Consider the following 72,089-nt stretch of genomic DNA (forward strand, 5'->3'; position numbering starts at 1 on the left):
AACGTGCAAAAGTTGGGAATTTAAGGTGTTTTTCTTGAATCCTTGTTGAGTTTTGAAGTAGCAGGAAAATAGTATGTGTTTTATGTAGGTGAAGATATGGTTGGATGTCTTTTCCACTAAAATAATATTTAATTAATCAGATCATATTAAAGATGTATGATTCTATTAGTAATTTAAAATCTTAATATTGAGTCCCCACCTTAATTTCTGTGTGGATCTGACTTTTAAGTGGTATGGGAAGCCACATGAGCAAGAAAGTTGGTGAAACTTCGGGTGCAAATCCTATCAACAATCTTCAGTACTCAGCTGAGTTGAACTCCTATGAGGCTGCCTTCAAGCTCGACGCAGATTTGCAGTCATTTGATACGACCCTCCAAGCTCGTACCAACAATGTCATCACTTCTCTTGCTGCTGGAGTCGAAGTTCGAGCATTATCCTTTGATTCACTCCGGGAAGTCACCGAATGCCTTTCAGAGATGAACCAAGAAGTGGTGAAGGTGATTCTTGACTGCAAGAAAGACGTATGGAAGAGCAGAGAATTATTCGAGCTCGTAGAGGAGTATTTCGAAAACAGCCTCAAGACACTCGATTTCTGCTCGGCATTGGAGAAATGCTTGAAACGTGCCCGAGATAGCCAGTTAATGATTCACGTGGCACTTCAACGATTCAGAGAAGAAGGATATCGGGTTGAAGGGAAGGAAACTTGTGCTAAAATCTTGGGGGACTTGAGGGTGTTCCGAGATATAGGTGACCCATGTACCGAAGAGTTTTTTCGAGACTTTGACTCCGTGCATAGACAGCAGATGCTTATGCTACAAAGGTTGCAGCTGAAGAAGAACAAGCTGGATAAGAAGATGAAGTCCATTCGTTCTTGGAGGAAAGTGTCTGGAATTATATTTGCAGCCACTTTTGCAGCTGTGCTGATTTGCTCAGTGGTGGTTGCAGCCATGGCGGCACCACCAGTTGCAGCCGCCCTGGCGGCTGCAACCTCCATTCCATTAGGCTCGATGGGGAAATGGATTGATTCGTTGCTAAAGAATTATGAGAACGTGGTGAAGGGACAGAAGGAGATGATCCATTCAATGAACGTGGGGACTTATGTGACTATCAAGGATTTGGACAACATACGCGTGCTGATTAGCAAGTTGGAGATCGAGATCGAGTCCCTCTTGAAAAATTTCAGCTTTGCAATGAATGATGAGGTTGTGAAAGTTGGTGTTGATGAGATTAAGAAGAAGCTGGTTGTTTTCATGAAAAATGTCGATGAACTAGGGGCGCAAGCGGATAATTGTAGCCGCGATATTCGCAAGGCAAGGACCGTGATTTTGCAGAGGATCATCAAACATCCGAATCATTGATACTACTAGTTGTGATGATAAAATATGCAGGTTGATGAATACTTAGATGATTAGTATCGTAAGACTACGATGAATAATTGTATAGTCTATTCATTCTTTGATTCTTTTTGGTTATTATCAGTTTGTTGCAAGCTACTCAGTTGTTATTAAGTATTGCTGGTTAAAACTTTAGGATGATTAATTTGTAAAATGCTGTTATATTGGTGGATTTGTACTACTTACTAAGCTAAAATGCGTGATGATTATTTGCTAGCAATTTTTTTGATGAACTAGAACAAGCTTTACATACACTACAAAAAAAAGGCATACGACAAGGTTTTTCACTGTTGTCGTATGTCCAAAAAATCTGTTGTTAAAGCCCGTAGCTACAATTTGCGACGGTTTTTCAAAACCCGTCGCAAATAAAATTAGCGACAGATTTATACAAAACCGTCGCTAAATTTAGCGACGGTTTATTACTCCGTCGCTCAAATTAGTGACGGTTTGCCATAAAGTGCGTCGCTAATATTAGCGACAGTTTTTTCATGATTTCCGTCGCTAATATTTTCAGTAAAATAAAAAAAATTACTTTTAATAATTTAATAAATCTAAAAAAAACTTACAACATTCATGAACTTAACTAACACTTAAAAATTTACCAAAAATTAAAACGAAAAAATTTATCCTAAATCGAAACTAAAAAGAGAGAAAAATTTTTAAGTGTTGTGAAGATAAAATCGTGTAAGAGAGAAAAATTTTAAGTGTTGTGAAGTGGTGTGGAGGAAATTGAACCGAAGGTGCGGATATTTATAGCCAATTTGCGACGGTTTTTGCTTTAATTGCGACGGTAACTGCAAAACCGTTGCATGTTTTAAATTGCGACGGTGTTCTTACAACCGTCGCTATATTTAGGGACGGTTGTCTAAAACCGTCGCTAATATATAACATGCGACATTTTTACTTAAAACCGTGGCTATATATAGCGACATATTACACACCGTCGCTAAATTTAGCTACGATTTCAGCAAAATCGTCGCTAAATATCGCAACATTTTTTCCAAACCGTTGTTATTTGTCCAAAAAAACACGCTCAAATACAACGGTTCATAGAACCGTTGTCTTTGACCCTAAAAAACGCTCAAAGATAACGGTTTTATATAAGCATTGTCATTGACCCTAAAAACCGTTGTCTTTGACCCCCAAAAAACAATGGTTTTTATAAAACTGTTGTCTTTTGCCCCCTAAGAGACAACGATTTTGTAAAAACCATTGTCGTTTGCTTAAAAAATGCACATACGACAACGGTTTTCACTAAAATCGTTGTTAAAGTGAAAACCGTTGTTAAAAAGCATACGACAACGGTTTTAGTAAAAATCGTTGTCGTATGTGCATTTTTGATTTGATTTTTTGTTGTAGTGATATTTCAACTTCGTATATCAAGTTATCGATCAATTTTAATTATATGAACTTATATGTGAATAATTATGAGTTGTGAATTATCTATTAATTTAAGCCCAAAATTAAAGTTGTCATTTAAAGTTTTGGATATTGGGTTTTAGTGTATCTGATAAGTTGTGGGTCTTTAATGTGTAGAGACATAATTGTAATTTTTGTTTGTATGATCAGCTAAAACAAAAATATCAGAAGATGATGATGAACATTATCTATATATAGATTTTGGTTCCCAGATCACGTGTTATCATGTTCTCTATTCTCTACCCTCATATAGAAAATGGTTCAGTTCTGTTCTGCTCATCAACTTTTTCAGTTCTGCTAAATTAGTCAGTTTTGCTCCTCTGCTCGACTAAAACTGGTCCATTAGATATCAGTCTTTCAATTTCCCTACTATCAGTTATGTCTCCAACAGAGACATTATTACTCGTTAAGATATGACGTTACTCTTTTGCAGCTCACCTTCCAACAATATCAAGTGGCGCAACGTCAAGAGCTTGACACATGAAAACTTCTCAGGAGGTCACTAATCTCAGTACTATTATCATTCATGCATGTTTAACCCATTATTTCCCTTACCAAGAAGTATATAAAAGACTTAAACTCATGATCTTGTTTTAATACTAATTGTTAAGATCAAACGCTTACTACTAAGCCAAAAGTTGTAACTGTTAGTCAAGACGCAACTTTATATCCTTATACTTGTGGCAGCCCTGACTGCACCACCTACTTGAATACTAATGGGTCGGGCTCATAGGCCCATGTTTAACCCAATATTTCCTTATCTTCTTTATACTCTTATCTATTGGTGTTGTCTCATGTCCTTTAGAGATCGGTCTTATCATTTTCATATCATCAACCATGTCCCGGCAGAGATAATATCACCCGTTAAGATCTGATGTCACTCTTTTACGATCCACATAGTCAATCAGATCAAGCAGAACAACGTCAGTAGCTTGACGCACGAAATCTTTCCATGATGTCACTCATTCCAATACTACTCTCACACATGCACGTTTAACCCAACAAAAGCAATAAACACAAAAACACCCGCAAACATGATATGTGTGAGAGTGTGTGTGTGTGTATGACAAGTGCACATAAACGATATGCTGATAAACAAAACAAGAATCAATATATATTAAATACCAAATATTAATTAGAGCATGTGAAATATCTTAAACTTATGAAAAACAATTGAGTAAACTAGAAAGAGGCACACGTATATACATGACATCAAGATGTCTACCCAGCACAATGTGATGTACAAGTAGCAAAACCACAGTTAAAGAATAATTCATTAAAAAAATTAATATGTTCGTTAAAAAAATATGAGGAAATCATTTTAAAACCGTAACCACGAAATAATTCAATTAATATTTTAAGTTAAAAAATATATATCATGTCTTCAAATAATCTTTTACATATTTCAAAATTTATGTGATATATGAAGCTTTTTATTTCATATTTAAAAATCAACACGTTAAAAAATTGATTAATATATGTAAACAAATTATTAGAAGAACAAACTCGTTTCCATTGATGAAAAATAGTGCAGAGCTGAAGGTCCGAACTAAAGAATACAAATGAGAGAAAAAGGACACAAAAAACTAACTTTGACTAACTGACGTCAAGCTATTTATACAAGATGTGAGTGAATGTTGTGCTGACTAGGAAACCCCTATTTCTAACACTCCTCCTCAAGATGTGAGTGAATGTTGTGTACTCTCATTTTGACTGGAAGATTCTTAAAACGCGAGTAGAACAACGGCGTTGTGAAAAATCTGCTAGTTGTAATTCTGAAGAGACATGCATCAACTTGATGACTCTTGCATGCACTTGTTCACGCACAATGTGACAATTAATGTCAGTGTGTTAAGCTCGTTCGTGAAAAACTAGATTGGAGCCAACGTGTATAGCAGCTTGGCTATCACCAAACAGCAATGATGGTTCATCATCTTCAACTCTCAAATTTTTAAGCAATGTTCTGATCCACAAAACTTCACAAGTTGCTGCTGCCGTAGACCTATACTCAGCTTCAACAGAAGATCTCGAGACTGTTTGATGTTTCTTTGATCGCCAAGACATCATAGACTCACCAAGGAATACACAAAAACATGTGACTGACCTTCATGTGTCCAGACATGAACCCCAATCTGTGTCCGAAAAGAATTTAAGATTCAAATCAGAAGAATTTCTGTAGATCAAGCCTTGTCCGATTGTTCTTTTTATATATCTCAAAACATTCAATGCTACTTCCACATGAGATGTGTGCGGTTTAGAAACGTACTGGCTCAGCTTGTTCACAACATAAATCAAGTCAGGACGGGTAATTGTTATCAAACGTCCAATCAGTCTTCTATATGCAACTCCCATGTATTTTTAACCAACCGATGTGGGACAACTAACACCCCCTCTCACGTCAGGAATGAACATCTGGAGCGTGAAGTTTACAAATGATCGAACTATGGGCAGAACGGGTGGCTCAACTATGGACAGTCCAACACATAACGGTGGAATATGAGTTCTGATACCATATTAGAAGAACAAAGTCGTTTTTATTGATGAAAAAAAGTGCAGAGATGAAGCTCCGAACTAAAGAATACAAATGAGAGAAAAATGACACAAAAAGCTAACTTTAACTAATTGATGTCAAGCTATTTATACAAGATGTGAGTGAATGTTGTGCTGACTAGGCCGCCCCTATTTCTATCACAAATAAATATTTGTGCATAAAATTTAGAAAAACAAATTAAAAGGAGTCGTCTGGTTAAGAAACTCTTATCAACAACTTGTTACGTTAAATAGATAAGATTATACAGAAGATAACAAATAAAAATGATATATTTATATATAAAATAAAATAAAATAAAAGATAGAAACATTAAATAGTCATTAGTTGAAAAAAATACCATTTTTTAAAATTTTTATTTTTATTTTTTGAAAACATATATAGGGTACCCGGAAAAAAAAAACTTTTTTTTAAAATTTTTTTATTTTTATTTTTTGAAAAAAAATATGTATTTTTCACATTTCACAAAAAATCATGTCATTATATCAAGTTATGGCTAGTCATTATATCATATTATGGCTAGTAAATTAAGAAAACACATGAATTTTTAATATTTCACAAAAATCACGTCATTATATCATTTTGCGATGAGTCATTTGTCATTATATCGGGTTATGACTAGCCACAAAAAATTATTTTTTGATTGAATAGACGGATAGAGCCATAAAAAAATTTTAAATTTTTTTTTCGGGAACTTGATATCCGGTAAATACCCGAACCCGATAATGTCGGGTACCCGATGAATCCGATTTTTTTAAAAAATACCCGACCCGATCGGGTCGGATTGGTTACCCTGATACCCGAGAATAAAGACCCACCCTAGGTCCTCGGGTTAGTGCACCATCCGCCCAGCCAGTTCAGTCATTCAACCCTCCTCTCTACATCAAAATCCTCACCTGCATCATCCACAGCTAGTGAGTCTATTGACTCAGCGAGCCTTAACTATAGTAATAATTAATATGTATATATCCACATGCAACAGTGAAAATAATTTTAACGAAGATAGTTTTTTCATGAATATGCATAAATTTAAACATTTTCTTTCATCATATATTTTTCCTTTCATCATATACATATATGTTTTTCCCTTAAATGAATTCAGATCATTAATTGTGACTTTCATATCAGCTGTTTGTCGATTGATCAATCTTACGTATTACAAAAATACCAGGCGGTGAGGACATCAGCGACACTCTCACCCGTCTACTGAGCATTGGCCTTATATGTCATCATGTCATTTCGTATTCATATTCATGTCCATATTCATATTAGTCACAATCAAATCACCTCCTTCAAAACATTTTATCATATCCATCACTTATAAAAATTCATGCATAGATATAATTTTTCTTTTAAACCAAGCATGCAACACATCTTTTTGCATTTATCGTTTTCCATCATAAAACTCTACAATATTTCAAAATAAGCATTTTAACATTCATTACCGCATTCAGGACATTGCCAGTACGTCTAACATTTTTCAGGTGTAAAATGACTGTTTTGCCCCTGAAACCCTAACTTTTTCAATTTACCCTTGGACCTTAAAAAGATGACCCAAATTCATCCAAACTTACCATAACACATTAAAATACATCCATAAATATTTCTTAGACGTAAACTTAAGCTCCTCGACTAAATTTGTAATTCGTTTTAAAACTTGAACCGAAGTCTCGTTTTAACCCGAATCAACTCGAAACTTGACCAAACTTGAACCATGGCTTACTAACACCTAATTAACCCTTTGTAACCCAATTCAAGCCAATTAAAACTCTTGGAAAATCCTATAAGCCTACTGAAATTTTCTGCCCCTTTTTCCGAAAACCTTAACCTCAACCAACCCATGAGTCCTTCGTTCCTAGACCCTAACCGAGTGGACCAGACCATGACGAACCCTGCTAGGACCTATTCCAAACCCTTTAGGACATTTGGACCAGACCTAGCGAGCTATGCATGCACAGACACCAACCCGCGCCCCTACATGATTTGCGCGACCAAGCCCCACGGTTCCAGCCCTAGTCCTTGCACCACCTGCCCCTTACTCCATATAGGACCATGACTCAGCCCTCTTAGGACCCTGGTCGTGACCCAAATGCCGCACGTAGCCTGCACCTTCCAAGAACCAAAATTGAAACCCTAGTTCCCCTTAGAACCCAATTTTCGTTCAATCCTCATCTCTTATTTTCCAGCCTTGAACCGTGCCCCTTAGGAACCTTAAACCTACTGTAAAACACCCCTTCTAGTAGCCCTACCTTGGCAGCCCCTTTGTGCATCAATATCATGAATTTAAAAGTATGAAAATTTAAGTTTTATCATATCTGTGGCACAAAAACGAAAATAAGTAGAGGGTTACATATTTTTCATGCAAACATCTATCTTTCACACATAATATGGTATGAACGATGAGTAAAGAAAGATTAAGGCGAGCCTTTGCGTGATTCACACACGAAAATCAATTCTAGACGCGAAGAATGTTGGCGGACAGACGGGGAATCCTTGTTGTATTTTCTTCCTTCAAAAACCTATGTGAATTGCTTCAAATATGTGGGTGCGTGCCTGGCCGTGTGTTGCTAGGGAGAAACCCTAGGTTTCTTGTGTGATATGAAGTGTTTTGTGGTTTATAAATTCCATCTTTTGATATAAATAATTGAAAAGTAAGCTTGGCCCAATAACCTTGGTATAATAGGTTTATTATAATGTAGGAAAAATATCTTGTTTAGAAAGTTTTCGAAAATATTAACCGAGTCTCCAAAATGTCCTTGTTTTCTTCAAAAATCGATTGTCGGTTTAAAATACGACTCGACATGTAAAAATACCTCAAAAACATCATTTTCGAAAATCACTTATTAAATATGCCATATAGCAAATAATTAAAAAAATAATTTAATAAAAATATTGTCCCTTGTAGTCATCGGTCTCTGTTACTCGGTCGCGTCTCGAATAATCTTTGAAAACACAGTTTTATACATTCTAGTAGAAAACCATATTTTTAACATGTAAACATGTCTACCACATATAATTAATGCAAATAAAATTATTTAAATAAGAATTTTCTTTTTTTCCTAGATTTGAATGCAGTTGGAGTACGTTATCTCATTTTGGACCTTGCATGTGGTGTTCAACACAGACAACAAGGCTATCCCAGTTGCTTGGATTATTACTCCTAGATCTTCAAGCACATATAAGTATAGATGGATGCGAGCACTATGCAATAGAGTTCACGCAAAAGATTCCACATGGAAGTTGGCTGGATTTATTGTATATGATCCTTTGGCTGATGTCCTAGCTATCGGGTGTGTCTTTATTGCCTTTCAAGTTTAAAGTCAGTTTCACTGTGGCTACAACAGCTATCTTGATTGATTCAAATTTCAAACTGTGCATTGTATTGCTTGTGGTATCTACACGTTCATTGAATACAACAGGAAACTCAAAACATGATCTGACCAGATGATTCCAACTTCATGGTACTTGTGAAGTATGGAGTTTACATGAAAAGTTGTGTAAGGAATCGTGTTGTTCGACAGATACTAAAATTAATAACAATATCAGAATCGTTTGTAAAATAGTAAATTTGTGTTTAATCAGAATTAGGTATTGTGTCAAATGTTACAACATTTAAGACAACATGCAGCGGAATATTATATTTTGTAACACAACTTCACTTTAAATAAATAGATGGACATGATTAAATTTGCACAAGTATTTACTCAGGGCAAAAATTAATCACTAGAAAAACAAATCGTTTACAAAAACCAATCACTAGTGATTCTCACTAAAATCAATTTCCTCAACAAGTTGAGAAAACAAATGCTTGCTAAAATAACTAGAATAAAACTAAAACAAGAAAGCAAAAACGTGTTGCTAAAAGGAGATCCACGAGAAACAGTCTTCGGCCAACTTCTTCACATATATTGTCCGCAGATGTTCTCAACATTCACGGCAACACCCTATCACAACTCTTCAAAACACAGCACGTCTCTTGAATAAGGTTTTCTCTGAAATTCTGAACGTGCACACGTGAGGTAATATTGACCGGGAGGAAGAGAGAGTATCAATGATGTCCTTGGTCTCTTATTTATAGATGTAGAGTTTTACCTTCATAAGAAAACCTATAGCACAATGGAAAATAAGAGTTTTATTAGGAATAAACTCTTTTTAAACACCAATATCATATCTCATCAATAGATAACATATCTTTAAATATATTTGAATGATTATCTCATTATCTAAGAAAGGCAAAATCATATTAAATATTAAACTCAATTAGATCAACAAGGAAACATAATATTAGGGAAATAATTTAAATCAATAAGATATATCAATTAAAATCGGAAATTATATTTCCCTTCAATCTCCCCCTTTTTGCCTTTCTTGACAAAATGAGATCAAACACGTTTATCGCTTTTTAGTTCAAATCAACTCCCCCTGAGTTAAAGCATTTCTCTCCCCCTGAACAAACAACAAACATTAAAATTGTTGTTAGAAATGTTGGCAACACTGGAAACAACATCGGCACCATTCCATTAGCAGTTGCAAGATCAACACATAGGCATAATCAACACATAGACAGAACCATTAGTAAAACAAACACAGAACGAAAACAAACTTTTAAAAATAATACTTAATTCCCCTCATCTCCTTGATCCTTAGGGACCAGCTTTGGTTTGATCATCCCCTATCTCCCCATTTTTGTCCGGGAAAGACTGCTACATCCAAAAGCATCCGAAAGTGTCTAGCCAAGGCTTCATAGTAGGCAATATCCGCCGTGGCTTGTTCAATTGTTTTCATAGCATGATCAATAGCAGCCCTGGCTTGCTCAATCTTTGCCACAAGCGTGAGCATGTGCTTATGGGACAGAGATCATGATATAGTCAGTAGGCTGGGACGGAGCAGGAGGGCTTGGTGGTAGCTCCGCAACAGGTGGTGCTCTAGGAGATTCACACCATGGAATGTCAATTCGTCTATTTCCCTTGAAGAATGCAGGAGCAATCTTGAGTGTATCACTGGTGGTGGATAATTGCTCATCAATGTCTCTAATAAAACCTTGAGAGACAAGCATTTCATAGATCAATGATGGAAATGGTAGCTTGGAAGCTTTGAGTCCCCCTTCGGCATACTGAAGAATCATCTGGAAAACACAAGATTCCCAAAATTGAACACTCCTCGTGTCCCAATGGAGTGTAGTACGAACGCCTGATGTCTTGTCACGATGGTGGAATTTGTCGAGGGTGTCTAGTTTCGAATAGCCAGCTTGTGTAAAACTGAGTAAAAGGATGTCAACTTGGCAGCTGATAGCTTCTGTGGGTGTGCTGGGAAATGAGTAATAAGACCCCCAGTGAGAGTAGAGGTGACCTCATGGATGTCAGGAAGGAGTCCGTCTTCGGAATCAGTTGGTGTGTTGTAAAGTAGATTGACAGCAACGGGATTGAAATCAAAAATTTTGTTATGAACAAATACCTTCCCGTATTTGTCTGACCTCTCATCACCTACCGTGGGTGAGGTTTGCATAGAATTCCAGAATAGGTTTCCTGCAGAAAGGTGTAATCGCAGAGACAGTTGAGAGAAGCTGAGCTTGCTGGAGGAATGCGATCAAGTTCTGTCTGTCAAAAGCATCTGTATCAATGTTCCTTTCTTCTGTGAATTCACGGTGAGCATAAAGATGCCACTGAGCAACTGCGTGCTCAGTGTAGAATTTGGTAGAGAAGGTAGTGTCCAAGTCATAATCACTGAGGTCAGTGTTGTCCTCAGTGTGGACAACATCCTCAGCAACATCTGCTTCTAGAGGCTCGTGTTCTTCAGGGATGTCATTTACCTCAGCAGGGTTATCAAGAGAACCGCTGGATTCAGTAGAACTTTCAGATTCTTGGAAATCCACAGGAAAAGTAGAAGTTTCAGCTCTTGGATTTTTCAAGTTGGCCATAAACTGGGCCAACGTGATTTCCTCCTCTCTGGTGGGTGACGGCTGTCATGGAGGAACAAAGAGTGCTTCCTCATTGAATTCAGTGGCTTCGCTGGAGGAGGTACTACTGCCCTTCGGTGGAGTGACAGTTTTCTTGCGAGCCACGAATTCGTAATTCGCATCATCCGAGTCATCCCCTGAAGTATTCTCTTTGTCAACAAGAGATGGTCGACTCGGCCCTTCTCCTTTGTGACAAAACCTCTTGGATGTAGTCAAGTCAGGATTATACACCGCCTGTCGTTTTGATCTTCTGACTGGAGGAGGAGGCGGGCATGCCTTATTGACGGCAGCAAAATCCGGTGGATTATCGAGATCAATTTCATTCCCAGGCTCACCTGGGGCAATTACTTCCAAGGGCACGGCTTCTTCAACAGCAAGTACCAGTGTTAGAGGCTGTTCGACTGTGGGTGTTGCAGCAGATGTTGTCTCGTTGGGAGCAACATCTTCTATGTGCCCCATTTCACTCCGAATGTCATGGGGATCTCAAAGCCTTTTCCTGCCATTGATTATGATAAACGATATCAGTAGGGGAAATTACAGGGAGAAAAGATAAATCGCAAGTGTAATTTTTCGAGGATCTTCAGAACAGTAAGAATGCCGATGGTTGAGTTAAGCAGTGTAAAACAAGAGGATAATCATGAAATCACAGTGCAACGGTAATATAATTCAGTAACTGATCGGTGCCAACGGTAAAAAAAATAACGGGTAGAAAAAATAATCGTTACTCCAGATTTTATCTAGATAATTAAGAGCAATGTCTATTCAAAAAGATTTCCAGAAGTAGAACCCACATCAAATTAACTCCACTTAACATCAAAGAACACATGAATTCGATTTCCGGCAAAAATTGGATTTTTATAGAATTTTTCTTTGTTGACATACAAATATCCTTATGACTTGACAAAATTCACCAAGTTATGTTTATGCATGACTTATGGATGCATAATAATAGAATGTAACATGAATAGGAATATGAGAGCAAATATGAGGTATGAGTACAGATGAAGTGTTGTCACAAATGATGGCAACATCTTCTGACAACACGCACAATTCCAAAAAAGCAATTCCCAGTTTTTCTTCACACTTATCAGCTTTCTGAACATAGAAGTGGCAGCTCCCACGCTAGAAGAACGGTCTTCTTTAGGACTCTTCTAGGTAGCTTTTTCCAATTTCTTCTATTTTACCTTCTGTATGAAATTCAGAAGATGTAGCTCCCACACTAAAAGCACAGTCTTCATTAGACTCTTTTAGGTAGCTTTTTCCAATCTTTTCTTCTGATACAGAGCATATGCATAATTGATTTTTTTTGTCTTTTTACTTAATCTTTTCAAGTCACCTTTCGTATAGGTCAATATCATGGAGTACATGATCATCCCTCAACTACTTTGTGATTTAAACATATCATTAATCATGTCCAAGTGTGTTAAGATTAAATATAATAAGAAATTGTAAGTGCACCAGAAGATTGTACATCATTGTGATAACACATCTTATAACAGTATGAATGTAATACAGAATGCCGAAATCCTAAAAATGCACATGCATGTTAGGTGTTGTCTGAGATGTTGTAACATCTGGGACAACATCTATGAATGATCAGGCAGAACACATGCTGAAACATTTCCTAAGGTTGGAGAATCTCTCAAAATCTAATGCTTTTGTGAATATGTCAGCCAATTGGTTATTTGTACCAACAAATTCAATCCGAATCAATCATATTTCTACTAAATTTTGAATAAAGTGATGTCTAATGTCAAAGTGTTTTGTTCGAGAGTGTTGTACTGGAATTTTTGAAATATTGATTGTACTAGAATTATCACATTACACAACTAAAGTTTAACTTTTAAGTCCATAGTATTCAATCATTTGATTCATCCACAAAAGATGAGTGCAACCACTTCATGCTGTCACATATTCAGATTCAACAATTGAAAGTGACACAAAAAGATGTCATCATGCATTTGTTTTATTTGTAAACCAAGAAAGAAACTTAATTCACCAACCATGCTCATTTCAAATGTAGATGACATGCACTCAACAAAATTATCAGCATGCTTTTGAGATGAGGAACCAAAGATTATATAATCAACATAGACTTGACAAATAGGAATCTCACCTTTAGATTTCTAAATAAAAAGAGTTTTGTCTACCTCACCTCGTTTGAAGCCAATTTCCAGTAGATATTCACTCAATCTGTGAGTATAAGGAGCTCATGCAAATGAGTCCAGCCATCTTTCGATAATCCACTTTTTCTTTCTTTCGAGTTTGGACACCTTCATGCATACTTCCAATTATTTGAGATGATGGATGGTTTTTCTGAATTTTACTTGGAATATTCTGTCCATCATCTACTATGTCATCATCGTTATTCGTTCCGTCCTCAGCTTTAGTGACTTCAGTGTCACGTGTTGTGCTAGGTGTTGCAAGATCTGGAGCAACGTCTGCATTTTCCAGTATGATTGGAATTTCCAGTAGGTCTTCCACATCATCTTCAGCTGTTTTCTTTTTCAAATCTCGTACAACATCGTACTTACTCAAATTCTTCAGGGTTTTGAAACTAGCATGTCCAAGTTTTTGATGCCATAGGTCGAGTTCACTAACTTCTGCATGTTTGCATGAAAGTTCTTCACCTATTTGGTAGCAATTGTCCGAAGACCTTGTACCTGTCATAATGCACAAGTTAGTTTCATCAAACACTTCACACGTATGTTTATCAAACTCGACATGCAAATTATCATCACACAGTTGGCTTATGCTCATCAAATTCGAATTTAATTCTTCAACATGAAGCACATTTTGGAGCTTTGGTAGTCCTTCAACATTTAATGTTCCCTTTCCAACAATCCTTCCTTTAGCTCCCCCTCCATAGGTTACTCTACCACCTTTTTTTATCAACATAATAAGTGAGATGTTCTCGTGATTCTGTCATGTGGCGTGAGCTTCCACTATCAAAATACCAATGACCTGCGGTGTTAGTCTTCAATGAAGTATAGACAACATTAAAGTAAGTTTTTACCTTTGGTACCCAAATTTGTCTTACTGTAGGTCGATGGTAGGAGGTGTTGCGGGAAATGTTGGGCAACATTGGGGGCAACATCTGACTCGTCTTTTGATTCATGCGGTCATCCCTGAGTTTAAAATAGCAGGGCCTGATATGTCCAGGCTTAAAACAGTAATGACATACATACCTGCGTTTTCTTTTCTTAGGGACATGTACAGTGGATTGTCTTTTTGGTGGAGAGCTTTTGATTGGAGATGTAGGTCGTGTGGATGTAACATATTTTTCTTTCACAAAGAGAGTCGACTTGGATGATTCACCAATCTCAAACACAATGTCTTTGAAGCATAAGCCCTTTTTATCATCTCTTCCCATCAAAAGTATGGAATCAAGCTTGGATGTGCTCGAATTGAACTTGGATAATGTTTCAGTTGTCTTTTGAAGCTCTTCTTTGGTCTTACCCAGTTCTAAGTCCTTTTTGCTCAGAATTACTTCAAGTTTGGCAACCACGGCTTTTAGATTGGTGTTTTCCTTCATAAGAGTTGAGTTAAGCTTGTTTCTTTTGGTCCAATCCTCAAACAACTCTTCATAAAGCTTTTGAACACTCTCAAGAGTCATCTCTTCATCATCAGCTTTCAATTCATCATCTACACTCGAATTTCCAGAAGCTGTAGAATTTAAACATACTGATTTTTCGCAGATGTTGCGGCCAGGAGTGGCAACACCTAGGGCAACACCTAAAGGATTTACTTGCAACCAGCGTTTTTCTTCATTCCTTGGTCGAAACTGTTGTTGGACATGAGGTTTAGGAGCTGGTGGTCGAAGTGCTGCATTTGCCAGTGATGTTTCCATTTAAATATTTCTGTCAAACAAAACAAAAACTAGAATCAACACTTAGTATATCAAGAGTAGGGTCTGATACCACTTGTAAGGAATCGTGTTGTTCGACATATACTAAAATTAATAACAATATCAGAATCGTTTGTAAAATAGTAAATTTGTGTTTAATCAGAATTAGGTATTGTGTCAAATGTTATAACATTTAAGACAACATGCAGCGGAATATTATATTTTGTAACACAAATTCACTTTAAATAAATAGATAGATATGATTAAATTTACACAAGTATAAATACTTGTGCAGTGCCTCAAGGCAAAAATTAATCACTAGAAAAACAAATCGTTTACAAAAACCAATCACTAGTGATTCTCACTAAAATCAATTTCCTCAACAAGTTGAGAAAACAAATGCTTTCTAAAACAAATAACCAGAATAAAACTAAAACAAGAAAGCAAAAACGTGTTGCTAAAAGGAGATCCACGAGAAACAGTCTTCGGCCAACTTCTTCACAGATGTTGTCCGCAGATGTTCTCAACATTCACGGCAACACCCTATCACAACTCTTCAAAACACAACACGTCTCTTGAATAAGGTTTTCTCTGAAATTTTGAACGTGCACATGTGAGGTAATATTGACCGGGAGGAAGAGAGAGTATCAATGATGTCATTGGTATCTTATTTATAGATGTAGAGTTTTACCTCCATAAGGAAACCTATAGCACAATGGAAAATAAGAGTTTTATTATGAATAAACTCTTTTTAAACACCAATATCATATCTCATCAATAGATAACATATCTTTAAATATATTTGAATGATTATCTCATTATCTAAGAAAGTCAAAATCATATTAAATATTAAACTCAATTAGATCAACAAGGAAACATAATACTAGGAAATAATTTTAATCAATAAGATATATCAATTAAAATCGGAAATTATATTTCCTTTCAAGCTGAATATTTGTTCAACAATAGTTATTCTCTCAAAATTACTCCAGATCTGAACAGCTTTATCTTGCCTGCATAAATCAAGTGATGGTTGATCTATTTCCAATCAATTTTTGAATTCAGTTGATGAATAAGCTAATTTCGGGATAACAAACAAGATAATATTAGTTTGTAAATGTCTCTTGCATCTTAGTTTGTGGTTCATTAACGATAAAAGTGGTTGTTTCATTTTAATTAATTATGTACCATTTATTAGGATTGTGTCATCCGATAAAGATACCGATTCAATGTCTCTTCTTTCTGTTAATTTTTGTTCCTATAGTTGCTTGATAGTGTTGAATATTTTCTGTGTGGGTGTAGGGAAGTGTTTCAGTGCTCAGTATTGATATGCTTTTGGTGTGTTCGTCATGCATGGCTCAAAAAGTTGATGAAGAGATGCTCACAGATTGAGTTACGCACTGAAATAGCAAAAAAGCTTGGGCAGGTGGTTAACAAAATATGCAAAACGGCTGGCACTGCTAATGTTTTTGAAGATTTCATGGAAGATTTTGTTGATGCTGCAGAGTTTATACACTATTTCAAAGCACTTTGGTGTCCAAGGCTAGGTAATTTGTTTTGACTGATGTAATAACACATGATGTCCATGCCTCGCTCAATTTCAGTAAATCGTCTAATCTTTTGTTACATCAACCATTTGAAACATGCTTAAAGAGGGTTTCTCTGATTAAATGTGCATTTTTTTCCATGATAGAGAATTATCTTAATATTTCTTGATAGTTGATATTATTCAACTTTTCTGATCATGTATGTGGGCATGTTCACTGAAAGCTCTTCCTCTCGCAAGCCAAGAGACCTGTGCGGAAATAGTGTTTTATCACAACCAGTTGAAGCTTAGGTTATTAGATGAATTGTATACGAACGTGCTGGTTGGCTTGTAAATAAGCTTGACACTAAAATTCATTATTATTTCTGGCTTGATGAGTATTCAGGGAAGGAGAATTTTGCAAGATATTGGAAGAATGAATGAATGAGTGGTCCAACAGCTTGGAAAAAATCATTAATCATGAAGCTCACATTGTCATGGAAGGTAAATGTGCTAAAGTTGTTGACGATCAAGATACAGTTCATATAGTGTTGAACCCTAGTTCAGAGTATGCAATTTGTGATTGTAGTTGGGCAAAAATGGGAAACTTATGCGAGCATGTTCTCAAAACAATCAAGATTTGTCGTGCAAGGGGTGCATCACTCCTTCTATGAGTATGTACCAGTACAGCCAGGCCCTGATTAATATGCTTCATCGCCCGCTATTTGATTCTTTGGTTCATGAGCATGCTGTTTCATTAGCAGTCTGGTCACAGATGCAGTTAAATGCACAAATCGGTCCAGAGAGCAGCCGGGACAAGGGACATACTTTGGATTTATTTCAGATTGAAAATGGTTCAACAGTGAAGCCCCATCATACAAGCAGCGCATAAATGGATTTAGACGATAATCCAACTCGTCCTATCATCATTGAAAATACCAACCATATCGGAGCTCGAATGGGGATTTTGGGTGATGAGGTGGTAGTAGCATCGTTTCAAATGAAGTCTTACCATCAATTTCCTCTAATTTGGAACAAGTATGGAATTGATTCAATTATGGAATCATGAATAGTCATTGGTTCAATTGTACATATACATCGTAATCTAGATTTTTTATATTCTCATTTTAAAATAAGAATATGATGTGATATCTGTATGTGGAACGATTTTTATTAAAAAGTTTTAGCAAGACAGTATCTTAACATCTATAAATCTATTTTAACAGATAAAAAAAGTATCTATATAATACAAAATAATAGAAAGTATACAATTATAACTATATATCAACGAATTACTTATTGACTTTGCATCTTCAAGTGACTAAATAAAGACTTTCCTTTTTAAGAAGGAAAAGATTTACTAAGTACGCAATTATTATTGTATCAGCCTCAAACCACGCTAATTGATCTTTACGATGCTTCCTCTACCAATTAGATCATTTTTTATCCATTGAAAAAAAGAACTAGCTAGGCATATCTATTTCTTCATATTTCGACTTCTATGAATTTTTTACTTTGCTACCGTTGATAAAAATATTTGTTTTAGACAACGCATATGTAAAAAGCTTATATTTTTTTTACTTCTATAGTAAAGATAGTCGCACATAATGACACATCAAAACCATATTATTAAAAGCTTGTGATAAGAATGTATTTCGTTCTAGTCGTATGCTCTCTATTAATTGTATGGATAATACCTATATTATAGGGATCAATCTCTACTTCGATCATAAGGATCAATCTCTAGTCTCATTGCTTCATAGTAATTCTGTAAAGCTTCAACATAATTTCCTTCGGATTGAGCTGACATCCGTTACAGTCGATCCTTCAATTGATATCAGAGCTAGTTGTTCTAAGAATGATATTTGAAAGCTGATATTTTAAAATATGTTTCAAAATGATTTTTAAAATGGATTTCAAAATCCTCTTAAAAATATTATATAAGTTTACCGTGGGAAAATAGAATATTGTTGGTTGTGCAACTAACATTGTAGCCGAAGGGTGCTCATCAGTTCTAGTGTTCCAGTTCCGAACCGGTTCCGGTTCCAAGATTTAAATCTTGGAACCTTAAATCTTGGAACCAATCCAATCTTGGACCGGTTCCGGTTCGGTTTGGACCGGTTCCGAGTTCCTTGTCCAAATATTATTATTTTTAATATATAATTACTTTTATTAATGAACATTTTTTATTTAATATTTTGAGTTGAAACAATACTGAATAATCGTAAAAATAAAATAATTGAAAGATTGATTTTACAATTGAAAATGTAAAATTCATCACGATTTATTAAAATATATTTTAATTATTCCAAATCTTCATCGGAACTTGAGCTTTGAAATTCATCGATTGCGCCAGCAGTCTTTTTCCTTTTTTTCGGCTGCAAACTAATCCTTGTAGGCATGTTAGCATGGGAAGTGTTTCTGGCTTTAAATTAGTTCTTTGTTCACCAATGATCCTTCCACATATGAAAACATTGATTCGGAAGCAACACTTGAACTTTGAATGGGTATGATATCTCTTGCAATTGCAGCTAACACTCGATAAAGTTTAGACCAATCAAGAACATCTAAATTCTCCATAGTCTCAATATATTGGCTTAGATAAATTTATCTCATTGTTATTGGTTGTTGTCACTGATTTTCTTTTGAACTTTTGTCGTTTCAAACTTTGAAAGAAGTTCAGTGCTCCACTTTTGCTTTTATATGTCGGCATCTCCTCCGTCTGTGCACTCGGTTCATCACATTGTTCACTAGCATACAAATCAAACAATTCTTGGAGAGAATTCATGATTGACTTCTTTTGATCGTCAATATTCTTCCAAAAAAAGTTAGCATAATATTCAAAAAATATGTCTAATCTACCTTGATTTTGAGTAGGATCAAGTAATGTTGTTAAACCATGCACAATTGTGTTATTTTCCCAATATTTTAAAATTTTGTTTTCTATATTTGAAACAAAATCACACATAACAGAATCACCACAATATTCAATAAATTTATAAAACATATTGAAAAGCAAATTTAGAAACATGGTTGAAGTAGGGTAGTTAATGCCAGAAAATTTCTCGGTTGCTTCTTTAAAATTTTCTAACAAAGAAGTACATTTACTCAAAATATTCCAATCATTGTCAGTTAGCATTAAAGATTCTAGCGCAATATTATTGTAATATGGAGAAACTAAATCTTGAAAACGTAATAAAGTATGAAGCAAGTGATATAAAAATTACATCTAGTTTCAACAGGAAGAGGAAATTTTTTAAATTTAATTCTGTTTGATTCGATTAGTGTTTTCCAGTCACGTCCATGTCTTCTTTCACGTAATAATTTCTCACATAATTTGAATTTTTCTATTACAGTAGACATATGCTTATCAAAGGTACATTTAATACATAAGTTGATAATATGACATGCACATCTAACATGGTTGCAAGAGTATTGACACTCGCATTATCTAACATGATCGACATTATTTTATTTTGTATGCCATAAATTTTAACAACATTTAAAACATATCTAGCTATAGTGTATGCGTTGTGTGACGATTCTAAATGATCTAGTGCTAAAATTCTTTTTTGCATAGTCCAAGTTCCGTCAATCCAATGACATGTAACAACAAGATAAGATTCATATTTTAAATTAGACCAAATATCAGTTGTCGAATTAACTCTACAAAAAATATTTGAAAGATGCGATTTAAGTGTTTTTTATATTCTTTATAAATATCAACACAATATTTCTTAAGTGCGTGTTTAGAAATATTGTGAAAACCAGGTTGAATAGTAATAATAAATTCAACAAAACCTTCTTGTTCAACTATTATAAAAGATTGACAACATTTGGTAACAAAATTTACAATGGTTTTTCGAGAAATTTCTTTTGTAATTGTGAAAGCTTTACCACTTGAATGATTAAGTTGTTGTGTTGGTTCCCTACCGAATGATTGTAGCGTATCAAGGTCAAGTTTATGTACCTTAACTAATTTTTTTTCAAAGTGCCGGTACCACCGGAACCACCACTCATTTTTTAAGAATATCTCGTTTTGCAAATTTTACATACGACAAAAGAGTTATTTGTACTTTATTGTTCAATATCGAAGTGATCCCAAACTTTGCTTTGCTTTGCACGGGCTATCGTCATGCTCGTTGATATTGTGTTGCTTGCTCGGGTAGACGATGACGTCCCTACATCTTTGTTGGGGAGTTCCATGGCTTCTTCATCCTCATGGCCAGGTTCGACTTCATCAAAGTCGGGGATGTAGCCAAAATGTTCACCAAAGTCGAAAGTGTATTCGCCTCCACCACCACCACGGTTTGAAGTTAATGTCATTGAAATTATAATTATTTATATTAGTAAATTGTGAAATAGTAAATAAATAACAATAAAAAAATATTGATTATAGATAAAATTATAACACAATTATTGAATATATTTGAGAAATTACAGCAAAGAAAAATATTGATTGTAGAGAAATGTAAAGTTAAGAGAAAATTGATGTGTGAAATATAAAAAATGACTTGTATTTATATGTGATTTTTGGGGGTAAAAAAATTATATTTGCAATTTTGGGGCCAATTTGCAAAATTTAAAAATTGAGATTTCAGTAGCCGTTCAACAGCTACTGAAATCTGCAGACGTTGGCCCAAAGGCCTTTTTTTTATTTTTTAAAAAATTTCGGGTTCCGGTTCTAGTTCCGTGTCGGATCCGGTTACGGACCGGAACTAGTTCGTAACCGGATCCGGAAACGGTTGAACCGGTTCAGAACATCACGAAACAATGAATTGTACACGGTTTCGGGTCCAGTTCATCCTTATCGGATCCGGTTCCGAGCTTAACGGACCGGTTTCAGGGTCGGTTCCGGTCCATTAAGCATGCCTATTGTAGCCACTTCTCTTGACTCCGGATTTTTTGTTTTGGCAGCTTACAGAGTTTTGAGTCCGAACTGATAGCAGAACAGCTAAAATGATCAATGGAAAATATTTCAGTTGCCAGCCTACCAGTTCAGCTGATCAACAGACGAAACCCAGCTAAGCTGAAATATTATATGATTAGGAACTTAATCATCAGCAGTATACCACCGCTTCATTGTCATATCAAATGATCAATGCAGTTCAGCATAAGTTGAGTCAGCTCGACCAGTTAGTCAGCACAGAGATCAAGTCCAAAGGCAAATTAGCTGCTCTTCTGGCAAAAAGACTCAAGATCGTTGCAGCATTCCAAAGCATTCAAAGCAACCAGTTATTGGTATACTCAGCTCTATTATGTAAAAATTGACTAAAATACTTGATGTTGTTTAAAATTTGCTATTGTAGTAGCAATTCCCTTACACATGTTGGTGTGCTTAATGTATGATACAAAGGACATTTATTAGAATAAATAAACATCATGTTTATCAAGTTGATTTCTATGTAACTGAACTGCTGTCTCAAGATTTGTTGTCTAAACTGCTTGAATATTAAAAGTTGTTAAAACTAAAATCGAGTAAATGATTATATTTTTAAGGGGGAGTTTTTAATTCAGTTCTTGAAGGGGAGCTTTCTTACACCTCGAACTGAAAAATGTTTTTAAAACTCGTTTTTAATTCAGTTCTTGAGAGAGAGCTTTCTTATCCCTCGAACTGAAAAATTCTTTTTATTCGTCTTAAAAGTTTTTGATTCTCACAAAAGGGAAGAATCAGTATTAAATTTTAAAATTTAATACTTAAATCGCTTTAATCGCTCAAGTTTTGTGATCATCAAAAAGAGAAAGATTGTTGGAACATTTCATATTCTCACATCTCTCTCTCTCACATTGTTGGAACATTTCACATTTCATATTAGAAACAAAATAACTGTCAGAAAAGACGAGTCACAAATATTGAGGAACAGATTCAATCGCAACGGACAAATTTGATGAGTCTTGATGTACGGATACATTGCCCCTGTATATACAAGATCAAGACCATCAACAAAACATACATCGAGAAGAGAAATAAGAGTGTGTGAAGAAGAAGGGCACTTTCAATTCATATCAGCTTACAAAAGCAATCAGACTAGATTTGAGGGAACACTTCAAAGTGTTATCAGCTTATGTTAGAATCATATTTCTCTCAGTATGTGAGAACACTTTCGTATCAGTTCTCACATACTCACACACACCATCATTCACATATATACAGATAAAGAGCGTACTGATAAGTTGAGTGAGTCTTGCCACAAAGACAATAAACTTGTGTATCTAGTCTTTAACACATAGACGTTAAACAAGTGTTGGCTGGAATGTGTTGCCTTCAGTCTAAGCTAGGAGTTCAGTTAGACAATACCGTGAATCCTAATTTGAGTGGGTTTGTACAAGGTGTTGTATAAATCAATTATTCAATTCACACAAGGAAAAAGGCTTTCAAATTAATCAGCTTTCTTAACGAAGGATTATTTCGAGTATTTTTCGTTTGGTCTAAAACCAAACTCGATCAAATTCATCAGTGTATACATTCTTAGAACACGAGCTATTGAAGCTCATGGTGAATATTGTGTTTGAAGCATCTTTGCAGGTGTTAGAACCGATCCTTCAATATTATTGTTTCTTCAACAATTTCTGATATCCAGTGGATCTCTCAACCAAAAAATTTATTCCACTGATATTGAATTCAAGAGTCCAGGTGGCCTAGAAAATTTGGAGAAAAACCATTATGCAAATATGGTTGATGTAGAACCACAGCCTAGTAATGACCCATCATTTACTGTTAATTCTTAAGATTAACTTCAAACCAATGAATATAAAGGTGGTAAAGGTGCATAAATTAGTTCTAGTGTAGTGAATGTTGAAGATAAGATGGAAAAAAACTCTTCGTCTTTGTCTGAGCCAATTAATTCAAATATTTCTTTAACCTAAGGAACATCTTATATCATTAAAATGGAGTCGTGACTTGCCTGCTACCAAGCTGGCATCATCAATGATCTAGGTTCATTTGATGAATGCCTACTCCAAATGTTGATAATTCGAACACCCCATCGCATGATTGTGCCTGTATTGTATCCATGGTTTGTAGAAACGGTATCGGAACGGGTGGAACATCTGTTCCAGAACAGGAACGAGGCCCACTTTGACGAAGTTCCGGGGTGTGAACGTTGATACTTTGGATTGTCGTTACGCAGATAGAAAATGCCGTGTTATCGGTGGAACGACGAAACGGCACGGAACAGAACGTTAAAAAGAAAAAAATATATGATCCATTTAAATTTTAATTAAATAAAAGGGATTTTGACTTTTTTAAATAGAGGAAAGGGAGTTGTATGTGATAAAAATAAATACATGGTTTCAAACTACGCCGCGGTCTTAAAAAATTGGGTCGAGTACTCGAGGTGGGTCGAGCTCTTTGTTTGGGTCGAGCTCGACCCACTCTTCAGATTTGGGTCGAGCTTGACCCAGGTGTGAAGATCTCGACCCACCTAGGTCGAGGTGGGTCGAAGAGCTCGACCCGGGTGGGTCGAGGTGAGTGGGTCGAGCTCTTGAAAGTGTGAAGAGCTCGACCAACTCTATTTTTTCCTTTTTTTTCACCCTTCTTATTGTGGGTAAATGATTTCATAAATGATATATATAATTTGTATAGATTTCACAATTTGTATAGCTCGACCCACTTTTCTTAATTTGTATAGATTTCATAAACGATACATATAATATGAACTTTTAACAAATTGATATAAGAATATAAAAGTATTCGATATATTTTATCAACTATTTATTTAATAAAGCTAATTTTGAAAGTATATTTAGAATATATTAAAAATAGTTTTAAAATGTAAATTTAAAATATAAGTGAAACTTGTTGTTGATTTCAATAATTACATATTAATTTAAATAATATGTAAATTTTGAAAAATGATATTGGATCAAACTATTTTTTTCGAAAAATAATCTATTGTTTCAATTATACTAGGAACGATTAGTTTTTTTTTTTGAAATTTTTTTTATCAATATCATTTTGCTAACTATTTATATATTAATATTTCATATTCGAATTATTATATTAAGTTGAAGCTCACCTTCTATAGCATATCTTTATTTAACATATAATGAAATGATATTTTCCTATATATATAGATATAATTCACTACGTAAGTTAAAAGCACACCATAACTTTCTTTCCTGCTCCATATTATGGTATTTTTTTTTATAAAAGAGATAACAAAAATGATTTGTGTTAATGATAAATTGAAGTGAATATAAAGCAATAATAATAATAATATTACTCCTTTTTTATTTAATGTTTTTATATAAGAACAATTTTAAAATTGATGATTTATATTTTTTATTCCAAACCTTGAAAGTTAAATTTTGAAGTTTTCTTTGTATATTTTTATATTTGATTGATTTTATTTAGTAATTAAAATTTTTTTATAATATCTATCTATATCCGAAATCAAAAATTTCAAAATATAATTTATTTTTCAAAATCTTGAATTTTATTATATTGTTTCAATCAAATAATCTATGAAAATGATTGTATCACAAGTCAGAACTGGTTTATTAGTGAATACAGGACATAAACACCAACTTAAATGAAACTAGTCCTCCCTTTTTAGACACGAAGGGTGATGTTATTGGGGTATGAAAGGACAGTTGCTCATAAATCTACAAGAAATAATTGTAAACTAGTATATCAGAGTTTGGTGTTGTGCTCGGTGTTGTCAACACCAGCACACAACACTGCAGCGGAAATTAATATTTAACACACACGTAAACTTTAATAAATGAACACCGGTTATTTAAATCATGCACAAGTACAAATATTTGTGCGATGCCTCATGGCAAAAATCACTAGAAAATTATGTAACTCGTGTTAACAAACCAATACTAGTGAGGCTAACAAACCTAAATTCCTTGACACTCAAGGAAACCAAAATACATCAAAATAAATAAATACTAAAAACTAGATACATAAAAGCAGAACGTATTGCACAAAGCCAAATGCAATCACTCTTGGATCAACACTCTGCGTCAGTGTTGTTTTTCGAGTTTTCGAGTGTTGTCAACATTAGACAGCAACACGATCACGATGTGAGTCAATCACCCAAACTCTTTATGCGAAGCTTCAATATTGGATTTTATCAGGTGCAACAAAAACTCCAGCAGCCTCGCGTCGTCCTCTCTCCCTTTTTTCAATATTCGATCACCACACACACACACACATATAGGAATCATCCTCAATTCAAAGCTAGTACATTATATCTTATAGATAAGTTCTCAAATTATATTGAATAATTCTCAAGGATAAGATTATCTATATCCAGGGAAACAAATCTTTCAAATTAGTCCAGAAATGCAAAATAAAAATTAAATCTTAATTGATTAGAAATAAAATATCCCTTTCAATCTCTCCTTTTTTGCATTTTTGGACAAAACTCACAAAAATGACGACAAATATGTTTGTAATCCGTTTAGCTCCCGCTGAGTTTCAAAGTGCATCTCCCCCTGAATTGGACGTGTTAGATTATTGGTGTTGTGGACAGTGTTGTCAACACTAACACACAACACCAGACACCAAGATAAGACAAATAGAGACAACAGAAATCAGAGTTCATTAATTATCATTTGAATAACATATCATAACCATAAAAGCGAAGAGAGAAAAACAATCAACAAAAATAAAACAAGAAAACATAGAGAACAGAAGACAGAAGACACAACAGGGACTCAGTTTTCATCGGCTTCTTTATCAGTTCTTGGCATTTTTGGTGCATCATCACCCTTTTTTTTTAACAGAATGAACACCAACCTCGAGAAGTAGGCGATAGTCAGCACTTTGATTTTCGTAATAGGCGATGACTTCGAAATGACTCTCCCTCATTTCTGACCCACACTTCGCTTGCTCCTAGGCATCTCGGAATCCATATGTTACTCAACCATTGGCCATAGTATATGTCAGTTCCATTCTAAAACCAGGGCACCCTTGTGGAGTATGCCCTTATTGTCCTTTTCTTGGATCCGATTCAATGGATTTCCCTATTAACGTGTTCAGAACTAAGCTACGACAAAGACATAGAGGAAAATTTTCTTTACAACTGATGGGGTCTGGTCGTGATTTGCTACTGTTTTCTGGGTTGAGTAACACCTATGATACTTCTACTTTCTGCATTTGCGACCCATTGACTTTTGAATGGTTCACTCTCCCGCAATTTAAAGGGCATGGAATACGATATCTAGAAGTTGGCTTCATGGTATAAGAGGATGGCACGTTTTTGGGTTGTGCAGATTGTACCACATCAGCCCACGCATTTACTCAGTTTCCTTGTTTTTCATTCAGCGAAGGGTAAATGATGCATAACAAAGCGGTAAATACTCTCCCTGTTGAGTTGATTGGGGCCAAGAGGACTATAGTTTATCATGTAAAAGTTATTTCAAAGTAAACACAAATTTAATCGGGATTGCAGTGACAAAATATATGGATGTTCCTTGTTTTCTCATTAAGAAATATGTAGTGTGTTGAGTGTTATTTATTCTAATTAAAATGTTATGCAGTATTTTCAAGATTTTTTTATCTGGTCCCAATTCAATATTCTGTTGGCGAAAAAATATAGTGAAACGATATTTTAATCTTAACATTGCTACTTTTTCTTCAAAATGTTCTCAATATTTTTTAAGTCTTCAAAAGAAGCTAATATCTGCAATGCAATTTCTGCAATGAAAATTAATAGTGAATGACGGATTAATGTATTAGGTGCATATAAATTTCTACATAAGAATGATCCCACTTATTTGCACCTACAAAAAGGGCGAGACAGAACTAACAAAGTGATTGTTTGGAAATATATTTTTGGATTAATTCTATGTATAAAGCAAACATGATTGGTGAATATATAGTACCCCTTAATATCCTGGGATAACTGGTGGTGGTGGGGATGCATAACTTGCGCCCAAGTGTGGTGGGAGGACGACTGGTTTGAAAACCGGAGGAGGTGGTGATAGTTGAGGAGCTGGAGGTGGCGGTAGGTTGATATGTGGGGGTGGAGAGAACAATGGTGGCGGCGGCGGCGGTGGTGGTGGTGATTGGACAGGAGGTGGGGGAGATAAAACTGGTGGAGGTGGTGAATGGACAGGTGGCGGTGGTGGTGGTGATTGGACAGGAGGTGGGGGAGATAAAACTGGTGGAGGTGGTGAATGGACAGGCGGCGGCGGCGGCGGTGATTGGACAGGAGGTGGGGGAGATAAAATTGGTGGAGGTGGTGAATGGACATGTGGCGGCGGCGGTGGTGATTGGACAGGAGGTGGGGGAGATAAAACAGGTGGCGGCGGTGAATGGACAGGTGGAGGCGGAGAGTGAACAGGTGGTGGTGGAGAGAAAAAAAGGGGTGGGGGTGGGGAGTGCATTGGTGGAGGAGGTGGGGAGTGGACAGGCGGCTGTGGTGGTGAGTACACTGGAGGTGGAGGAGAAACAACCCGACGTGGTGGTGGTGGTGGGGGTGGGGAGTACATTGGTGGAGGAGGTGGGGAGTGGACAGGCGGCTGTGGTGGTGAGTACACTGGAGGTGGAGGAGAAACAACCGGACGTGGTGGTGGTGAGTACGTTGGAAGTGGAGGGGAGACAACCGGAGGTGGTGGTGGTGAGTACACTAGAGGTGGAGGTGGTGACTGAATATGAGGTGGTGGAGGTGAGAAGACAAGTGGCGGAGGTGGTGACTGAACAGGCAGTGGGGGTGAGAAGACTGGTGGTGGAGGGGATGACTGAACATGCGGTGGAGGCGAGAATATATGTGGTGGAGCTGAATTTGCACGTGGCTGTGGGGGGAAAACTGGAATAGGCGACCCAATGGGTGGTGGGGGTGATGTGTAGGATCCACCGATTGTATATGGAATCGGTTTCTCTGCTTTAGGAGCAATCGGAATTGGAGTATGCTTCGGAGCAGGAGGTTGGACATGAACCTTAGGTGGTCTCACTGTGGGAGGTGGAATCGAAACCTTTGGTGGCTTTGAGTGCCCTGGTTTAGGACTTTGTAGAGTTGGTGTAAAATGGGAAGCCTTTGGTGGAGAAGACTTTGGTGAGATTGGTTTAAGATTTTGTGGTTGTGACTTTGGTGCTGAGGGGTTGGTTGGCTTTACCGTAGGTGGAATTTCCCTAGACTTCGTTGGAGTTTCTTTCTTGGGGCTTGGTTTTGAAGGACCGTCATTCTTGGGAAGCTTCGGCTTTGCCCCTTGACCATCATTAGAAGGTCTGCATCCCGTAGAATTGCAATCCACTACTTTTTTCAAGATTTTGTAACATTCATCTTCCGATCTTTGTTGTACCTCTCCAACAAAACAATTTTTATTCCCATTTACCATGAGCCCTGGTATGACGTCGGGATAGCATTGTGGATCCTTCGTATCGAAGTAGTTCGAAGAGAATGTAAAATTCTTCAAACTTGGCAATGTGCAGATACTTTCAGGCACCCTACCCCTAAGCGTGTTCTTTTCAATGTCCAAGATTTCCAAGCCTTGCATGTATTCCATGCCTTGTGGAAGGTCTCCTACAAACTTATTACAGCTGATGTCGAAAACTGTGGTAGTGTTCAAAAGGGTGATATCTTCCGGTAAACACCCAGAAAGCTCATTTTTCGATGCGATGAACTCGTCCAACATACCTGCCATGTTTCCAATGCTTTGTGGAATGCATCCCTTCAACTTGTTGTTGGAGATCACCACCACAGAAGCCGGTGAGTCGCCTAGATTCTCCGGGATGTTGGAATGAAACCGGTTGTTGTTCAAGAAAATGGCATCGAGGTCTTTATCGAACAACTCTTTTGGCAATTCCCCTTCAAAATCATTGAACCTTAAATCAAGGTACTTGAGATTGGGAAGTTCCAATACAACGTCCGGAAAAGGTCCCACAAATCGATTGTTGCTCAAGTCGAGCTCGTGGATAAGATTCATATGCTTGATAGTAGGTGGCACGATCCCACAAAACCGGTTCGAGTTTATATGCAGAAGACTGATATCTGATAAGTACCCAAGAGCTTCAGGAAGATGCCCTGCAATATCTGCATGGTTCAAGTCGACCCCAGCAACCACGGTGTCATTAGAATTGTCCAAGGCCTGCTCACAAAAGACACCATTATACGCACAAACATCTGCTCCCTCCCAGTTACTCGTAAAGTTAAATGGGTCAGAATATATAGCCTTCTTCCACTCCTGAAGAGCAACATAAGCCTTTTTTAGCCTAGAATTTGGGAATGTAGCACCTGTATCGTCCGAATATTCGTACTCAAGAAGAAGATCATCTCCTTTTTCCAAATGTAAAAGCTGGCGACGAGCAATATGTGCTGCTTCAAGATCAGTTAATGCATTCGAGAATGAAGAGATAAGAGAAAAGACGAAGAGAAAGCAGCCGAAAGCAAATTTTTTCCGAGGGTTCGCCATTGCCTAACCCCCTAGGACAAGCCCAAGGCCGCTAATTGTAAAGACATAAACAAGAAGAAATAAGGATGAATATATGGAGGGTGTGGGATGATTGCATGAGGCTGGTGAAGCATATTTCTTGGAGCATTTTCACCTCAAGTTGTTGGAGAGGTCTGTGTGAATTCTGTGCACAGAATTTAGGAGGCTTTGCTCATATTTCTCCTAATTTTTCTGAATGGATTAAAAGCACAACACTAAGAATAGAGGTTGATGTTCTTTTCTTAGATTAGTTTGGCTTTGGTTGTGAGAAAATCCTGGGATTTTTATGTTGTTTGTCTGTAATTTTTTGTTATCCAGCAACGCTTCTGCATTTTGTTTCGTCGGAACATTGGATTTTTGTTTTTTTTAAAAAAAAAATAGAAAAGGAGGTGTACCTATTTTCAAGATATTACGTCCATATTTTTCAGTTGCCGCATATTGAGACATATACTTGAACAATTGAACTTCACATGTATATTATATACAGCTAATGACTATTTTACGAAATGATCGATGGAAAAATATTTAAAATTACATGTCATAGTTCATAACATACGATTCCACATTAGATCAACATTTGTGCTTATTATATAGAGTTGAAAATGAATAATAACAAAAAATGAAGCAACGTTCACTATCAAACTTCCAAAAAATTTGGCAAATATAGACTTGGTAAAAACAAACTAACATGAATAGAAAACTAAATAACAACCTTGGACTATTAAATATTTGAATTCAACAAGATAAGATTGGAATAAATTTAATTTAAATAAGATTTAGATGATTTTGTATTTTACTGAAATTATAATATTTTTTTCAATATTAAACATTATATTGAATTATGAAGACATATAACTTATATTTAACACATTCTTGTAAATTTTATATATTTTTAATTTATCAAATATATTAATATAATTTATATGTGTTCATTACTATTATACAAGTTATAAATATAAATTTTTATTTTGAAATAATATGTCAAACTTCTGCATATGGGCTATACTTATTTTAATGATTACTTATGTTACATTTAGATCGATAAATTTTAAATTTATTCAAAATTTTTTTATTGTTTTGAATAAGTATAACAATAAACTCCAAATCCGTTGTTGACATGTTTTTACTGTATTTCATATTAATTATGATGAATTTCAACTTAATTCAATAATGAAAACATTTGAAATTCATTTTATTTTATATAACTAATGTTTATAACTAATGTTTAAAATAAATAAAATATAAATTTAAAATTTAGTTTATTATTTCATCAATAAAAATATTATCAAAATTTATAAATTTCAAATCAATGCAATGAAAATTTCGTACAGATTATTATTAAATTGAAAAAAGAAGAAAAAAGAAAATTTTGTCAGTGAGCACCGATCGGACAACTAGGCAGAGTTAATGGAAACGTGTTGAGAACGTTTTTACTTTCAATTCCAACGCTTTTAGTTATGTCTCCTCTCATGAGAATTCCAGCGCTTTATTTACCCAGAAATTCGAACTGAGAGACGACCGGAATTTTGAATATTTTTAGCTGAAAAAAAGTTGAATTTTACTCCAGAATCCTTGGAAGGACGCCGATTCTGTTACTAGATTTTATTTATGTTATTAATCAGATTCGATTTTGCAGTGGGGCGGTCGAATTTGATTCCTTTTCCTTTTATGAATTTTCAATTTCCGTATATTTGATCAAGTTTTTTAGTTCTAAGAAATTGTCAACAAAGTATTAGTGGATGATGAAGAAGGCAATGGAGAGTGTACAGGATCTGATCGAAGAAGCTAAGCTTCGAGCTGTGTGGTGGATTCTCTGCATATTTGGAGTATCTTATTTCTTGACACGTAAATCTCAGTTTCCATTCCCTGTTTCTTGTTTTAGTTGCTTAATTGCGAGTATGATGAAAATCTGTTGTTTAAAGAATGAATTTTGCTTTGTAATTCTATTTTCGGTTTTAACTTTGGTCTTGCTTTCTGTGGTATAATGCTGATCCTAGGATTATGCATGTGCACAGAATTAGGGGATTATTAACTCAAAAAAATTTAGGGGATTATTTCTGGTGTTATGGTATGTTGAAGAAACTGTAAAAAGGTACAGTAAATTCTGCTATACCAGACACTAGAGAGGTGCAGTTACCATCGGTATGATCTGTAACATTCTAAATGTACCTAAACTGTTTCGTGCTTCTGGTGGTTATACTACATTTTGTGTTATATGATAATTGATAAAGATGCGTGTAATTATTCCATCACACCAGTCCCTTTCTACTGGTTCAGCTATGGCACCTTGCCGTATTGGAAGGTTTTGGTTGTCTGGTACCTTACCTTATTAGGAAAGCTTGTTTCACATTGTGTTTATGCTAATTCAGCTGACATAGTTTGATTAAAGCAAATGTCACTGCTATTTTTAATGTAACTGAACCATATTTATATTAGGGACAAGAATTCAACTTTATAAACTGTTTTTTAAAGTTGTTTCCCATGGAATTTCTTCCTGCGAGTCTTCTACTTTTTTATTTATTTATTTTTTTCTAATCCCAGTCAGTACGCTACATTTATGCATTTTTGGCAGATACTAGCAAATCAATGTTGATGAACATTCCAATAGGTGTACTCTTGGTTTCTGGATTACGAATACTACTTAATGAGGTGGAATTCCGATGGAAGGTTCGGAACACCAGACCATTGTCCTACTTATCGCACTTAGAAAAAAAGCAGCTGTCTGTGAATGATTCCCGCCTGAGTACCCTGACCCCTGCTCAAAAATGGAAGAGAAAAATAGATTCTCCTGTTGTAGAGGCTGCTATTGAAGATTTTATCAACCAAATTTTGCGTGATTTTGTGATAGATTTGTGGTATTCTGATATTACTCCTGACAAAGAGGCACCAGAGCTTATCCGTGGGATAATAATGGATGTTCTTGGTGAAATATCTGGAAGAATCAAAGAAGTAAACCTTGTTGACCTGTTAACAAGGTATATTTTACTGTGCGTTTGTGCTATTGCAAAAGCTTACTAGCAATTGAACTTCGTTTCTCCTGTCTCCAGGGATGTGGTAGATCTGGTTGGAGATCACCTCGATCTTTTTAGAAGAAACCAGGCTTGTATTGGTGTGGATGTTATGGGAACATTGTCCTCTGAAGAACGGGATGAGAGGTTGAAACACCATCTTCTGTCCTCTAAGGAACTTCATCCTGCTTTGATATCTCCAGAGTGTGAGTACAAGGTGTAGAAGTGTTCTGATTCAGAAACAAATTGTTTGCTCAATCTCGTTTTTTCTCCTTCTGATCGATGTTCATGAGATCTATTGCTTCTGTGTGTATAGGTTCTTCAGCGGCTCATGGGAGGCCTTTTAGCTGTCGTGCTAAGACCAAGGGAAGCACACTGTTCTTTAGTTCGGTGCATTGCTCGTGTGCTTTTGACTTGTTTGGTTGTACAACCTATCATGGATTTTGCAAGCCCAGGGTGAGGTGCCAGTAATTTTACTTTTTAAATCATAAACAAGTTATTTTATTCTTCCTTTTAAGAAGTTCCCTTTTCCATTTTTTTTTTGGTTGGATCATGATTGCAACTATGCGGATCAGACGGCCACTTGATGTTTCATATGTTTTTGGTTATCTTGTTAATTGTTACGTAAGTGTTTGGTGCAAGATTAATAGTTGACCAGTTTGATCTCCTTGAATGCTTATTCAAGGAAAATGTGGGGGTGTTAGGAGATGATGATTCTAAGCCGCAAATCTGGAATGAGGATTAATTCTGCAAATATAGAATAAGAGCAAAGTTTCTGGAATGGAAATGAAGAAGATGATATTATAAACTGAAAGAAGAAAATGTTCTTTCCCAGATATCTTCTCTGCGCAATAAGAAAATATTCTCTCCCTAGCTCAGCTAGTGCTGACTCTCATGATAAAGAAATCCACTCCACTAACCCTCTCGCCCCACCTCTTTTATTCCATCCCCACATGAATCCCTTTCTTGTGTCTTCTAGATTTAAACATTCTTAATAATGGGCTTTTCGTTATTGGGCCCATCTTTATGATCGTAACAGGGGGTTTAGTTGGATATCATAAAAAGTTTGATCTTGCTTAAGAGGGGTGTCATGATTATTGTTTACTCCTAATTTGTTGTAGTCAAAAGTCACTCTGTTTCTCATAATTTACTTATCATCATGGCGTGCATCGAAGATTTTTGTGAACGCTTACGGATATCTTCTTTTCTAATCAATCATTTTTTGTGGCATGCATGCATCGAAGTTTTTGTGAATGCTTACAGAAATCTTCTTTTCTAATCAATCAATTTTTATGGCATTTCAATTTTTTGTCGCTGGAGCATCACCATTATGGAATCTAATTATTCTTAACCTTTTATACAGGTATATTAATGAGTTGTTTGAGTATATTATGCTTGCCTATAATAATGAGGATATTGTTGCTGATCAATCATCTAAGGTTGAGAGTCATAACTGTGATCAAGCTGTTGCTGGAGAACATTACCAAACCAGTGAATCTATTTTGAAAAAAAATGTTTCTTCTGGCGTTGAAGAAACTGATTTGTCTTTGTCTCGATTCGATAATAAGAAGGCACTGAAATCCAATACCTCAGGAAATTTCTTCGCTGATAACATTCCACGGCCTGCTGAATGGGCAAAAGCATTTGATGCAGCAAACCAAAGAAGAACAGAAGTCCTTATGCCTGAAAATCTTGAAAACATGTGGGCCATCGGAAGAAACTATAAAAAGAAACTCCAAAAGAAGGCTGCTCCACGACCTCTGGCTTCTGAAGGTACTGGCTCATTAGACATCACAGTCCCACTCCCACAAAAACAATTGTTCGCGGGCATACCAGTGCAGAAGCCCAAAACATCAATCGAAGCAGAAGATAAGAATTATAAGAAACCACCTACCGGGCCTGAACAAGATAACCAACCTACCAATTCCAGCATTGCTGCTTTTGGCAGTTCAAAAGATCATGACCAGGAAGCTTTTTTGAAGGAAGGATCTACCATTGAGGATCTGGAAAAAACTGCTGTTGTTTCTTCCTATGAAAATAAAAATAAGCTTAAAAAATCAAACAGTACTTCTGATTTACGCATTCATCCTAGATTCGAAGATACACTAAATAGTGTAGGTACTGCGCCCATCATTTCAGAATACTACAGTGCAGATGCTAAGAAGCCTAATATACACAGCAGGAAGAGTATTTCAGATATGGTTATTCATGGTGAAGGGCTGCATGTTCTGAAGCTAAGATGTCGAGTAAGACGACTAAGTTTGTTTTTTATATTGCGTTAATCTTGAAATGTAAAGCATGTATGAGTGATTAATAGAATTTAACGAGCAAGATGTTATAATGTAAATGGCTTTCTCTATTTGCCTGCATTTGCATGATCAGCTACTTTAACTGAAGCTTGAGTTAAAGAGTTCTTTTACAATTTATGGAAACCATTGATTAGTGCCATCTGATGATTTATAGTGCCTTGAGTTGATCAACAAACCTTGATTCTGCAGGTTGTTGGAGCATACTTTGAGAAACTTGGCTCAAAATCCTTTGCAGTTTACTCAATTGCTGTGACTGATGCTGACTACAATACTTGGTTTGTGAAAAGAAGGTAATGTTTGTGCATCCAGTTGAATAAAAGATATTGCTATACCCATAATACTTTTCAACTTTGTTGATCTTCTTTCATTCCACTGAGCGAGAGTTTCTTAGTAGATTTGGATTACTCAATTATTTATTTAATTGTTCACTTGATATTTATTTTGTCTTGCTGTTTGCAGATATCGAAATTTTGAGAGATTACATAGACATCTTAAGGACATTCCTAATTATACATTGCATTTACCTCCCAAAAGGATATTTTCTTCAAGTACGGAGGATTCTTTTGTTCATCAGCGCTGCATTCAGCTTGACAAGTATCTTCAGGTATGATTGCCCCAACACTTCGTTGGGTGCCTTTTTCTATTATTTCATGTTCACGCTGTTTTAACTTTAACTATTTACCAGGATCTCTTGTCAATTGCCAATGTTGCCGAGCAACATGAAGTGTGGGATTTTCTAAGTGCTTCCTCTAAGGTATGCATTTGGCTTTTTGTTTAGAAAACAATATGTACCTTTGTGTCTTGATTAATTTATGGTTCCTTTATCTCTGAAGAATTATTCATTTGGAAAATCATCTTCTGCGATGAGGAGTCTTGCAGGTATGCATCTTCTCTTCTCGACTGTCATTTTTATCTGCTTTTTGTTAGTTTGAATCACCTCAGCATGCAGATGTGCAGTACTCTGGTTGATTTGTCTTGGTATGACACTTCAACATGGTTATTGATGCTAGAGTCGTGACTTTCAGCGACCTAGATACTTGATTACTCTAATTATATTCCTCGATTGCTGCATATTGCTACTGATACTCACGGAAAATTTAGGGTCCGATTCCGGAAAGCGTTACTAGTACAGACGCAGGGTTTTGAAATGGTCCTGAGCCTGAAATCACGAAGAAGACCGTTAGGAGGGGGCCAGGAGGGTGTCCTGGCGTAGCCCCTCCGACGCTCAAGTCAGTGACTGAGGATATATGGGGGAGCAGCTAAGGGTGCCAGCTGAAAACAATATTGAATTGAATGCCTGAGTTATACACCCGAACCTGATATTTATAGGAGAATACCTGGGCCCGTAATAAGCCTGTCTTCCATTTGGGCTAAGGATGGGCCATGGGTAATACACCCGAACCTGATATTTATAGGAGAATACCTGAGCCCGTAATGGACCTGTCTTCCATTTGGGCTAAGGATGGGCCATGGGTAATAGGCTCATCTATGAGGTATCACCAGTCTCCCCCTCCCGAGTCGAACTGAATCGTAGGTTCAAAGTTCGATTAATTGTGTTGTCATTGGTTCTCCGAGCGCGAGTTGTGCACTTTCTTCCTGCCGCTCGTCGGTCTCCAAAAATTTGGAAACAAATCAAATCGTAATCCTAGCACCGCTTCATCATCACCTCGCCATCACCCGTGTCAGCACCTCGCTTAAGCACAGCCATCCTCGCCGCTCGCCCTACGCCAGCCCATCCTGCCTCGCCGCTCGCCCAGCCCCTCACCGGCTCGCCCAAGCCCTGCCTCTGCTAAGCCACCAACTCGCTCTTCGCCCAACGCCCTCACATCCTCGCCCCTTCGCCTACGTCCCCGTCTCGCCCCCTCGCCCATCACGCCATCCTCGCCGCTTAGCAGGAAAATACTCTGCTCCTCTGCTAGGCGATACCTTAGCAGGAAAATAAAATTTATCCTCCTTCCCCACTCTGCTCCTCTGCTAGGCGATGCCTTAGCAGGAAAATAAAATTTATATCATCCTCCTAATATAACAACATTCATGAATTGAAAAAGAAGAACTCGATTTTATTGAACCCCAACTGATTACATAGGAAAATGCAAAGATGAAATACATCAACGATAAAATCCAGAATGATATTCCCTGAGGTGGTAAGCATTCCCGGGCCTAAATAATTCCCCTCCTCTCTCCTTGTACCTTCACCAGGACCAGGTCACCCACTTCTTCCTCTCCTAATCATGTTAATCTCCACACGCGCTCTTTTTCCCTCTTCTTTCACTATTCCTTCATAACATTGTCGCGCAACTTTCTGGTCTCCACACAAGACTCCCACCTCCTTCCCCATAGGAAACTTCAACTTTTGATGATACGTGGAAGCTACGGCTCTGAAATCTTTCAGGGCTGGCCGTCCTAGAATTCCATTATACGCTGAAAAAGTATCCACCACGGTGAACGCTATCATCTTTGTTACCCACCGTGGATCAGTTCCCAAGGATAGGGGAAGCACAATCTGACCCAAAGGCGGGATGACGTGTCTTGCAAACCCATACAGCGGGGTGGAGACCGGCTCAAACTCAAATCCTTCCATCTTCATTTGATCTAACGTGCTCTTGAACAAGACGTTCACGGAGCTTCCATTATCAATAAATATCCTTGCCACATCATGATTGGTAATGGTAGCTGTCACCATGAAGGCATCGTTATGTGGAGTCACAACGCCTCTAAGGTCTTCCGGGCCAAAGCTGATGACGGGGTCTTGTGGTAAGTCTGCACCCCTAGATATTTCAAAGTTTTCCAACCTCCTCCCATGCGCTTTCCGAGCTCGCCCGGAATCTCCGTCAGTAGCACCCCCCGAGATCATATGAATCATTCCTCTCGTAGGGTGGTTATCCTCATTCATTCCCCTCCTCGGTTCGACGGGCTCCTGAGGGACATCCTGACATCGATCTTCTCTTCTCTGCTCCCCGATCCTATGCTTTATCCATGGAGGGCCTTGACCACGCCTAGGGGACGAGCGAGACCTCTGTCGACTCCTGGATGAGGATCCTTCTCGTCTATCCCGCGAAGGCAATCTAGCACTGCACTCAACCCTTTGCGACTTCTCCCACCTCCCCTCGGGCTCCCTCACTTCCATCACCTTGTCCCGACTCCCATCCAGAGGAACATGGGATGAGAATTGTCCTCTGCCCCTAGCCTTATCATCTTCCCTCTCGCCCGTGCCTCTCTTCCTACTTTCTCTTTCTGCTCCCTCAGCTCTACTTTTCCCAGGTCGCTGCTCCATCTTCTTATGCCGCTGGGCATCTTCAAGATTTACATATTTTTTCACCCGAGATAACAGATCATCATAACTTGATGGAGGTTTCTTTACTAACGATTTAAAGAACTCTCCTCCTCTAAGTCCCTGGGTAAAGGCACTTATCATGATGTCAGGAGTGGCCGCTGGTATCTCCAACGCTGCATTGTTGAAACGATGGACAAACTCTCGCAAAGTTTCAGCTTCTTGTTGTTTCACCACAAACAGGCTCAAATAGTTATTTTGGTGTTTTTTGCTGCTAGCGAATCTGTGCAAGAAAGCAGCGGAAAAATCCTCGAAAGACTCGTATAGAGTTGGGCTGCAAGGTGTTAAACCATTGCTGGGCTGACCTCACCAACGTGCCCAGAAACACCCTGCACCTGATCCCATCTGAATATTGATGTAATAGGGCCGCATTCTCAAATCTCCCCAAGTGTTCTTCGAGGTCAGTATGTCCATCGTACTCTCCCACATTCGACTGTCGAAAATTTGGAGGAGGTCCTTCTTCTAAAATGGCTAGTGAAAAGGGACTTCCTCTCTTGGGTGCCGGCGCTCTGCTTCATAACTCCTCCCTCAACCTCCATATCTCCTTCCACATCTCTTCTATCTCACTAACTTCCCTACTTTGGAGGGGACTCTTCAACCCGGCTCTGGTGGCCCTCCACATCCTCCTCTTGCTCCTGGCGAGCGGCCTGCTCTTCTGCAAACATAGACTCTTGATTCCTCTTCATTGCCTCATCCACTGTCCGAGTAATAAATTGACCCAACTGCTCCAGGGTCAAGTTCCCCACATTTTCATTAGGACGGGGTTGCTCGACCCTGTTCTCTTGACGAGGTTGTTCTGTTCTCGCCTCCTGATGGGGTTGTTCCTGCCTTGCCTCAGCATGAGACTGTTCGGGTCCCCTCTGAGGGCGCGATGATGCTGAGGTAGCTCTTCTACTCCCTCTCTTCCCTACCATCTCTACGTCTCAACTCAAATGTTCCCACAGACGGCGCCAAGTGATACTCACGGAAAATTTAGGGTCCGATTCCGGAAAGCGTCACTAGTACAGACGCAGGGTTTTGAAATGGTTCCTGAGCCTGAAATCACGAAGAAGACCGTTAGGAGGGGGCCAGGAGGGTGTCCTGGCGTAGTCCCTCCGACGCTCAAGTCAGTGACTGAGGATATATGGGGGGAGCAGCTAAGGGTGCTGCTGACAACAATATTGAATTGAATGCCTGAGTTATACACCCGAATCTGATATTTATAGGAGAATACCTGGGCCCGTAATGAGCCTGTCTTCCATTTGGGCTAAGGATGGGCCATGGGTAATACACCCGAACCTGATATTTATAGGAGAATACCTGAGCCCGTAATGGACCTGTCTTCCATTTGGGCTAAGGATGGGCCATGGGTAATAGGCTCATCTATGGGGTATCAGCTACAAATTCCTGGTTATATGAAATCAAATAGAAAATTTTTGACTTTTTTATATTATTTCCTTTCTTTGTAAATTCCAAGTTTGATTTGTGATTCGCGATCTTTGATCTTTTTTTCCTTCGCATGCCTTCTTTCTTGAGTCTTGCTGTACATTTTGTTACCTTTTTTATGATGGCTGACCAGCCTTCATATTGGCTTTATTCTTGGTGAATAAAATCATTCTTGTTGTTAAACTTTTAACTCAACTGGTTTCAACTTCCTTTGTAATTCGCTGGAGATTTTCAAAATAGGGTAGAAGGTTCGAGTGTCAAAAATCCTCCCACCTTATTAACTTTTTATTCCTATACTTCTTAATCTGCAGACTTTTGGTCCTGAGAGTTGTAATTGAGGTGCATTATTTTGGTGCTTGATATAAAATTTTGTGATTCCATGGATGCCTTACTCATTTTATCATGATATATAACCTTTTAAGTTCAAATGTATATACCATACAATTCAAAGTGTTAATTGATGTTTACATTTGAATGTATACCTTGTAATTAGTTGCCTGAGGCTGTTAAATTTACGTTAATAGTGATGCTTTCATTTTTTGTTGTATAAAAGTAGGACTAAAAGTTCCACTACCTGATTACCGTTTGCCTGTGTTGAAAATGATTTTTAATAAGCCAGGCATTTAAATGTCACTTTGGATTTGAATTTGACCCATAGTTGTCAATTGCGCATAGCGCCCCGTAGCGCAAAGGTTGCCCGTGGCTATAGCGCATAGCGAATAGCGTAGCGAGAGTTATTTGAAAGTAAAGCGCCATAAGTATATAAATTTATAATATATAGCATATAGTAACATCAATTCAAAAATCTTAATTTTCAGCATAATATTCCATCAACTTTAATTGTAAAATGCTAAAACCTGAAATTATTTTAAGTTTTTCATTGAAATATCATAGAAGACACAAAAATAAAACAAGAAATGCAGAAAAATATAATTTCCAGCGAAAACCTAAGTGAGTACATGCCAAAAAAGCCAAAATTAGAAGAAAAAAAAGGACAGAAAAAATAAGCATGTAGCTTCGTTTTGCAACAGCGCCGCTATTTTAGCTATCGCGATTGTCGCTATAGTGCCAATAGCGAGGATAGCGAGCACTATTGCAAAGTCCATGGCGCGTAGCGGTCCGTAGCGATGTGGTGTCGCTTCGCTACGCTATTCGCTATAGCGAGGGCTACGAGGGCTATTGACAACTATGATTTGACCACACTAAATAAATTATATTGTAGAAAGCTATATGGTGATTAAAAACAATTAGGCTCTTATATTTCAGGAGAACATAAGCTCTTTCTTATTATCATTCTACTTTTAAAAGTTGTGCTTGAATTATATCTGGAAAGGACTGATCAGTATGAAATATCCCTCGTCAAAAACAGTTAATGTGGATGATGCTGTCGATGATATTGTACGCCAGTTCAAAGGAGTTTCTGATGGTCTGATGAGGAAAGTTGTTGGCTCACCTTCCTCTTTTCATGAACCATCTTCTTCCGTTACAAGCAGAAACTTGTCCTTGACTACTGATGATTTATATAAATTGGCTATGAGGGAAAGTACCTCTGAATCAATTAACAGTTTTTCTGATAATGAGGAAGGTGATAATGCAAACCAGGGGCAACAGGAATTAGAATCTATCGCTCAAGCAAATGGGTGGCATTCAGACAATGAATTGAATTCACAGGGTTTTCCACCAAGGGTTGTTAAACTAGGTGAAGAGGTCAGTTTATTGAATTTTGAGGAAATCCATGGTGTAAAGATGAAACCCGCAACAAGCAAATATCGGGAATCTAGTTTAGCCTTAATGTCAGTTACCCTAGATGATCCAACAGCGGTGCCTCCAGAGGTATTGAGTGTTTAGTTGTCTTCTTTTCTTTCCTTCTTCTTCCTCTTGGTTCATCTATCCTTCGCACTTATCATCCTGTTTTTCACTAGGTCATTTAGTTGAAATTTGCCTGGTTGACTTTTTGCTTCTGCTGTTTTATGGGCACCTATTGCCTCTTTGTATTCTCTACACACTCATATATTTGGACACATATTTAGATTTTAGTACTCTTTCTTATGAATTCTCTGATTGAAGCTATATTTATGTTGCAGTGGACACCACCAAATTTAAGTGTTCCGGTTCTGAATTTAGTTGATAACATATTTCAGCTCAAGAGAAGAGGCTGGCTAAGGTGATCCTGTTCATACTTTTAAATCATGAACTTGCTTTGTGTCTTGCAATTAAATGCGAAATTACTTTTCTCAAACTAGGGTATTTGTGTCATTGTTTGTTCACCTGAATACTTTGCAGGTATTATACTTGATGAAAAAAATTCAATGTATATGAGCCTTTGGCCTTCCACTGCGATGCAGCTTTTTAATGCTGTTTATCCTTTTTACCGGTGGATCATAAGCTTTCTCAATTTCCCACTATACTAATTTCATGCCTATCCTTTTGTTCATTTTTTTCGGAATTTTTACTTGCAACTGAATCAACTTGTATGTATATCATACATGATCATAGATATGTTTCACTCTATGCACTCTCCTTATTAAACGGATGAACTTATATTTGTCCAAGCAGAGGGTTGACCTTAACCTGCATCTGAGAGTTCAACCAAGCTTATTGGATCTGTAGATGATTTGTCCTTCTTATGCAAAGTAATCAGATTTCTTGTCCAGAAATGACTTTTTTTCATGAAATAAAGTGTCGAAAATTGAGCTTCTGAAGGACCCGATGACCATCAAGTTTGAATGGTTGGGATAGACTGATCATAAGATCATTGTGCGCTCTTCAGCCATACTTGATAGTGACGCTTTTGCTTAGCCAAATTTCCCGATTCTCCGAACCTCGTGGATGTTCCAAATATATAGTTGAAAAGCAAGTTAGTCAAATTTTTCTCATCCAGTTGGGGCATTCTTCCATCATTTCAATTAAAGTGATACTCATCCTTGTTGATTTCTCTATGTCTGAAGATATTTTACTTATATTTGACAATTGTCAGTTTAATTGAGTTTTACAGTCAAGAGCATACCTTCTTCTGCGGATCATACCTTGACCACATACTTTTTATTTTATAATTGTAGGAGACAGGTTTTTTGGATATCAAAGCAAATATTGCAGTTAGTCATGGAGGATGCCATTGATGACTGGCTCTCAAGGCAAATACAGTGGCTCCGTAGAGAGGAGGTCATTGCTCAAGGAATTCGATGGGTTCACAATGTGAGTTACGAGTTTTCTTATCCAACAGTTTATTAACCTGAATATTATTCAACTGCTATTTTGGTGCAATCACCATGCTGTAACAACGCAAACACGAACAAATCTGAATCTAAGAGTAAGTTAATTATATATTCAATTCTTAAAAGGAAATACTCTGTATGAAACAGCAATGAAAGTGGCAAATCAGTATTCCTACTTACCCCCTGGCTCAAAGCTAGCCACAAAGCAACAGAACTGTTGTGAAGAAAAATGCTTAACCCGCAACCCAGGGCGATAAGTTTGGGAGACATGGTCACATCATGAATTCTTCTACATGTCGCGCTTGCATCATTCTCTGGCCAGTTGCTCAAGTGTGCATTATGATCCATGACCACTTGTCGAGAGGTCTTCATGCTACGGCTACTAACCTCTCAGCCACAGTTTTTCCCCGTTTTATTTTTCCCCACTTGCCTGACCATCTCTTCCTCTCCCTATTTCTATATCCTTCGATTATCATTATGTAATCCAGTCTTGGTCTAGCCCACTATTTCCCTTATGCCCCAGGCCTGTAACAAAACCCCCTTCCTTAAGATAAAGCATCATCTTCAAGTCTAAGAGTTGAGTTTGATTCTTGTTCTGCTCACCAATGCATCTGTTCTTCCTCAATAGTAGGTTCGTCGACCGTGAAGTGTAGAATCCCTCAGCAAAGCCAGTCCATTTATCTGGATCCATGCCTTTTGTTTTGGCGGCAACGTAGGTATTGGGGTGAAAACATTTACTTTGAGGGGGCTCTTTCACTCGAACCTGTAGTGTGATTTTGTCTGTAGGTTTTGATCTCACTGCCTTTAAAGTTTAATGTCATGGAAGGTTCATAACCTAGTACAGATGCGTTCCAGAAATTTATATGTCCTAAATGACATATTAATATTTTATGTTCTATTTTCTGTATTTTGTTGTCTGATAATTTGGTCGGCTATGGCCTATGTGGGATTCAATTTTTAAAACTATGGTTGGTAATGTGGGTTGGCAAAGATTCTTTTCCTCTGTAACTCGAACATTTATTGTTCGTTGAAACATCTGAGAATCTCTTGCATATATTGACTTCTTTGGTGGAGTTGTCCTTCCTTTTCCTGACTATTATCTTCTGAATAGGTTCTCTGGCCCGATGGAACTTTCTTTTTGAGACTGCACACTCAAAGTCTACTAAATGATAGTCAAACTAACCAGGGATCTTGGCAAAATACCAGAAAACAAAGTGGTAGAAGGGTCGCTCAACCAGGGTCTTTTGAGCAACAGCTTGAAGCTGCTCGAAGAGCTAGTGATTTGAAAAAGATGATATTTGGTGAGTATTGCTATCTAATTTGCTACATATTTTTTTCATATTGGTATAGAAACAGATTAGAGGTGAATCTTATGCTGCTCCTTGTTTTTCTTGTTTGATAGCCTTATTTGGTAGTTCTTCTGAATAATGGTAATTGAAGATTTCTCATCAATACCAAAATCTAATTGTCTCCCTCATGGCAGATGGTGCTCCGACCACTTTGGTCAGCTTGATTGGACAAAAGCAGTATAAACGTTGTGCGAGGGACGTATACTACTTCCTTCAGGTAACCAAAAGCAGATACCCTTCCCCCTCTCCCTCCGCTCATTACTTAAAATATGTCTAAACCCCAAGGCATCGTGTTATTGTTGAAAACTAATACTGCATTTTACCAGAGCCTGACTGTATTTTATTTCATTTCCCTTTGTTGTGAATGCTTTCTCTTTCCTTTCATTTACTGCAGTCCACAGTCTGTTTAAAGCAACTTGGATATGGAATACTGGAACTTATTCTCATCTCGGTTTTCCCCGAGCTGCGTGATATTGTAACTGACGTACACGAAAAGATGCGAGTTCAGCCTGAGTAGTATTGAATTTTACATTCTCTTCTCACAGCGTCAAGATGGTTCGATCTCGAGTTCCGATCTTAAGGTTGGTAATGGTCAAAATTCTCACAGGAAATGGGAGAATGGATTTATGGTTTCCTCTTAACGCTCCTGTTAATACACACCCATCTGTATATTATTTTTAGATTATGTAAATTTGTATTCAAGACGGACGTTTGGTCATCTATGCCCCAATGGAAGGTTTCTGATGACTGCATCTCGAGGAAGCATACTGTAAAATAGCTACTGTATAGTTCTTTTCATTTTTGTGCAGTGACATTCTTTTGGTAAAATTTTGAAATTATTACATGATTGAGTTTATTTCTACAGCAAAAGTGTAATTAAGTCAATCATTTTGTGTATAAATAAAATAATCGAATATACAATTCCTCAAAATGCAACTTTCTATTACTACTCCAATCTTTTTTCTGGCCACTAATAAATAGTAGAATTCACTCATTTAAGTAAACCTCATCTCATCTTCATGTCAAAGCCAACCATATTAACACTAACCTTATCCAAATACTTCAAACTTGTAATTCTCCCCCATACAAACTCCACTCGTTCAATCCCTCTATTTCATCAAGAATCTTAGATCGAGAAATCCCACAGAAACAGGTAAAAGAAATTTCTTTCGACAATATCTTAGTGGGCATCATATCTTTACCCCACTCTTCTTAAATAACATGATTCTTGCATCGTTTTCTGTGTGTAGGTTGTGTTCTTGACCAATGGCAACAATATCGGCTACAATATCTTCGGTGACGTTTCCGGCCGCCACCGCCGTATCAGCCCAGAGGAGAGCAAGAGTCAAGTTTATCGATGGATTGAGCTCATTTGGTGGGCTGAAGGCACATAACAATGTGGCTTCATTAGGCCTACCAGTTGGCACTGAGCAGTCTTTTGCGAAGATTGTCAGCTTACTGAAAAAGAAATCTTCGCAAGGCAGAGGCGGCGGTGCTTTAACTTCCACCTGCAATGCTGTGGAAGAGATTTTCAGGATTGCTGCTATTATGCCTTCATTGGTTCTTATCGGGGTTGCCGTTGGATTCGTGCTTCTTCGAGTTGAAGCATTCGTGGAGGAAGAATGAGAAGTTTGGTTTCTTGGGATGGTTTGAGTTTTGTTTCTTGATTCAAATGGAAAATGCCCTTCCTTTATACAATCAAATTGATTTAATTTCATTTTACTACATATATGAAGTGGTGAATGTGTTTCATAGTAGGATCATTTCTTGTGAACTTGCATATCTTTTAGCTTCATTCAAGAGTAATGCTTGTATTTTGAACAAAATTATGGCGAGACAATTGGGTAGGAGTTGGTACTGCTGAACTTACCTACAGGTTGAAGTTACAGCGAGAAGGAAAAAATTTGCAATTTTTGCTGTAAATTTTTCTAATTGAAAGTTTCGTCCCCATATACATCATCTCAACTAATCCAGAGTCTCTTTCGGAATTCTTGGATCTGCCCTCGAGACACCTAGTGGGCATGCTTGTGCGTAACAAACTAGTTTTAAAAAGTTTAAGAAATTGTAAATACATCTGAATTTCAAGATCTGTGAATCTTGTGTAGAAGAACAGAATGGTGAACGTTTGAACTTCACAATTACAATGAGAATTAACCTAGTATGGATCAAAGTTTTGTAGTGGAACATCTAGAGTTCACTTGTTCTCCGTTTCTCTCTTCAAATTGTGATCTCAGATCTGGAAATTGGTTGAGACCCCCATTTCCACTAGGTGGAATCCGCCATTTTTCATGCCAAAAGATGGAAACTTTTGACCACATTGGAAGCCCATCATACCTTCCATCTCCAGCTCTCACAGTTAAAGGCAACCAAACATACCTGGAGTCCCTTAAATCATCCGAATTCCACCTATCTGCCATGAAAATAAACGTACCAGGAACCGAGCCAGGCATGGGGAGCACGAATGTACTCCGAGAAAAGAATGCTCCAACTCGGAAAACTTTGTTTGCACCAACGAAAGGGTTCCCTATACTTTCCCACGGCCCCAAAATCCATGAAGCCTCATGCACCAGTGCCTCATTAGGTGCTCCACCACCGCTTCCTGATGTAATCATGTAATAGATACCTTGATACTTAAATACAGCAAGAGCTTCCCTGTAAAATCCGACAAGTGCCCTGGCTGTCTCATTGGTAATATCCAGGTAATCTTGATTCAAAGGGCTAATGTGAATCTCCTTGTTCTTGACAGAAGAATAGATCAGATATGCCATCCCATTATCATCTTTACAAACTGTTAGATCCTGACTATCGAATCCATTAGGCCTCTTGCTTGCAAGATACCTGAAAGGACCGGTTGGGAAATCGCTTATGGCCACTCCAATCGAGGCTTTTTCATAGGTGGAATCATCTGTATGCATCCACATTACATACTTCTGAGTCTCACCGTTGTAAATAACTCTGGGCCTTTCCACCAAATTCATTTTATGCAGATCATGAGTCCTACTTTCTTCTGCAGGAAGTACAATTCCCTCATACTTCCATTCCCACAAATTTAAAGAAGAATAACAGCCAACACCAGTGAATTCAACACGGGCTCTCCCCGTCTCTTGGTCACGGTAAGTCAAACCATCTTTATACTCACCATACCAGAAATAAGTTCCCGATTTCTCATCGAACAAAACACCTCCCCCATGAGCATGAATTGGATATCCATGAGTATCCAACCATACCCTCCCTGGTTGATAGTATAAGCTACTGTTTTCTGCATTCTTTCTTGGATCCATAGTAGCTCCGGGAAAGAACATAGGCCTAAAAGCAGATGATGCATTGAGGAACTCATCACTTAGACTCGTTACTTCACGGAATTCGAGTCCAAATGGTTGAGGAAGAATCATTTCTTCCACCTGTTCAAGCTCTTGGAGCTGGCCGAGCCGGTGTTCCGGAAGTGTGCTCGGTTCAATTTCTCAGCTTCTTCGAGTACAGTGCCTATGAAGGAATACATACCGATGAGTATGTAGCACAAGAGGCAGAAAGCCACCAGCCTCCGCCACGAGCAGCGGCTTCCATCTGAGAACCACCGGGCCATTCAATGGAAGAAACTTGGCTGTTAGAAATGTATTCGATAAATGGATTTTTTTTTACCCACTATTTTATCAAGTTCAAGTACACAACTTGATCAAATCTTTGGTTAAGTCAAATGAAAGAGTTGGAGTCGGGATGGCAATTTTCAAACCTTAAATGTGACGGGTTAGGGGATATGTTAATGGGTTTGGTTTCGGGTTCGAAGATTTTTAAAAATCCCCAAAATATATTGGGACAGGTTTGGGAATCTTATCCCCATACCCAACCCTCCCAAACCCACCCCGATAACATATATATATATATATATATGCATATACAGTTATATATATATATATATATAAATACAGTAATATATATTATATAATACTTATATATATATAAGTACAATAATATATTCGGGTATTTCAAACGGGTTCGGGGACGGGGACGGGGATTTTATCACCGCGGGTTCGGGGACGGGGATTTTATCACCGCGGGTTCGGGGACGGGGATTCCCCAATTAGGTAGATCCAGGGATGGGTGCGGGGATATAATTAGGGGACGGGGATGGCAAACCCGCCCCGTCCCATTGCCATCCCTAAGTTGGAGGGCTTTCTATTTATATAGCAGATTCTGCAGGGTTTCTTGGGAAAAGGAGGATGTGCATGCATTAAAAATAGCTCGGGATATTTAAAAATCATCCCTTTCTCTTCTCACCATTTTAATAACTAGTATGATACACGTGCGTGGCACGTAATATCAATTATATTATAAAAATTAAAAAAAATTGATTTTCTAAAAAATAATTTGAATCATTTTGTTATTTATCAGGAATTAATTTATTATCATATTAGACGATTTATAAGAACTTATATAACTTAATTTCAAAATTGTTTCCCAAATTAAAATTCAAGCAGTTGATTTTATATTATATAATAAATTGTAATGAACATAATATATAGAAAAAAATAAACTGAAACAAATTTTTTAAAAATATTATATATTCAAACACCACGTATAGAGTATAATAATCTAAACATCAACCAAATTATGGATTTTATCAATGTATAAATCATAATCTACAAAAGCGAAGTATACTAAAACAAATAATTATCAATTTAAAATCACTGTGACTAACTCATAAAAACAATATTAAAATAAATGAAATAGTAATATTGATAGTAAAACATGATTCATAATATTTAATTTAACCTCCTAAAAAAATTTTGCTTTTTATTTTTACAATTCTATATCATGGATAATAAATTCTATATATCGATCTTTCGTAGGCTAACATTAATGACTATTAATTTATTGTTAAATAAGTTTTAAAATAATAAATAAATCAACATATGTAAAGAAATGCACATTCAAATAAGATTATATGGTAATATCAAATAAACTCATATAATAATTATTAAATATAGATTTTAAACTATTGGTATGATTTTCACCATTAAAATTTAAAATATAACAAAAGAAATAAACTTTCATAAAAAAATATTATTTTGTATCTATTGAATTAATTAATTTGATTTCAAAATAATTAAATAAAGATAATAAATATCATATGTAAAAATTCTGATACTTTGACAAATGCTAATCAATTATCATTATAATTATATTTATTATAAGGATTATATCATACATATTGTTTTTAGTGTAGAAAATAACTTAGAGCCTTTTTATTGCTCATTAAATCTCTTTTCATGAATTACATATTCAAAGTTTTGATTGATGATTGATTTTACAAGCAATACATGTAATTTTTTAGTTATACAATTTAATAAAAAAATTATGCCTATAACATATATATTCGTTATAGATTATTTTTTTCATATTTTTTTGAAATAGTACTATCTTTTAAAATAAAAATTTAACTATTTACTTTCAATTCTTTGTTAAAAACCCATAAAATATGTTAGTTATTCTACTATTGCACATATAGTTATAAATTTTTCATATATCTTTTTGTGATACTATAATTTATTATTTAATTAGAAATTGTAATAAAAATATAATTACAAAATTACAATAAAATCATTGGAACAATTGTAGAGAAAAAATTAAAAGGATAAAACATTTAAATGTAGTATAAAGATGAGTTATTTGATAAAATTAACATAGGAGTTACATTTTATTCTTGAAGTGTGTATAAAAGGTTAATTTTGTCATTGCACAATTGAAAAAAAATGTCCTTTATCAACACTTTTATAGGTACTAGGAAAAGACACGTGCGACGCACGTGAAAATACATTTCTATTATCAATAATTGTTGTTAAAGAAATGAGATCCGAATAGATTAATTTACAAAAAATTATATATTAATGATTTCATGCTATATTAATCGATAGAAAATGAGTAATGTTACATGTGCAACCAAATTTGTACAATAATTCTTACAATTCAAAAAAATCAATACAGAAATTTAATTTATCAAAATCTCATGATAAATTAAATATAAAATCACATTAGATAATAACAAAATCTCACGATATAATTGTTGTAAATATCGCAGTACGATATATTGGTTGTACCTTTAGCATTATCCGTAGGAAATTCAATGTAATATAATTTGTACTACATTTATTATAAAATGAGTGCAAAAGATATTTGTTTAAAAATTTTATGTGTTATAAATCTAAGGTTATTCTTGAATGGAAGGATTTCAAATCCATGGATTTCAATACATTCAAATGTATTTTTGTTATTTAGAGAAGTAACATCATAAACTTCAAATCCACTCATTTCATGTTTATATAGTAGCATTTCATGTTAAATATGATATTTTTCAAGTCCACCCAATGTTATTTGAAATTTATTCTACTTTATATAAATAATAATATGTAAATAAGTAATGCGTAGATTCAAGATTTGATATATTGTTTCATTGTTAACAAGAAAATTATAATTCTAATCCATAAATTTGAAATCAATTTATCCTAGCGCAATCTAAATAAATTAATAATTGTTGAAAAACATAGTAGTAATAAATATTATAATTTTGTATAAATTAGACATTGGAGAAAATATAATATAAAATTGATATCACAATAGTTATTAAAATTAAATTTGAGAGAATAAAAAAGTATAATACATAACGTTGACCACTTATTTCACCACATGTTATTGATTTATGAAAAATAAAAATATAACATAGATAATATATTCTAAACCTTAAATTAAATTATTGCGTCAAATGTTTTCTTCTTTTATATTTTCAATTTATATTGCTTTCACGATTTTTTGTTGTCATCAGTTTTTTCTTCTCTGTGAAAAACAATATTCTCGCCATCTTCATTAGCAAATCTTATGAGAAGAAATGTATATTCTTCTCTATTTGATGTCTCTACAAATCTCCACACAAATTAAGTTTTTGTTGAAAAAAAAAGTTTGTTTCATCAAGCAAATAAAACCAAAGAATTTTGTTCTTTCAATATTCTGCAAATTATATTTATTTTTTGTAAATATTTTAACTTAATCTACAAACAAATAAAATCAATGAAATTTTGGTTATTCTATCTTCTAGACAACTGACAAAATATGATTAATTAATATTTTATTATATTTATCAAAAAGTGTTCAACTCTTAATGATATAACATATTTATGCAATATGTTATTTAAATACAAAAATTCAAAATTACGATAACATAATTTTTTATATATTTCATACTATATTATTGGAAGTATTAAATTTGTATATATTAATTTTTTTTCTGAGAAACTTCTTGCATATATAACTCATTCAAAAGATTATAGATTTACAAAATAAAACAAATCATATTCAATTTAATATTTTGTGAAAAATATATGTTCGCTTCATCTACAAGCAAATAAAAACAAATAAATTTGACATTTCTTATTATCAATCATAACTCATAAGGAGAAATATTGAGCAATAATGAATAATTTTTGTAAAGATTTATTCATAATAATTTTAAAAATTTACCTTAAAAGATATGTCATTTCAGATTACATAAATCTATAATTGATTTACTTATATCCATCCTTTATAAAAATACATCTTCGTCAATTGCAAGATCATCAAATAAGTAATTGTTATAGTTTCTTATCTTTACAAAGACGAAAAATAGTTAAAATTAGTAAAACTGTATGTATTCAATCATATATTGTTAAATTTTAATAATAAACTAAGGCTTTGAAAAATATTAGTTGGGTTTTTTTATAAAGAAAAATAGATAGAATAAATACTCACGAAATATTTATAAGGTCATCTTTCTTCTATATTCAATAATGTTTTGTATCATTTTTGTAAAATGTAATTAACCATCGAACCTTCTTCATAACACTAACCCACATGATTTAATTATTTGGCTTCATTATTTTAATTTGTCGTTTTAAATTAATTATTCTCAATTAATGCAAAATAGAGGATAATTAATATCATGCCCTTACACAAATTATGTTTTTTGTGAAAAAAATTCACTATATTTACAACCAAATAAAACAAAAGAATTTTGGTATTTCAATATTGTACAAACTAATTTTTTTGGGAAAAAATTATTTTCGCTTCATCTATAAACAAATAAAACCCATGATTTTTTGTATTTCAATATTCTCAAATTAATATTTTGTGGAAAAAAATATAGATAAAATAAACCAAGGCTTTGAACAATATTAGTTGACTTTCTTTTTGATAAGGAAATATAGATAAAATAAATATCAATGAAATATTTATTAGGGTTATATCTGATAATTCTTGTATAATTTTGTAAATGTAATTAAATATCTAACATTCTTCATGACACCAACCTTGTTAAAACAAAAACAAAATTAGTTTAATTATTTGGCTTCATTAGTTTAATTCTTCATTTAAAAAAAAATTAATCTTATTGAACGTAAAATAAAAGATATTTAACATCATATCATTATACAAATTAAGTTTTTGTGGAAAAAATATTTTCACTTTATTTACAAGAAAATAAAACAAAAGAATTTTGTTATTTTAATCTTCTACAAATTAACTTTTTTTGTGAAAAAATTCTACAAATTAAGTTTTTTGTGAAAAAATTCTTTTTCACTTCATCTATAAGCAAATAAAACCAATATATTTTGGTATTTCAATCTTTTCAAATTAATATTTTTTGTGAAAAAAGTTTGTTCAATTCATCTATAAGAAAATAAAAATCAAAGAATTTTAAAGTTTCAGGTTTTTTTGGCAACTTGATCATTATCTAACATAAATGTAGTTTGACAATTTTGTCCTTATCATAATAACTGATTTGACAAAAACATCCTCACTAAATTTTTCATGTATGTACAAACTAAGGACAAAGTTGACATTACACAATAGAAAAACTTTGACCTTGATTCACACTTTTATAATATGTATAGATATATATAGATATATAGATATAGATAGATTATGGGTATTGAGTAACTTGCAAGAATGAGAGATACGAGAACAATGTTCAAGTGGGAGAGAAATATTTGTTTGTGTTTATTTAACCAATACCTTGCGAGTTAGGGTTCTACTGTGATTTGGTAACATTCTAATTTGGACAAAGGAAAATCGTTTTTTTAGTGATGTATATTTGTCTTGTTGCAATTTTATTCTTGTATATAATCAAATTTTCGTTTCAGTCTATTATTTTTGTATTTTGACAATTTTAGTTCTTTTTTCGATGTGATAATGACGTGACGTTATTGTTATTTGCAAACATTCATGACGAAAAATGACTAAAATTGTCAAAAATCAAAAGATACGTAACTTAGATTAAAATTTGGTAACATAAAATATCAAAGTCGCAAAACGACAAATATTGTGGAAGAGAAGCAATGGGTTCCTTACGATGGGTGAGGCTTCATTCTTCCCAAATATTAATCACACGAGTTTTTGAACCACATTCGAACATCATAAAGTCTTGATATGCTAGTAAACGTTAATCTATTTATTACTATTTTACATAATCACATGATGCAGTTTATTTTTGAGTTTCCAATAGATTTTTAATAAAGTTCAAACATTAACATATAAATGACATTTAATTTGATTGTACCACTAGCTTTAATGCCCCCAAGATGTAATATAAAACTACAGAGAGTAAATTTCAAGCACGAGCCTTGTGTGATTTCGGCACGAGTTAGCGATTGCAACTCCTTTTCGGAATTGTATATATACTTTATTACAACGTTTTCTTACGAGGACACTTAGAAAATTGGCCTCCACTTCGAATCGCACTTCAACCAAACCAGAAAATGCCTCTTTCCTGCGTCAAAAAGCCAAAATTTTTAGAAGAAAAGGCAAAAGTAAGACAAGAAATATGGGTATGATTCAACACGGTTATCATGTCTGTAATTGGACACTTACTCTCGAATAAGTGACGTTTACAATTGGATTTGCATGAATCCAAAAGAAGCAAGATGGTCATGTACAGCTCCAGTCGACAGCTGTTCGTATTCGACTCCCTGCCTACCCGCGGGTTTACACCGCCTACCAAAATAAATGAAGATACATGCCTTAAAGATCAAGATTGCTGCAAATATCCAACAAAATTGCAAGTTCGCCAATGCCCTGGCCCTCAAATCAGCCAAGTTGGTTTCACAAACGACTGCTCCATGCATGATGCCGTTGATAGGATCCAATGACTCCAAGGAGCATCCTTGAGGGATAAACTTAGGAACCCATAATATTAATCCCATGTTTATGAACCAAAATCCTTGGAATACTACTGATACTGAAAGAATCAACGCGATGGGAAAGCTGGTTGGGAATGTAGTAGCAGATAGAGATGCAAAGAAAGATATGCAAACTATGAGTTGCATCAGCCAGTGGTAATGGCCTTCGAGTCCAATATGATCGGCCGAGTGGAAATGAAGTAAGAAAAGCTCCGTTCCAAAAACAGATCCAACAAGGATTCCTGAGACACCCAACATCATTTCAGATAAATTATTCATTTCGCTTAAAAGAGTGAAACCTTCGAATATCAGTAGATGGAGGAACATGGTAGAGTGCTCAATATTGTCAAGCTTGAAGGAGAAGTGCAGGCTTTGGAGGTCAAAAATCTGGATCAGAATTGCAAGGATAGAAAATGACATGACAATAATCAGCTCAATGCGTTCTAGTTTATGCCAAGGACTCTTCAATGGGTACCAAAACTGTATCCTAAACTTGGTAGAGCCTTTAAGATAGTAGACGAGAATGGTGTTGATCGTATGCCACAAACCAAGGGAGACGAGGGCCAGACCTGGCACAAGGTGTCCAAGAAAAGTTCCCATTTAAGTTTCTCAAAGGTTTAGGATAATCTCCTCTGCATTCTTATAGCGGACATAAATAAATGAACATGAGACTAAAAAGAAATCTACAGTAGCTGATGTCTCATCAGTTATTTGGTGCATGGTGTATGTGTTTCCACAAACTATAAAGATTAAAAATTATCTTTCCGTGCAATCAATAACAACTCTATTCATGCATATTCCTTGCATATATAGAAAATGAGATCATTATACATGTAAATGTCCCTTGGTAAAATAAAAGAGACACGGACACCTGCACCATTAATGGGGGCAAAATGAAGAGAGAAGATAAAAATTAAGAGAAACAGTTATGACAATGGACAACCGAGTAACAAAAGAAGATAGCCATAACTAAGTGGAAATTGAATCATTGTGGCATAACACAAACTACAAATGAGTCAAAATAAGATTATAGCGAATAATATATTATCACCAGCAGCACATAATAGACACAATGACTTGGAACCATGGTCTGCAATCGTGGTCGCGGAGACTGTCACGATGGTCATCGTTCCAGTTCTCGTGACATTTCGCGGAACGGTCACGACGCAGATATTTTTTTAAAAATAATTTTTAAAAATAATATAAATTGAAATTTTGGAAAAATATTTAAAAATATGTAAATCAAAATTAATATCATTTAAATAGATTATTTGATTAAAACAATATAGTAAATATATTTTTTAAATTTTATTCACGTCTTATTGAATCACAAAGCATATCTTTGTTATAAATCGCAATTTTCACAACCTTCTAAAAATTGAAATATACTATTAAGAAAGTTTTGAGTTATAATCAATTAAACTTTTGAAAAAAATTCAATTGGAGGTACATATGTTAAACCTAATTGGAATCAAATTTCTTCAAAACTTAATTTAGAGTTTTATTTAACATCAACTAAAATACTTCAACTAAAATCAATATTTTACAATCAATTTAATTATTTTATTTTTAAACATTCTGATGAAAATTTCCCAATATAAATAGCTAAAGCTCAGTGTAGCTCTTCTTTCTTTGATGGATGGAGCGGGAAGTAGACTCGAGATTCACCAACTTAGATCAATTGATGTGCTTTCCAATTCCTAGTCAAATTATTGTTAACCATATTAAATTATGTATACGATATAAATGAGAATAAAATGACAATAATAACTGAAATATAAATTAATTGAAAAATGATATATTGACATATAACTATTTGACAATATTAATATAGAAAATACCTGCAAATATTATACCATCGAGACTAATACCAAGAAGAGTGACGTGCATGAACTAAATCAACAGTATACTCTTCGTCGAGATTCAATTGAGAAAATCAATCTTTTATTCTTTTAAAAGAATCAAAAGTATTCTGGAATTCTTTTACCGGGTCGAACTCGACCCATGAAATTCAAGATTTTGAAAAATAAATTATATTTTGAAATTTTTGATTTCGAATATGGATACATATTATTAAAAAAAATTAATTACTAAATAAAATCAATCAAACATAAAAATATACAAAGAAAACTTAAAAATTTAACTCAAGCTTTGGAATAAAAAATATAAATCGTCAATTTTAAAATTGTTACTATATAAAACCATTAAATAAAAAAGGAGTAATATTATTATTATTATTATTATTATTTTTGCTTTATATACACTTCAATTTATCATGAACAAATCATTTTTAGCATTTCTTTAAAAAAAATACAATGATATTGAGCAGGAAAGAAAGTTATGGTGTGCTTTAACTTACGTAGTAAATTATATCTATATATATAGGAAAATGTCATTTCATTATATGTTTAACGAAGGTATGCTATAGAAGGTGAGCTTCAACTTAATGTAATAAATCGAATATGAAATATTAATATATACATAGTTAGCAAAATGATATTGATTAAAAAAAATTCAAAAAAAAAAACTTATCGTTCCTAGTGTAATTGAAACAAGGGATAATTCTTCGAAAAAAATAGTTTGACCAATATCATTTTTCAAAATATCGGATATTATTTAAATTAATATGTAATTATTGTAATCTACAACAAATTTCACTTATATTCTAAATTTACATTTTAAAACTATTTTTAATAAATTTTAATTATACTTTCAAAATTAACTTTATTAAATAAATAATTGATAAAATAGATCGAGTACTTTTATGTTTTTCTATCAATTTGTTAAAAGATCATAATATATGTATCATATATGAAATCTATACAAATTAAGAAGAGTGGGTCGAGTTATACAAATTATGAAATCTATACAAATTATATGTATCATTTATAAAATCATTTACCCATAATAAGAAGAGTGAAAAGATAAATAAATAAAAAAATTAAGAATAGTGGGTCGACCTCGACCCCTGGGTCGAGCTCGACCCCTCGGGGTCGAGGTGGGTCAAGGACTCGACCCACATACAACTCACTTTTCTCTGTTTAAAAAAGTCAAAATCTCTTTTATTTAATTAAATTTTAAGTGGATCATATATTTTTTAATGATCCCTCGTGTATTTTTTTTTCTTTTTACCGTTTCGTTTTGTTCTGTGTCGTCGATCCGTTCCGTTCCACCGATAACACGCCGTTTTTTTTATCTATGTAACGACGCCCCAAAACATCAACGTTCACACCCCGGAACTTCGTCAAGGTGGGTCTCGTTCCCGTCAATGCTTGGAACCATTGATGAGAAGAATAAAAACATCCATTAACACAAGAAATCGACTAAATACTTATGAACACATCAGTAGGAAGTTATAAGATTTCTAAGAATACTACCTTTTATAGATACTGCAATCCCTCAGATTTGACAAAACTGTCCATAGCACTGAAATTAAACCTCAGAAAGATTGAAGCTTGCATCCCTGGAAAAACAATTACTAGGAATATGTTGGTAATTCAAAAATATTTCAGCATTTGAATAACAAAATAACTTCATATATAGCTTCAATGTTCATGCGTCATTAGCTGTTCGAATCCGATGAATCATGGTCAGTTTATAAATAATCTTGATATTAGGAGATACCAAGGGCATACCCAGCTATCGATCTAGGATACAAAATGTCCTTTCAATCCTCAGCTTCGATTCATTTTTGCGATTTCTTCACATATCCAATTCCTCGATTGCAGATTCAAAATTGCAATGCATCAACTAACTCCTGGTGTCGGATTCCATTAAAATCAAGAGATAAAGCATCTCGGGCAAAGTAACTCAAGGTATTTCATGATTCTCACAGATTTTCAAAATAGCACTTAACCGAATCGATTTTTTTTATCGGATTCCTCGCCGATAGCTCCACCATGTGATCCATTCCATGTCCCTCGAATTTCCACACTTTCGTACGAAATCGCTTGGAATCGCGCGGGAGGAAGATGAGCAGAAAAAACCAGTCAGCCTGAAGAAACTGCAGTTTATCCCCTGTACTATTGGGAAATGGCCGCAGATATTTGCAAGAGCTCTCAAACAACTTGGGTAATTAGGTGGAAAAGACGATCATTATGTTGATAATGTAGTATGAAAAATATGAAATAAAATAATCTATAAGAATACAAATTTATGCGATTTATCAAATATAGATTAAGGCCACGGAATTATTGTAAATTTTTATTATACGAAGAAAATTACAAGTGTATACAAAATACTTAATATCTCACAATCCCGACTCTCGATAACCGAGAAAATATTTTCTTTGACTCTCACCTCACAACACGTTTTTTTCTCTTATTTAAGAAGCTTTGGTATTGCTTCGTTTTGTGATGATTTAAAACGGTTGAAGGATGGATCTATTTACAGATATAAGCTCTCATAAACAATTAAAAGCATATTTGTTTTTGCGGAAAAATCCACGCTTCACACAACAACATTTGAAAATTGTCACACTTTGATAAAGTTTTCAAACCAATTGGCCCACTTCACCTAGCATTTCTCTCATTGGAGACTTGATTTCAATTCTTCACACTACAAATGCAGTAGCTCATATGAGCTTTCTTATACTTGCAGTTCGATTGAAGTTGAACACAACTTTATTTTGTCAATGGTTATTATCTTCGTAAACATATCACCTAAATTCTTACTTCCAGAAATCTTCTCAAACATCAAAATTCTATCTTCCAAACCTAAAATTTCATAAATGATGTCGAACATGTATATGTTTTGTTCTCGTAACACCCCAATTAGCAGCTAAGTATTCGTGAAATAAAATTTAGTCATATATTTAGAGTAAACAATATAATTTTAATTTAGTAATAATTTAAAACACATGTCTTGCATAAATTTTTTTTATATATTATCTTATAATTAATAATGAGCTCTTCTAGAAGGATCAATAATAATTAGGTTAATTGAATCTTTAATTTTTGGGCTTGGGCTTGAAAATCACCCAAAAATATATATAAATTGAGTAATAAATCTTATTCTTCACATTAAACCTTCACCCAAAACGGCATCAAAACAAAGAGAAAAAAAACATAAGAAATCTTCATTCTCGGAGCCGTCGTCCATCCCTACTACCCAGTCACATAATCACGCGTTTTTCATTTCTCAATTGAGGTTAGTTATATTTGTATTATTGTGTTGTTAGTTTGTTAATTTTTTTTATTCAATAAAATATCATAATTTGAGGATATGATGGGCAAATTAGACCAGTGTGATTTGGATTCGATATAGGACATAGTTAATTTATTATTTTAAACAACTTCAAACCTTTTGACGTCGGTTTAGTAAAATAGTAAATTTGTGACTTGTCTACATGGATAGGTTTAAATATAATAATTCTAAGGATTAGTCGCAGCAAGAATGATGACTTAATTTGGTGAGTAAATGTGATTTTGAAATGAAAATCCTTCTTTGACTTGCTTAAAGAATCGGTGGAATGAATTCTGTATAAAGTTATTTAATAGGCCATTAATAATATTCTTCTGGAAAAATTAATTTCTACATTTCATTGAACTTTGATATTTAATATTATGTCATATATGTTGGTCTCACGTACCGTAATTTGAGATAATAAATATGAAAATAAAGAATAAACTGCATACCGAGATTTACGTGAAAAACCCCTAAAAATTATTAGGATAAGAAACCACGAGCAAGATGAAAAGAATTTCACTTTAATATTTTATGGTGTAAAACCACTCACTGTGTTTCCAAAAAGAACACATACTCTCTTAATACAGGAGAACAAACACCTCACAAATATTATAGAACTAAGCACTCAAATGCTATAGGGTGAGAGAAAACTCGAATAATGGTGATTTCAGAATGAAGAGGGGGACTCTATTTATAGGAGCTCCTTACGCGTATCGTGGAACGCGTTTCAATTAATATGAAACGTGTTTCCTCAACCATTTATTCTTCAACCAATTATTCTTTCAAACTTGTCTGCTGCATTTATTACTCATGTCGCCATTTCTTCCACTTGGAGATTAGATTGAGAATCAATCACATCTCCACGTATCTTTTCAATCTCGACATTCTCTGCTGCTTGCGTTTCCGCTAGGCCACTTGAGGATCTACACCACTCAAACTTATCATTGTTCACTGGCTTGATCAAAAAATCAGCTATGTGCTTGATCAAAAAATCAGCTATGTTATCTTTTATATGGATCTTCTGCATATCCACGCTTCCTTCTTCTACTACTTCTCGAATAAAGTGAAATTGAACTCCAATGTGTTTCGTCCTAGAATGAAAGACTGGATTCCTTGCGTGTGCAAGGCACTCTGACTGTCACAAAACAAAGGAACATTCTCTTGTTTGTCTCTGATCTCTTCCAATAACCTTTTAATTCATATTGCCTCATTGCAAGCTTGAGTAGTTGTCATGTATTCTGCCTCCATTGTAGATAATGACACAACTGTCTGCAGTTTTGAAACCCAGCTTACATCTCCCCTCGCAAGTGTAAACACATAACCAGTAGTAGATTTTCTCTTATCAAGATCACCTGCATAATTTGAATCGACATAACCCCTGAGCATAAAATATGATTCTCCATAACATAATGCAACATTTGAGGTACCCTTAATATATCTAAGGATCCTCTTGACAGTGTTCCAATGCTCTCGTCCAGGATTCGCCATATACCGACTAACTGCTCCCACTGCTTGAGAAATGTCTGGTCTTGTACAGATCATGGCTAACATCAAACTTCTCACTGCTAATGCATATGGTACTCGAGACATCTCCATCATCTCTGCTTCACTGCTAGAACACATCTCGGAAGATAACTTGAAGTTAACGAGAAGAAGGGTCGATATTGGCTTGTTATCTTGCATGTTGAAACGTTGCAAGACTTTCTTCAAATAATTTTTCTGGGAAAGCCAAATCTTTCTGTTAGTTCTATCTCGGTGAACTTGCATCCCTAGAATCTTGTTTGCTGGTCCCAAGTCCTTCATATCAAACTCCCTAGCAAACTGTGTCTTCAATCCTTGGACATGATCTTTGTTGGGGCCTGCTACCAACATGTCGTCCACATACAACAGCAGAAAAATATAATCATCACCAGACCTCTTGAAATATGTACAAGGGTCTGCACTCAATCTGTTGTATCCAAGGCTCATGATATTGGAACCAAATCTCTTGTACCAACAGCTTGGTGCCTGTTTGAGACTGTACAGAGATTTGTTCAACCTACAAACCAAGTTCTCTCTGCCTTTTTCCGCAAAGCCTTCTGGCTGGACCATATGGATTTCTTCTTCAAGATCTCCATGAACAAACGTCGTTTTCACATCTAGTTGTTCTAGATGTAGGTCAAACACCGCACATAATGCCAACAGTACTCTGACTGTTGTAAGCCAAACCACAGGAGAAAATATTTCATTGAAATCAATACATTCTTTCTGAGCATACCCTTTTACCACCAATATATCACGATACCGCTTCACTTGGTTATTACCATCACGCTTGATCTTATAGACCCATCTGTTACCAATGGCTTTCCTCCCTCATGGTAGTGTAACAAGATCCCAAGTTTTATTCTTGTCTAATGCCTCCAACTCTTCTTTCATTGCTATCATCCACAAGGATACATCCGAGCTTTGAGTAGTCTCGTGAAAACTCGATGGTTCACCATCTTCTGATAACAGACAATATGCAATATTGCTTTCAGTGACATAATCTGGAAGCCAACCTGGTAGTCTTCTGTCTCTAGTTGACTGCCTCATTGGAAACTTCAGACTCAATATGTTCTTCTTCTTCGTGCTCTGGTACTGCTTCACAAGAAATTTGACATTCGTCTGTCTTAATTTCAACCTGAAATATAGTAGTTTCTGAATTCAGCATGTATTTGTCTTCCTTTACTTTATCTTCCTCGAAGATAACATCTCTACTGATGACAAGCTTGTGAACAGTAGGATACCACAAGCGAAACCCCTTTACTCCATCAGCATAACCCTAAGAAGATACATTTTCTGGATTTTGAATCCAACTTCGATCTTTCTTGCTCATTGTACAGAACGTACATAGAACTTCCAAATATATGCAAATGAGAATAATCTGTCGGCTTCTCAGTCCACATCTCCATCGGAGTCTTCAGATCAATCGACACTGAAGGAGAACGATTGATAATATAACAAGCGGTTTTGACTGCTTCCGCCCAAAATGACTTGTCCAGACCCGCAGTCCTCAACATAGCTCTTGTTTTGTCCAACAAGGTTCTGTCCATCCACTCTATCACTCCATTCTGTTTAGGTGTGTAAACTGTCGTGAACTGTCTTTTGATGCCTTCATGTTGACAATATGCATCAAATTCGTCACCGGTATATTTTCCTCCATTGTCAGTCCTCAGACACTTGATTTTCTTTCCAGAATAAGTTCAACCCCCGTTTTAAAATCTTTGAAGACTTGGAAAACATCTGATTTCTTCTTTATTGGTTACACTCAACATCTCCTAGAGAAATCATCAATGAACGAGACAAAGTATCTCGCTCCTTCTAGGGATACACCTGGTGCTTGCCAAACATCCGAATGAATCAGTTCCAATATGCTTTTGCTCCTGCCAGTAGAAGTGTCAAACTTTAACATGTGTTGTTTACTGGTAACACAGTGCTCACAAAAGGGTAGTGACACTTTGTAAGTCCCGGCAGCAGCTTCCGTTCTGAGAGAATTTTCAACTCTCGTTCTGACATATGCCCGAGCTTTCTATGCCATAACACTGTTAATTCTTCTCCTGAATCAATTGATGCAACAGCTAGTTCCGTCTCTTTGTGTGTTTCTCCCAAAAGTACATACAAATTTGCAGCAACTTTTTCCACCTTCATAACCACAAGCGCACCCTTTCACAATTTTCATGATCTCATTCTCGATACGGGTTTTACCCCCGTTGTCATCCAATTGCCCCAAGGACAAAAGATTATTTATCAGTCCTTTCACATGTCGTACTTCTTGTATGGTGCGAATGGTGTCATCAAATATTTTAATTTGATAGTACCGACCCCAACTATTTCCAAGGCATGATCGTTTCTTATTAATACAGATCCTCCTGAGACTGGTTCATAATGATCAAATCATTCTCTCCGAGACGTCATGTGTCACGTCGCTCCTGAATCCATAATCCACGTGTCACAAAATTTGTGTCTGCCTTCTGCAACTGTTGCCGCTTCGCTGAATAATATTTAACTACTGCCTGAAGTACTGGCCACATTTCCTTGAGAATTATTCTTGATACTCGTACACTCTTTCTTGAAGTGCCCTTTACCGCCACATTTAAAGCAGTAAATATTTTTCTTCATACTTCTCGACTTTGATCTACCCCGTCTTTGGCTCCCACTGGAGTCACGGTCCATAAATCTTTCTCTTATCATTGGTAAAGCCTATGCTTGCTTCGATGTTACCAACATATCTTCTTATTCTTGCGCCGGCTTTCTTCTCCGAGAACCGCAGTTAAAACATCGTCGAATTTTAGAGATCTCATAAGAACATTGTTGGTAATGTTGATGATAAGTTGATCATATGAATCTGGTAGACTTTGAAGTAAAAGCTCTGCACGTTCATTTTTCCCTATTTTATGCCCCATGGAAGAGAGTTAGGCAAATAGAGAATTTAATGTGTTGATATGGTCGGTCATCGACGAGGATTCCGCCATCCGAAGAGTATAAAGCATTCTCTTTAGGATAATCATGATGTGTAGCGACTTGACCTCGTACATCTTTGTCAGAGCATCCCAGATAACTTTTGTTGTTTTTATCTCAGAGATACTTGACAATACTTCGTCTGCTATAGCAAAGTGTAAATTGGCGACATTATTATCATTAATCTCATTCCACTTTCTATCATCCGTAATTTCCACCAGTATATCTCTAATAGCCGTCAAGCAATTCTTCTTTCTTAAAACTACTTGTATCTTTATTTTCACAGCATAAAAATTTTTCCGTTGAACTTTATTATCTCGTATCTGCCCGCCATTATGTATATAACAATTTAGTTGACTGAACAAAATAATCTCTTCTTAATATAAAATCTCAAAAAATCTTTTCTGGTGTAGAAGATCAGTCTAGGCTGCAACCACAGAGCATACTTAGAATTTTAAGAAATTTTAAACCAAGGCTCTGATACCACTTGTTGGTCCCACGTGCGGTAATTTGAGATAATAAATATGAAAATAAAGAATAAACTGGACACCGAGATTTACGTGGAAAACCCCTAAAAACTATTAGGGTAAAAAACTACGGACAAGATAAAAAGAATTCCACTATAATATTTTATGGTGTACAACTACTCACTGTGTTTCCAAAGAGAACACACACTCTTTTAATACAAGAGAACAAACACCTCACAAATATTATAGATCTAAGCACTCAAATGCTATATGGATTTGGATATATATTGTTTTTTTATATGTTTAATTTTGTATTTGATTATGTTTTGGGAATATTCTGTAGGATATGTATGTCATGTGAGCCACCTCTAAGTTCATGCGTGTCAAAGTGCTGCATGTGGGGAAGCATGTGAGCAACCTCTTATTTTCCTATGGTCAAAGTGTTGCATGAAGAGGTCCCATTGTGGATGTTGTTTTGTTTCGTCTATCATGTGAGTCACCTCTTGGTTCCTACAGGTCAAAGTGCTGCGTGTGAGGGGGAGCATGTGAGCCATCTCTTGTTTCCCAATGGTCAAAGTGTTGCATGATAGAAGTTCTGATCTAGATTATTTTATCGTGTTATTCTTGCATTTTATCATCCTATCTACATGTGTATTTATTGTTTATTATTGTGAAAGCTTTTGTCGTTACCCTTGAGATTGAATTAGTGGCTAGATGCAGGAGTGTACCGAATAATTTTAGTTTCAAATAATAATCTGGATGAGGAAGACGAATATGTAGAATATATAGAATAGATCATTGAGGATGATGATGACATGGAAGATGTTCCGTAGAGTTTGGAGAGTTGAATTCTTTTATTTGAGTTCTTTTGGAATTCGTGGATTATTCCTTTCAAATATTTTAGCTAGTCCTTTGCAAGACTAATTTATTTACTCATTGATCTGATTGAGAGATTGACTAATTGTTTTTTTTTAATAAATAAATTATGACTCTCTACAAACTTTAAGCATTTGTGTTAGTTATATGGGTTATCGGTACTTTAAATGAGACAAAATATTTACAAATATTGCACATGTTCAGATGTGAGAAACTTGGGCCTTACATTTGATGACATAAAAGATGGTTCATAGAGTTTGGAGAGTTAAATTCTTTCATTTGAGTTCTTTTAAGATTTGTGTTAGTTATATGTGTTATCGGTACTTTAAATGAGACAAAAAATTTACAAATATTGCACATGTTCAGATGTGAGAAACTTGGGCCTTACATTTGATGACATGGAAGATGTTCCATAGAGTTTGGAGAGTTAAATTCTTTCATTTAAGTTCTTTTAAGATTCATGGATTATTTCCCTTCAAATATTTTAGCTAGTCCTTTGGAAGACTAATTTATTTACTCATTGATCTGATTGAGAGATTGGCTTCTTGTTTCTTTTAAATAAATAAATTATTATCTCTACAAACTTTAGGCCTTTGTGTTAGTTATATCGGTTATCGGTACTTTAAATGAAAGAAAAAAAATTATAAATATTGCACATGTTCAGATGTGATAAACCTGGGCCTTACAGTCCTAGCATGATAAACAGGATTTTTTGCTAAGTGAATAGCACTCTAACAGTCACAGTGTAATGTGCTATCTTCAAGCTTCTGACCCGATTCTTCCAGAAATTATCTTAGCCATATCATCTCTTTACTAGCTTCTGTAACTGCAACGTACTCAGCTTCAGTAGTCGAAAGCGCAACTATCTTTTGCAATTTAGATACTCAGTTTATTGTCCTACCACCTAATGAGAACACATACTCAGTGGTATTTTTTTCTGCCATCAAGGTCACCTCCCATGTCGACATCGACAAAACCCTGTAACCCCAAATTTGACCTTCTGAAGCATAAAGATAAACTAGCAGTACCTTTCAAGTACCTTAGAATCAATTTAATTGCTTCCTAGTGTTGTTTTCCTGGATTGCTCATAAATCTGCTCACAACTCCCACTGCACGTGCTATGTTTGATCTAGTGCATACTATTGCATACATGAGGCTTCCGACAGCAGAAACATAAGAAACTTTGTTAATATAAACATGCTCCTGATCATGTTTCCGACGATGGTGATTGTGTTTTGATAATTTTAAAATGACTAGCCAAAAGAGTACTCACGGGTTTAGCTTCATCCATATTAAATCTGTTAATCACCAAAGATTTGTTTTGCATCACCCAAATCCTTCATAGAAATTATTTTGATAACTTTTTCTTGAGTTTATCGATCTCCTCCAGACAAGCTCCTGCTATCAACATATCATCTACATATAATAGTATAATGATATAAGAACCATCAAACTTCTTCACATAACAACATTGATCAGCTTGAACATAACAACAGTGATCAGCTTGACACTTCAAGAAACCATTATTACTCATGAATCCATCAAACTTCTTGTACCACTGTCTTGGAGCTTGTTGAGACCATACGAGCTCTTCTTAAGTTTGCACATCATTTTCTCTTTTCTCCATACTTCAAAGCCATGTGGTTGCTTCATATAAATTTCTTTGTCTAGGTCACCATGAAGAAATGTCGTATTCACATCTAACTGCTCCAGATGTAAATCTTCTTCTACCACTGATCCGAGTACAGTCCTGATAGTAGTTAACTTAACCACTGGAGAGAAAATCTCATTGTAATCGATGACTTCTTTTTGTTGAAAACCTTTTACAACAAGTCTTGACTTGTACCGCTTGCTACCATCATGTTCTTCTTTTAACTGGTACACCCACTTGTTATGTAATGTTTTTTTGTCTTGCGGAAGTTCTGTCAACTCTCACGCTGATTGGATGACAGTGAATCCATCTCATCTTCCATGGCTAACTCCCACTTGGTCGAATCATCATTTTGCATTGCCTCTTCATAGGTCTCTGGTTCACCATTATCTGTCAACAAAATATACTGAAGTGCAGTCTAATTGTTCTCAAAGATCTTCTGAGTTCATTCACCGGAGTTGTGGGTCATCATCTTGCAGTTGCTCCTTCATCTTCTTGGTCACTGCTTTTTGATTCATTCACAGGAATATCTGTCAATGGCACTTCATCAGTCTTCTTGACTTCAGGACATTCATCTCCAGCTCCAATGATTGACTTGTCCTTGTACAATACTTGCTCATTAAAGAATACATCTCTACTCCGAATGATCTTCCGATTTTGGTCATCCCAAAAACGATAACCAAACTCATTATCATCATAACCAATAAAGAAGCACTTCTTTGATTTTGGATCAAGCTTTGATATGCTAGTAGAGTCAATATGAACATAGGACAAACATCCAAACACTTTCAACAAATAATGGTTTACTTCTTTGCCGCTCCATACCTCTTCGGATATTATGCAGTCAAGCGGTATCGAAGATCCTCTGTTGATCAGATATGCTACAATGTTAACAACATCAGCCCATAATGATTTCGGCAATCCAGAATGCAGTCTCATGCTCCTAGCACGTTCATTCAGGGTCATGTTCATCCTTTCAGTTACATCATTCTGTTGAGATGTACCAAGGATGGTTTTCTCCATCTTGATCATGTTTTGTGCATAATATTTCTTGAAGTCATCATCTTCATATTCACCACCATTATTAGACCGTAAGCACTTCACCTTCAAGTTGGTCTCATTCTCAACCATGCTTTCCACCTTTTAAAGGTCTCATAAACATCACATTTATTTTTAAAAAAATAAACCCAAACTTTCCGGCTTGAATCATCGATAAATGTGACACAGTATCTTGAGCCTCCAAGCGATGTCGCAGGAGATGGTCTCCATACATCAGTATGAACCAGATTCAATTTTGCTGCTTTTGGTTCTCTACTTCCTTTTGAAAAGCTCACTTTTTCTACTTTCCAATACAACTTTCACATATCTTGTGTTCAACGGTCTTTAATTCCGATATCTTTCCGTTTGATACAAGCATCTTCATTTCCTTCTCACCAATATGCCCAACCCTACAATGCCATAGACTTAAATTAGCTCTAGAATCCATGGCTGCTAATGTATCTCTGCAACTGAAAGTAATATAAAGTGTTCCAGTTTTCTTTCCTCGTGCAACAATCATGGCTCCTTTGTTCATTTTCTAGTAACCATCACCAAAGGTCACATTATGACTTTTGTCATTGAGCTGTCCCACTGAGATCATATTTCGTGCCAATTTCGGTACATATCTAACTTTATTAATTTTCCAGATATATCTATTTGAAATCTTCATCCGGACATCAACCATACCAACTATTTCCAAAAGTTTTCCATCAGCCGGGAAAAATTTTCCGTTATCGTCAGTGATGTAATTATCAAATACATCACGATTACCAGTGGTATGAAACGAAACTCCTGAATCCATAACTCAAGAATCAACTGGGCTTTCCATTGATAGTAATAGAGCATCATGTACCTCCTCTGTAACAACATTTGTATTATTCTTTGTTGATTTGCAGTTTTTTTTTCAATTGACTAGTTTCACCACAATTCCAGCACTTCAAATTCTTTTTAAAGTTGTTTTTGTCTTTTCCTTTTCTTGACTTGGACCTATTGCGCCATCGGCTAGAACTCTTTTCGCCACTCCTGCCCTTCCTCTGTTCTCGAGATTTAGAGCAAATCTCAATGATGTTCCTTCACTCGAATATATCATGTTAAACTTCTTCAGCGAGAATTGATCTCTGACATCATTAAATTTTAGCTTTGTTTTTCTAACAGAATTGCTAACTGTTGCCTACATTGGTTCCCAAACATTTGGTAAAGACGCCAAAAGAATAATTGCACGAATTTCAGCATCAAAATTAATTTCAACCTATGTTAGCTGAGAAACAATCGTGTTGAAATCATTGATGTGTTTAGCCACCGAAGCACCTTTTCCCATTTCCAAGTTGAATAATTTTTTCATGAGATGTACTTTTTTGTTTGCTTATGACTTCTCGTACATGTCCGATAAAATAGACATCATCTCTTATGTGGTTTGTGCCTCCGCCACTTTCTTTGTCAGGGTCCATCATATCACACCTAACACCTGTCGGTTAAGGAGCTCAATCATCATCCTCCATCTTTTCCGGCTTTTTTTCCTGATAGAGGTTGATGCAGCTTCTTGCTATACAGATAATCTCTAATATGTAACAGCCAGAATGAAAAAAATGTTCCGTCGAACTTGTTGATTCCCGGTCCCGATCCATCATTTCTAATCATCGCTTCTCTAGCCTTAGCAAAAAATATAAAAAATCTTTTCTGATGTGGAAGATCAGACAAAGCTGCAACCACAGAGCATACTCAGAATTCTAAGAAATTTTACAACAAGGCATTGATACCAGTTTTTGGGTAATTATGAGGAAACGATGGTGATCATGATGATAATATAGTACCATAAAAACGAAATAAAATAATCAATAAGAACACAAAGATTTACGTGGTCACCAAATATAGGCTACGTCTACAGAGCTACTGCAAATCTTTATTATAGGGAGAAGATTACAAGTGTATACAAAACACTTGATATCTCACAATCCCGACCCCCGAGTATAACCGAGAAAATATTTTCTCTGACTCTCAGAAGAGAACCTCACAACACTTTTCTTTATCTTATTTAAGAAGCTTTGGAATTGTTTTGTTTTGTAAGATTTAAAAGGACGCATCTATTTATAGATACAAGTTCTCATAAACAATTAAATGCATATTTGCTTTTGCGGAAAAATTCACGCTTCACGCAGCAACATTTAAAAATCGTCACACTTTGATAAAGTTTTCAAATAATTGGCCCATTTCACCTAACAACAACTGCACACCTAAAACCCAAAACTTATCCACAATCAAACTTTTAAACAAAATTTTTCCAATATATGTGGACTAGTGAGCTAGCAAAGCTAAGGAACAAGGGTCGAGCCCATTCTCAAGTATCTCGGCTCCGACTAGCCATGAGATTGCTGCACCCGAGCAAGTGGTAGCTCACGGCGGCTCGGTGTCTTGGCTAAACGACTTGGCTCAACTCCTAGGAGTTAAGAAGTTTCCTGCCTTGAATTGCTCGGAGGATTCGGCCTCCATGCTTGCGGGAGAGCTTTAGTTCTTGAACGAGGAAATTTGATATCTTTGGTAATAATCAGCATGCTTAGTGTATCACTTTAAGGAGGAGTTTTCAGGTTTTATATGATGAAGTAAAAAGGGATGTAAATTAAGCATTTTTCCATGTTTCGATAATGTGACATTAAATAAATACCATCTTATTATTTAGCATTTCTGTGAAGTAAAACCTGAATAAATGAATGAATGGGCTAAAGCAAAATCTAGAAGTATAATTTATCAGTAAATTAAACGAAAAGCAATAATTTAAACAGTCTGATGCACCTCCTCAAAGAGGACATTTTAACTCCATGTGTCATTTTTTACAGAAGGCATTGCATGAGCTTCAATATGTACATTTTAACTTTCGACAGATTTTATTCACTCTAGTTTTACATGTGAGGATTTCTACATAGATGAGTTAGGTTCCATGCTCTCCGACGACCATTCGCTACCGCCAACGAATTTATTAATCTCATCCTGCCACTTCAAAATCTCCTTGCTGTACCTAAGAGCATTATCAACACTATCAGGCTCTAGTCCTGTCACCCTTGAAACAAACAGCTTTTTCCCGCTTAGAGAATTGAACAGCCTTTTGAACTTTGTGGCTATGTAATGGAAAGCCCGTTGAGGCAAAGACGGATTGTTGTTGCTGGTGGTGCTGTGTGGATGAAGACTGATAACGGGATTGAAATCTTGAAACCATTCACAGTTTCTCAGAGGAACCTGTTTCATCTTTTCCTCTAAGAGGTCGAATTTATTGAGAATGAGAAGAAAATTTTTGTCAGCATGTGTTGGGTGAGTGACAATGGCCTCAAAGTGGTTCTTGGTCGCCACCATCTTGTTTGTGCGAATGCCACTCATGTCTTCATAATATTCACCATAGTCTGTCAAGGAAACACAGTAGATTACAAGGTCGATGTCTTCAAACATATCTAACCATTTGCAGTTTTCCCCGAGGCTACTTGCATGAACTCGAAT

The 72,089-nt window shown here is 35.7% G+C and overlaps 6 protein-coding genes across 7 annotated transcripts in view; 2 read left to right on the forward strand and 4 right to left on the reverse strand.

Annotated features, from left to right (window-relative positions):
* LOC142527247 (UPF0496 protein At4g34320-like) overlaps positions 1–1,558 on the forward strand; it is a 2,196-nt gene extending 638 nt beyond the window's left edge. The window contains exon 2 of the mRNA XM_075631989.1: positions 230–1,558. Within this exon, the coding sequence (XP_075488104.1) occupies positions 234–1,358 (1,125 nt within the window). The 5' untranslated portion in view covers positions 230–233 and the 3' untranslated portion in view covers positions 1,359–1,558. The remainder of the gene's footprint in view (positions 1–229) is intronic.
* A 25,891-nt stretch (positions 1,559–27,449) lies between these two features.
* LOC142527947 (uncharacterized) lies at positions 27,450–30,193 on the reverse strand. Its single transcript, XM_075632951.1, has one exon. The coding sequence runs from the start codon at positions 30,055–30,057 to the stop codon at positions 27,532–27,534; it is 2,526 nt and encodes an 841-aa protein (XP_075489066.1). The 5' UTR covers positions 30,058–30,193; the 3' UTR covers positions 27,450–27,531.
* Positions 30,194–31,507: 1,314 nt separating this feature from the next.
* On the forward strand, positions 31,508–45,570 carry LOC142526618 (uncharacterized). Of its 2 annotated transcripts, none has more exons than XM_075631125.1 (15): positions 31,508–31,920; positions 32,648–33,050; positions 33,123–33,289; positions 33,400–33,544; positions 34,447–35,329; positions 35,582–35,682; positions 35,852–35,996; positions 36,078–36,146; positions 36,226–36,271; positions 41,518–41,981; positions 42,233–42,312; positions 43,208–43,343; positions 44,475–44,664; positions 44,847–44,929; positions 45,107–45,570. In XM_075631125.1, the coding sequence occupies exons 1-15, from the start codon at positions 31,815–31,817 to the stop codon at positions 45,227–45,229; spliced, it is 3,141 nt and encodes a 1,046-aa protein (XP_075487240.1). In that variant the 5' UTR covers positions 31,508–31,814; the 3' UTR covers positions 45,230–45,570. The 2 variants fall into 2 exon arrangements, with proteins under 2 accessions (XP_075487240.1, XP_075487239.1); XM_075631124.1 differs by having other exon boundaries at positions 33,123–33,300; positions 33,400–33,539; positions 45,107–45,567.
* Positions 45,571–46,258: 688 nt separating this feature from the next.
* LOC142526619 (uncharacterized) lies at positions 46,259–48,338 on the reverse strand. Its single transcript, XM_075631126.1, has one exon. The coding sequence runs from the start codon at positions 48,102–48,104 to the stop codon at positions 46,878–46,880; it is 1,227 nt and encodes a 408-aa protein (XP_075487241.1). The 5' UTR covers positions 48,105–48,338; the 3' UTR covers positions 46,259–46,877.
* A 5,933-nt stretch (positions 48,339–54,271) lies between these two features.
* On the reverse strand, positions 54,272–59,003 carry LOC142528009 (uncharacterized). Its single transcript, XM_075633035.1, has 4 exons — positions 58,547–59,003; positions 58,289–58,374; positions 54,604–55,550; positions 54,272–54,502 (listed from the first exon to the last, which is right to left on the reverse strand). The coding sequence occupies exon 3, from the start codon at positions 55,509–55,511 to the stop codon at positions 54,621–54,623; it is 891 nt and encodes a 296-aa protein (XP_075489150.1). The 5' UTR covers positions 55,512–55,550; positions 58,289–58,374; positions 58,547–59,003; the 3' UTR covers positions 54,272–54,502; positions 54,604–54,620.
* Positions 59,004–71,321: 12,318 nt separating this feature from the next.
* Positions 71,322–72,089, reverse strand: part of LOC142526497 (extra-large guanine nucleotide-binding protein 1-like) — a 4,699-nt gene continuing 3,931 nt past the window's right edge. Inside the window, exon 8 of the mRNA XM_075630942.1 lies at positions 71,322–72,089. This exon is cut by the window's right edge and continues 10 nt beyond it. Coding sequence (XP_075487057.1) covers positions 71,517–72,089 — 573 coding nt within the window. The 3' untranslated portion in view covers positions 71,322–71,516.

The sequence above is a fragment of the Primulina tabacum genome, chromosome 15, assembly GCF_025594145.1.
Source record: "Primulina tabacum isolate GXHZ01 chromosome 15, ASM2559414v2, whole genome shotgun sequence".
Taxonomy (NCBI): domain Eukaryota; kingdom Viridiplantae; phylum Streptophyta; class Magnoliopsida; order Lamiales; family Gesneriaceae; genus Primulina; species Primulina tabacum.

Excerpts from the sequence above, each read along its gene's own strand:
- LOC142527947 (XM_075632951.1), bottom strand. The coding sequence starts at position 30,057 with ATGGCGAACCCTCGGAAAAAATTTGCTTTCGGCTGCTTTCTCTTCGTC.
- LOC142526618 (XM_075631124.1), top strand. The coding sequence starts at position 31,815 with ATGATGAAGAAGGCAATGGAGAGTGTACAGGATCTGATCGAAGAAGCT. Across the intron at positions 33,540-34,446 it reads ATGGATTTTGCAAGCCCAGG|GTATATTAATGAGTTGTTTG; the intron begins GTGAGGTGCCAG and ends CCTTTTATACAG. Across the intron at positions 44,930-45,106 it reads ACGTATACTACTTCCTTCAG|TCCACAGTCTGTTTAAAGCA; the intron begins GTAACCAAAAGC and ends CATTTACTGCAG.
- LOC142526619 (XM_075631126.1), bottom strand. The coding sequence starts at position 48,104 with ATGATTCTTCCTCAACCATTTGGACTCGAATTCCGTGAAGTAACGAGT.
- LOC142528009 (XM_075633035.1), bottom strand. The coding sequence starts at position 55,511 with ATGGGAACTTTTCTTGGACACCTTGTGCCAGGTCTGGCCCTCGTCTCC.